General features: G+C 46.6%; 3 protein-coding genes across 4 annotated transcripts; 2 read left to right on the top strand and 1 right to left on the bottom strand.

The window, feature by feature from the left end:
- Positions 1-19,763: 19,763 nt before the first annotated feature.
- LOC147974206 (uncharacterized) lies at positions 19,764-20,681 on the bottom strand. The gene has a single exon (XM_087524947.1). It carries the CDS (start codon positions 20,679-20,681, stop codon positions 19,764-19,766), a length of 918 nt encoding a protein of 305 aa, XP_087381073.1.
- A 32,566-nt stretch (positions 20,682-53,247) lies between these two features.
- LOC147974205 (uncharacterized) lies at positions 53,248-54,759 on the top strand. Its single transcript, XM_087524946.1, has 3 exons — positions 53,248-53,373; positions 53,546-53,599; positions 54,169-54,759. Exons 1-3 carry the CDS (start codon positions 53,248-53,250, stop codon positions 54,757-54,759), a joined length of 771 nt encoding a protein of 256 aa, XP_087381072.1.
- A 668-nt stretch (positions 54,760-55,427) lies between these two features.
- On the top strand, positions 55,428-58,184 carry LOC125530153 (serine/arginine-rich splicing factor RS31-like). 2 transcript variants are annotated; one of them, XM_048694556.2, is made up of 5 exons: positions 55,428-55,693; positions 55,888-56,000; positions 56,107-56,339; positions 57,262-57,622; positions 57,854-58,184. In XM_048694556.2, the coding sequence occupies exons 1-4, from the start codon at positions 55,588-55,590 to the stop codon at positions 57,620-57,622; spliced, it is 813 nt and encodes a 270-aa protein (XP_048550513.1). In that variant the 5' UTR covers positions 55,428-55,587; the 3' UTR covers positions 57,854-58,184. The 2 variants fall into 2 exon arrangements, with proteins under 2 accessions (XP_048550513.1, XP_048550512.1); XM_048694555.2 differs by having other exon boundaries at positions 57,836-58,184.
- The last annotated feature ends 13,905 nt before the right edge of the window (positions 58,185-72,089 follow it).

The following is a 72,089-nucleotide window of genomic DNA, read 5'->3' as shown; positions in this document are numbered from 1 at the left end:
TAACTAGTATCTGTTCATTCTGCAACTCCCGTTTTGAGTTACTACTCTTAGCAACTGAACAAGTATCAAATACCGAGGGGTTGCTATGAACACTAGTAAAATACACATCAATAATCTGTATATCAAATATACCTTTGTTCACTTTGCCATCCTTCTTATCCGCCAAATACTTGGGGTAGTTCCGCTTCTAGTGACCAGTTCCTTTGCAGTAGAAGCACTTAGTATCTGGCTTAGGTCCAGACTTGGGCTTCTTCACTTGAGCAGCAACTCGCTTGCCGTTCTTCTTGAAGTTCCCTTTCTTCCCTTTGCCCTTTTCTTGAAACTAGTGGTCTTGTCAACCATTAACACTTGATGTTTTTCTTGATTTCTACCTTCGTCGATTTCAGCATTACGAAGAGCTTGGGAATCGTTTCCGTTATCCCTTGCATATCATAGTTCATCACGAAGTTCTACTAACTTGGTGACTAGAGAATTCTGTCAATCACTATTTTATCTGGAAGATTAACTCCCACTTGATTCAAGTGATTGTAGTACCCAGACAATCTGAGCACATGCTCACTACTTGAGCGATTCTCCTCCATCTTTTAGCTATAGAACTTGTTGGAGACTTCATATCTCTCAACTCGGGTATTTGCTTGAAATATTAACTTAAACTCCTGGAACATCTCATATGGTCCATGACGTTAACGTCTTTGAAGTCCCGATTCTAAGCTGTTAAGCATGGTGCACTAAACTATCAAGTAGTCGTCATATTGAGCTAGCCAAACGTTCATAACGTCTGCATCTGCTCCTGCAATAGGTCTGTCACCTAGCGGTGCATCAAGGACATAATTCTTCTATGCAGCAATGAGGATAAACCTCAGATCACGGATCCAATCCGCATCATTGCTACTAACATCTTTCAACACAATTTTCTCTAGGAACATATCAAAATAAACACAGGGAAGCAACAACGCGAGCTATTGATCTACAACATGATTTGCAAAATACTACCAGGACTAAGTTCATAATAAATTTAAGTTCAATTAATCATATTACTTAAGAACTCCCACTTAGATAGACATCCCTCTAATCCTCTAAGTGATCACGTGATCCAAATCAACTAAACCATGTCCGATCATCACGTGAGATGGAGCAGTTTCATTGGTGAACATCACTATGCTGATCATATCTACTATATGATTCATGCTCGACCTTTCGGTCTCCGTGTTCCGAGGCCATATCTGTATATGCTTGGCTCGTCAAGTATAACCTGAGTATTCCGCGTGTGCAACTGTTTTGCACTCGTTGTATTTGAACGTAGAGCCTATCACACCCGATCATCACATGGTGTCTCAGCACGAAGAACTTTCACAATGGTGCATACTCAGGGAGAACACTTCTTGATAATTAGTGAGAGATCATCTTAAAATGCTACCGTCAATCAAAGCAAGATAAGATGCATAAAAGATAAACATCACATGCAATCAATATAAGTGATATGATATGGCCATCATCATCTTGTGCTTGTGATCTCCATCTTCGAAGCACCGTCGTGATCACCATCGTCACCGGCGTGACACCTTGATCACCACCATCGTTGTCGTCTCGCCAATCTTATGCTTCCACGACTATCGCTACCGCTTAGTGATAAAGTAAAGCATTACAGCGCAATTGCATTGCATACAATAAAGCGACAACCATATGGCTCCTGCCAGTTGCCGATAACTTGGTTACAAAACATGATCATCTCATACAATAAAATTTAGCATCATGTCTTGACCATATCACATCACAACATTCCCTGCAAAAACAAGTTAGACGTCCTCTACTTTGTTGTTGCAAGTTTTACGTGGCTGCTACGGGCTTAAGCAAGAACCAATCTTACCTACGCATCAAAACCACAACGATAGTTTGTCAAGTTGGTGCTGTTTTAACCTTCGCAAGGACCGGGCGTGGCCACACTTGGTTCAACTAAAGTTGGAGAAACTGTCACCCGCTAGCCACCTTTGTGCAAAGCACGTCGGGAGAACCGGTCTCGCGTAAGCGTACGCGTAATGTCGGTCCGGGCCGCTTCGTCCAACAATACCGTCGAACCAAAGTATGACATGCTGGTAAGCAGTATGACTTATATCGCCCACAACTCACTTGTGTTCTACTCGTGCATATAACATCAACACATAAAACCTATGCTCGGATGCCACTGTTGGGGAACGTAGTAATTTCAAAAATTTCCTACGCACACGCAAGATCATGGTGATGCATAGCAATGAGAGGGGAGAGTGTGATCTACGTACCCTTGTAGACCGACAGCGGAAGCATTAGCACAACGCGGTTGATGTAGTCGTACGTCTTCACGGCCCGATCGATCAAGCACCGAAACTACGGCACCTCCGAGTTTTAGCACACGTTCAGCTCGATGACGATCCCCGGACTCCGATCCAGCAAAGTGTCAGGGAAGAGTTCCGTCAGCACGACGGCGTGGTGACGATCTTGATGTACTACCGTCGCAGGGCTTCACCTAAGCACCGCTACAATATTATCAAGGATTATGGTGGAAGGGGGCACCGCACACGGCTAAGAATATGATCATGTGGATCAACTTGTGTCTCTAGGGGGTGCCCTTGCCTCCGTATATAAAGGCTCAAAGGGGGGGCGGCCAAGAGGAGGCGCGCCAGGAGGAGTCCTACTCGGACTCCCCCCTTTTCCTAGTTGGAATAGGATTCGTGGAGGGGGGAGAGAGGAGGAAGGGGGGCCGGCCCCCTCTCCTTGTCCTATTCGGACCAAGGGGGAGGGGCGCGCGGCCCATCTCTGGCCACCTCTCCTCCCTTCCACTAAGGCCCACTAAGGCCCATATACCTCCCGGGGGGTTCCGGTAACCTCCCGGTACTCCGGTAAAATCCCGATTTCACCCGGAACACTTCCGATATCCAAACATAGGCTTCCAATATATCAATCTTTATGTCTCGACCATTTCGAGACTCCTCGTCATGTCCGTGATCACATCCGGGACTCCGAACTACCTTCGGTACATCAAAACGCATAAACTCATAATATGACTGTCATCGAAACCTTAAGCGTGCGGACCCTACGGGTTCGAGAACAATGTAGACATGACCGAGACACGTCTCCAGTCAATAACCAATAGCAGGACCTGGATGCCCATATTGGTTCCTACATATTATACGAAGATCTTTTATCGGTTAGACCGCATAACAACATACGTTATTCCCTTTGTCATCGGTATGTTACTTGCCCGAGATTCGATCGTCGGTATCCAATACCTAGTTCAATCTCATTACCGGCAAGTCTCTTTACTCGTTCCGTAATACATCATCCTGCAACTAACTCATTAGTTGCAATGCTTGCAAGGCTTAAGTGATGTGCATTACCGAGAGGGCCCAGAGATACCTCTCCGACGATCGGAGTGACAAATCCCAATCTCAAAATACGCCAACCCAACATGTACCTTTGGAGACACCTGTAGAGCTCCTTTATAATCACCCAGTTACGTTGTGACGTTTGGTAGCACACAAAGTGCTCCTCCGGCAAACGGGAGTTGCATAATCTCATAGTCATAGGAACATGTATAAGTCATGAAGAAAGCAATAGCAACATACTAAACGATCAGGTGCTAAGCTAATGGAATGGGTCATGTCAATCACATAATTCTCCTAATGATGTGATCCCATTAATCAAATGACAACACATGTCTATGGTTAGGAAACATAACCATCTTCGATCAACGAGCTAGTCAAGTAGAGGCATACTAGTGACATTTAGTTTGTCTATGTATTCACACAAGTATTATGTTTTCGGTTAATACAATTCTAGAATGAATAATAAACATTTATCATGAAATAAGGAAATAAATACACTAGTAGAAAACAGGGCTATGGTCCAGGCCGGCTCAGCCCATTAGTCCCGGTTCAGTGTAGAACCGGGACTAATGTGGGCATTGGTCCCAGTTCGTGAGCCCAGGGGGCCGGCCGTACCACGTGGGCCATTGGTCCCAGTTCGTCTGGACCTTTTGGTCCCGGTTGGTGGGACGAACCGGGACCAATGGGCCTCGCTCCTGGCCCACCACCATTGGTCCCGGTTGGTGGCCTGAACCGGGACCAAAGGCTCCCCTTTAATCCCGGTTCTTGCCACAAACCGGGACCAATGAGGTGCCTATATATACCCTCGCCCGCGAGCAGAGCACTCCAGTGCTCTGTTTTTCTCTGGCCGGCGAGGGGAGGGGTTTGTGGTGCTCTAGCTCACCTCCTATGCACATGAGGTGTTCGATGGAATGCCCGAGCCACACTACTTAAACTTTCTCCTCTCGAAGCTCGACCTCCAAGCTCCATTTTCCTCGAGATTTGTCTAGATTTAGCGGTCCGTCACGCCCTGTCCCCGTCTTCACCGCCGTCGATCACCCGCGCTGATCTCATCACCGACACCACCGTGGTGAGCCTCTTGTTCTTATCTTCTTTCTGAAAGGAAAAATATTCTTACTTGTCTGTTTAGATAGATACTTGTATCATTTTCTTACATTTATTATTGCATCTTATATAGTGCGATGGTTTTGGTATCCGCCCCCGTCGGCCCTCGTCCTGTCTATGATTCGGATTTGGTATGTATATTATCTTCATAACTATTGGTTCATTTATTGTTTATGAAAATTATGCCGACCAACGTGACATAGATTTTATTTATCTAGGATGTATGTGAATCGGAAATGCCAACCGACCCTATTGTCGAGAGGTTAAATTTAGTTGAAGAAGAAAACAATTTGTTGAAGGAAAAAATAAAAAAAATTGAGGAGGAGAAGATGATATTGGAGTTGCATGTTGCGGATGTCGTCGATGATCACAAGATCAAGATGGATGCAATGCGCTTGAAGATTAGAAAGATTAGAAAATATGCCATTCATACCGAGGCTTGGTATCATTATGCCGTTGGATCAATTGTTACCTTGGTTGCGATTATGATCGCATTTGTTTTCGCATTGAAATGTTTTACATAGTTTCAATGTATGGTTTAATTAATTAGATGCTCTGGAGAGCTATATGTTGTTAGATGAGAACTATGTATGCACTTTGGTTTTAATGTGATGATGAACTTCTATTAATTTGGACACTTAATTATATATAATGCACGCAGATGAACCGGCAATGGATGTACGGTGACAGACACACCTGCGAGTACATTAAGGGCGTGCATGAGTTTCTCGATGCGGCTGAGGCAAACAAGCAGAATGGTTTTATGTGTTGTCCATGCACTGAATGTGGGAATACGAGGTCTTACTCTAACCGGAAAATCCTTCACTCCCACCTGCTTTACAAGGGTTTCATGCCACACTATAATGTTTGGACGAGGCACGGAGAAATAGGGGTTATGATGGAAGACGGCGAAGAAGAAGAGTACGATGACAACTATGTGCCCCCTGAATACGGTGATGCTGCAACGGGGGGAGCTGGTGAAGATCAAGAGGAACCAGACGGTGTGCCCAATGATGCTGCCACGGGTGAAGCTGCTGAAGATAAAGAGGAACCAGACGATGTGCCCGATGATGATGATCTCCGCCGGGTCATTGTCGATGCATGGACGCAATGCATTAGTCAAAAGGAGAAGCTGAAGTTCGATCGCATGTTAGAGGATCACAAAAAAGGGTTATACCCCAATTGCGAAGATGGCAGCACAAAGCTCGGTACCGTACTAGAATTGCTGCAGTGGAAGGCAGAGAATGTTGTGGCTGACAAAGGATTTGAGAAGCTACTGAAAATATTGAAGAAGAAGCTTCCAAACGATAACGAATTGCCCGACAGTACATACGTAGCAAAGAAGGTCATATGCCCTCTAGGATTGGAGGTGGAGAAGATACATGCATGCCCTAATGACTGCATCCTCTACCGCGGTGCCTACAAGGATCTGAACGAATGCCCGGTATGCGGTGCGTTGCGGTATAAGATCAGACGAGATGACCCTGGTGATGTTGACGGCGAGCCCCTCAGGAAGAGGGTTCCTGCGAAGGTGATGTGGTATGCTCCTATAATACCACGGTTGAAACGTCTGTTCAGAAATGAAGAGCATGCCAAGTTGATGCGATGGCACAGTGAGAACCGAAAGAAAGATGGGAAGTTGAGAGCACCCGCTGACGGGTCGCAGTGGAGAAAAATAGAGAGAAAGTACTGGGATGAGTTTGCAAAGGACCCAAGGAATGTATGGTTTGCTTTAAGCGCGGATGGCATTAATCCTTTCGGGGAGCAGAGCAGCAATCACAGCACCTGGCCCGTGACTCTATGTATGTATAACCTTCCTCCTTGGATGTGCATGAAGCGGAAGTTCATTATGATGCCAGTTCTCATCCAAGGCCCTAAGCAACCCTGCAACGAAATTGATGTGTACCTAAGGCCATTAGTTGAAGAACTTTTACAGCTGTGGAATGGAAACGGTGTACGTACGTGGGATGAGCACAGACAGGAGGAATTTAACCTTAAGGCGTTGCTGTTCGTGACCATCAACGATTGGCCCGCTCTCAGTAACCTTTCAGGACAGACAAACAAAGGATACCACGCATGCACGCACTGTTTAGATGACACTGAAAGTATATACCTGGACAAATGCAGGAAAAATGTGTACCTGGGCCATCGTCGATTTCTTCCGACCAACCATCAATGTCGAAAGAAAGGCAAGCATTTCAAAGGCGAGGCAGATCACCGGAAGAAGCCCGCCATGCGCACCGGTGATCACGTGCTTGCTATGGTCAATGATTTACACTACGTAATCTTTGGAAAGGGTCCCGGTGGACTAGCTGTTCCGAATGACGCTGAGGGACACGCACCCATGTGGAAGAAGAAATCTATATTTTGGGACCTACCCTACTGGAAAGACCTAGAGGTCCGCTCCTCAATCGACGTGATGCACGTGACGAAGAACCTTTGCGTGAACCTGCTAGGCTTCTTGGGCGTGTATGGGAAGACAAAAGATACATCTGAGGCACGAGAGGACCTGCAACGTTTGCACGAAAGAGACGGCATGCCTCCGAAGCAGTATAAAGGTCCTGCCAGCTACGCTCTTACGAAAGAAGAGAAAGAAATCTTCTTTGAATGCCTGCTCAGTATGAAGGTCACGACTGTCTTCTCGTCGAATATAAAGGGAATAATAAATATGCCAGAGAAAAAGTTTCAGAACCTAAAGTCTCATGACTGCCACGTGATTATGACGCAACTGCTTCCGGTTGCATTGAGGGGGCTTCTACCGGAAAACGTCCGATTAGCCATTGTGAAGCTATGTGCATTCCTCAATGCAATCTCTCAGAAGGTGATCGATCCAGAAATCGTAACAAGGCTAAGGAGTGATGTGGCGCAATGTCTTGTCAGTTTCGAGCTGGTGTTCCCACCATCCTTCTTCAATATCATGACGCACGTCCTAGTTCATCTAGTCGACGAGATTGTCATCCTGGGGCCCGTATTTCTACACAATATGTTCCCCTTTGAGAGGTTCATGGGAGTCCTAAAGAAATATGTCCGTAACCGCGCTAGGCCAGAAGGAAGCATCTCCATGGGCCATCAAACAGAGGATGTTATCGGGTTTTGTGTTGACTTCATTCCTGGCCTTAACAAGATAGGTCTCCCTAAATTGCGGTATGAGGGGACACTGACTGGAAAAGGCACTCTTGGAAGAGACTCAATAATATGCAGGGACGGATATTCTTGGTCTCAAGCACACTACACAGTTCTACAGAACTCTACCTTGGTGACCCCGTATGTCGATGAACACAAGAACAGTCTGCGCTCCAAACACCCGGAGCAGTGCGACGACTGGATTACATGTGAACACATCACGACTTTCAGCAGTTGGTTGGAAACACGTCTCAGAGGTGACAACACTGTTTGTGATGAGTTGTACTTGTTGTCCAGGGGACCATCTTTGACTGTATTGACTTACAAAGGATACGAGATAAATGGGAATACATTTTACACGATCGCCCAAGATCAAAAGAGCACCAACCAAAACAGCGGTGTCCGCTTTGATGCAGCAACCGAGAGCGGAAAGGACACATATTATGGTTACATAGTGGACATATGGGAACTTGACTACGGACCTGATTTTAAGGTCCCTTTGTTTAAGTGCCAATGGGTCAATCTGTTAGGCGGCGGGGTACAGGTAGACCCACAGTACGGAATGACAACAGTGGATCTGAAAAATCTTGGGTACACTGACGAACCGTTCGTCCTAGCCAATGATGTGGCACAGGTTATCTATGTGAAGGACATGTCTACCAAACCGAGAAAAAGAAAAGATAAGGAAGCGAATACATCATACGATGAGCCAAAGCGCCACATAGTTCTTTCAGGAAAAAGGGACATCCTGGGAGTGGACGGCAAGACAGACATGTCTGAAGATTATGAAAAGTTTCATGAAATTCCTCCCTTCAATGTCAAGGCTGACCCAAGCATCCTGATAAACAATGAAGATTATCCATGGTTACGGCGCAATAAGCAAATGACACAAGCAAAGAAAAAGTGAAGACTTTCTCCCGCAATAAGCAAATGCTATGTGGGTGAAATTATGATACCATCCCAACTTTCAACTTTTTCAGAGTTCATTTGAAATGCTTTCATGTCTTATGGTTCGAAACTTTGATACTTCGAAAGTGATTGTCCATTTTGTACACGAAGTGCATCAAGTTTTTGTCGTAACCCTCTCTACTTTTTGGAACATGCTATGTGGGTGAAATGATGATACCATGCCAACTTTCAACCTTTTCAGAGTTCATTTTGAAATGCTTTCCAATTTCAGAGTCATTTAGCTCAAAGAATGAATTAATAGCAAACAGAATGAACTACAAAACTTTTATGAAAATAAAAACAATCAATTAAAATATTATGTTATGATCAACTAAATAAAACTATAATATTCTTCAATAGCAAAAAGAATATAATTTGTGTGACCTAAAATCAAACTATAAGTATTTAATTGTAAGTATAAATAAAAAATAAATAGCAAAGAAGAAAAAAATTCTAATTTTATAGTAAAGTTATTCATAAACTAGTGATTCACACAAATTTTTAAAAATTCAAATTTAAACTATTTAAAATTTAAAACTAATGGCACTAACAGAAAATTTATAATTTTTGTGACCTAAAAGCAAAAAGGAATCACTAAAAAACTGTAAGTATTTAGTTTTAAGTAGAAATAAAAAAATAAAAAACCAAAAAAATATAGAAATAAAAAAGAAAAAACCAAAAAAAATGCCACCTACTGGGCCTCGACGGCCTGAATACGACTAGAAATCCTACATGGGCCAGGATTCAGGCCCGCAGAAGGCCCAATAGGCCCATAGGCAAAGCAGTGTCAAATTAGGCCCATAGGCCTGCTATTCAGAGGAGTTCGAGAGGGAGGAGGCAGCAGAGCTTATAAACCAGTGCCGGGCGCTCTCAACTAGCGATGTGGGACTAAACTTATGGGCGCGGGCAGCACAAGGGCATTGGTCCCAGTTGGTGGCACCAACCGGGACTAAAGGGGTGAATTGGTCACGGTTCGTGGCACCAACCGCGACCAATGCCCCCCTTTAGTCCCGGTTGGTGCCACCAACCGGGACCAATGGGCTTCGCTTCCCGCCCTTTGGGCTGCCGAAAAGAGGCCATTGGTCCCGGTTCATGGCAGCAACCGGGACTAATGCCCACCTTTAGTCCCGGTTGCTGCCACGAACCGGGACTAAAGCCTCTGCTATATAAGGCCACACTTTGCAATTTTTCATTCTCATCTTGCAGCTGCAGTTGCCGACGCCGCCAGGCTGCCCCGACGCCGCCCGCCCCCATCGTCGCCGTCGCCCGCGCCCATCGTCGCCGTCGCCCGCGACGCGCGCCGCCCCGGCCCGCCCCCATCACCGTCGCCCTCGTCCCTGCCCCCATCGCCGCGCCCCCGTCGCCCCCGTCGCCGTCGCCCTCGTCCCTGCCCCCGTCGCCGCGCCGGCCGGCCCCTTGCCCGACGCCCGCCGCCCCGGCCCGCCGTCGCCGTCGCCCGCGTCTCCTACCCCAAGCGCGCGCCCACTGCCCCGTCGCCATCCTCGCCGCCGACTCCGCGGTCCTCCTCTGGTCCGGCCGGCGCCCTAGATTTTTTTCATATATATATGCTTGTTTTTCATATATATATATATATATATGCTTGTTTTTTATATATATGTATACATATGTTCTCTGTGTATATATCTATGTTCATGTATATATGCAAAAGATTAGGATTAGAAGAGGGAGAAGAATATTAGGATTTTTTATATATATGTATACATATGTTCTCTGTGTATATATATATCTAGCTATGTTATATATGCAAAAGATTAGGATTAGAAAAATTAGGATTTTTTTCTGTTCATAGATTTTTTTGGTGATATTAATTATTGTAAATATGAAAATGTTTGTATATTCATATGAACAAATGAATTAGAAGAGGGAGAAGAAGAGGGGGTCGAGGGTCGTCGAACATGAGAGGAGGAAGAGGATAAAAAATGAAGAGGAATAAGAAAAGAAAAAAGAGGAGAAGAAAGAATAGAGGAGAAGATCTTCTCCTCTATTCTTTCTTCTCTTCTTTTTTCTTCTTCTTCCTCTTTTTTTTATCGGGAACGAGGGTCGTCGAGGGTCGCCGAGCGGTAGAGGAAGAAGAGGATAAAATAGAAGAGAAAGAAAAAAAAGAGAGGGGTCGACGGTCGCCTAGGGGTTGAGGGTCGAGAGGGGGTCTAGGGTCGCCGAGAGGGGAGAGGAAGACGAGGAGAAATAAATAAGAAGAAAAAAGAAGAAAAAGAAGAGGAGAGGAAGAAAGGAATAGTGGAGAAGAAGAGAAAATAGAATGAAAATAGAATATATTCTATTTTCTCTTCTTCTCCACTATTCCTTTCTTCTTCTCCTCTTTTTTTTCTTCTTTTTTTTCTTCGACGCGTGGGGGGGGGTCGAGAACGTCGGACATTCATGAGAGAGGCGAGGAAGGGGAAGAAGAGGGAGAAGAAGAGGAGAGGAAGAAGAGGAAGTCTTCTCCTCTATTCTTTCTTTTCTTCTTTTTTCTTCTTCTTCTTCCTCTTTATTTTATCGGGAACGAGGGTCGTCGAGAGGTCGAGGAGCGGTAGAGGAGAAACCCTAAATAGAAAGTATCGTCGGTGTGAGATACATGTACCGTCGGTGTCGGACACTACACCCACATCCCACAACTGGCGCGGGCTTCGACGCCCACGTCACTTGTGGGACGTGGATGTAGTGTCCGACACCGAAGGCCACATGTATCTCACACCCACGAAACTTGCTAGCTATTTAGGGTTTCCTCTACCGAAAAGAAGAGGAGAAATAAATAAGAAGAAGAAAAAAGAAGAAAAAGAAGAGGAGAAGAAGAAAGGAATAGTGGAGAAGAAGAGAAAATAGAATATATTCTATTTTCTCTTTTATCCACTATTCCTTTCTTCTTCTCCTCTTTTTTTTCTTCTTTTCTTCTTCTTCTTCTTCTTCTTCTTCTTCTTCTTATTAGCCGGAAGTACAGAGAGGTTTCCTAGTGTCAAAGTATTGAAGAAATCCATGCCTTCATCATTAGCCGGAAGTAACCAGGGCATGTTGGTACGAAGTTCTGCAAAGTTATTCTGGAATGGAGTCCCGGATAGAATAATCCGCTTTTTGGTACGAATTCAGCAAAGGCCTTGCAAATAGCGATATTCGGAAGGCTCTTGCTGAACTTTGTACCAAAAAGCGAATTATCCTATCTGGGACTCCGTTCCAGAACAACTTTGAAGAGCTTCGTACCATCATGCACATGTTACTTTCGCCTAATGATGAAGACATGGTTTTGTTGAATCCTTTGACACTAGGCAACCTCCCGACCCCTCGGCGATCCTCTCGAACATGAGAGGAAGAAGAGGGTCGTCTAGGGGTCGAGGGTTCCAGGGTCGTTGAGGGTTCGAGGGGTCGAGGATCGCCGAGGGGTCGAGAGAGGTTTCCTAGTGTCAAAGTATTGAAGAAATCCATGCCTTCATCATTAGCCGGAAGTAACCAGGGCATGTTGGTACGAAGTTCTGCAAAGTTGTTTTGGAATGGAGTCCCGGATAGAATAATCCGCCTTTTGGTACCAATTCAGCAAAGGCCTTCCAAATAGCGATATTCGGAAGGCTCTTGCTGAACTTTGTACCAAAAGGCGGATTATCCTATCTGGGAGTCCGTTCCAGAACAACTTTGAAGAGCTTCGTACCATCATGCACATGTTACTTTCGCCTAATGATGAAGACATGGTTTTGTTGAATCCTGAGACACTACGCAACCTCCCGACCCCTCGGCGATCCTATCGAACATGAGAGGAAGAAGAGGATAAAAAAAGAAGAGGAAGAAGAAAAAAAGAGGAGAAGAAACTACCGAACATGATTAGGTAGCTAGTTCTACGTTTGGCACTAATATATCCATCTATCATTTTTGAATAATAATTGCCATGTTGTAAATATTTGTAGAAACTATGGACACCGCCCTAGACGAAGCAACAAAAGAAGCGTTGTTGAGGGACATAATCGCAGAAGGAAGTGATGCCATCTCGTTGTTTCTCAACGAAACCGATGGTCTGGAAGGACAGGGTGAACAAGCTGGCTACGGTGACCTAATGCCGGTGCAAGAAGAAGAACATGAGGATGGCTCCGGTGACCCAATGCCGGTGCAAGAAGGAGACCGTGATGACGGCTCCGGTGACCGAACCGAGTCCGGCCAGGTATATATATTAGCTAAGCCTATGCTGACTAGCTGATTGATGCATTCATTGTTTTGGTATGTACACATATTAATTAAGTCTTTGTTCTTTTTTCTAGCCCTCCGAATCGAGCACAACTTCGGTAAAGAGACGAGGCCCGAAGAAAAAGTTGAGCTCGGATGAAAAGTTTGAGATCATAGCAATCGCGCCCGACGGCCAACCTATTGAACCCCTCCGGACAAAGAGCGCATTTGTTGCTCAGTGCGGGGTTCTGGTTAGGGACAAGATCCCGATAAGCATCCAGCAATGGTTTAAGCCAGCTACAGAAGACCCTGAGGTGTCTTATGTGAATGATATGCAGAAAAATGATCTTTGGACTGAGCTGAAGTCAAATTTCACCCTATCGCCTGAGGATAATCCAGAGAACCCAGTTAAAGAGAAATTAATCAAGTCTTTTGCTCTGAAGAGGATGGCAGAACTATTCAGGAGGTGGAAGAAAGATCTGAATAAGTTTGTCGAAAAAAATGAGACACCAGAATTCAAGGGCAGATATGAGAAGATCAGAGATCACTGGCCCGCATTTGTGGCCCACAAGACATCAGAAAAGAGTAAGAATATGTCGGCGACAAACAAGCAAAATGCTGCGAAGAAGAAGCTTCACCATCGCACGGGGTCAGGTGGCTACCTCGTAGCCCGGCCTAAGTGGTCCAAGAGTGAGAATGATCTGGTTCATAAAGGGATCGAACCAGAGACAAATAACTGGCCAGACCGTTGCCGGACTTGGTTCTTCGGGGCTGGCGGAACCCTGGACCCTGAAACAGGGAAGTGCATTTGGACGAACGATCAAATGGACATACCAGTCAGTAAGCTTAAGCAGTATATCGAAGCAACGCAGGAAGGGACGTTCTTTCCAAACAGAGAGAACGACGAGCTCACAATGGCCCTTGGGAATCCTGAGCACCCTGGACGGACACGAGGCACGCCAGGCTCCGTTCCGTGGAAGGTTGGGTTTCCGGACGCAGGCGGTTACAAATCCCATGAGAGGAGGAAAAAAGTGCAGCAGACCCAAATGCAGGCGCTGCAAGCAAGGGTGGACGCGATAGAGGAACGAGAAGCAAATCGCAGCAAACGTACTGCCGAAGCCTCCCCCGAAGCTACCCCGCCATCTCAGTGCAGAAGCAGCGTGGCTTCCACCGAGCTGCTTCAGCTAGAGCATGCCTTGACGGCTCCTGCCAGCTATCCCGTGGATGCTATCACGGATTCTCAAAATTGCCACCTTATGATGCAATGGATGAATTTGAAGGTCAAGGCGGCTGTTGGCTCTGTTTATCCTACTGAACCCGGCGCAACTTTTCACTGTCGGCCGATTCCAGAAGGATATGCTAGGGTGATGGTGGATGAGATAACGGAGGGATTTGAGGACCTCCAGCTTGACCACCCTACCGGTGAAGGGGAGACTCGGCTGGGGTCTGCTCTGAAGACTCCATGCCTATGGCGGAAGGACCTCATCAACCTTCCGAACTGGACGCCACCGCCTCCTCCTCCTCCTCCGGCGAGTCAGGGCACTCCGCCTCCACCGCCTCCTCCTCCTCCGGCGAGTGACGATCAGGGCCCTCGGCCGGCTCCTTCTCCGGCACGCGGCGGCACTCCGCCTCCTTCTCCGCCTGCGCCGACGCGCCCGAGCAGCCCGCCTCCTCCTTCTCCGCCTCGTCAGCAAGGGCGGAAGAGACCTGCCGCCGCTGCAGCTGCTCCGGCGCGTCGTAGTCCTTCTCCTCCGCCGCTTAAGCAAGTAAAGAAGACAACCGCTACGTCTGCTCGGTCGGCGTCTAGCAGTACAACCAGAGGCGGGAGGACATACAGATTCGGTCCTTCTCTGAAGACTCCAGAGAAGTTACCATAGAGAGGACCCAGGAGGAGAACACCGAGATCGCGCGAGAAGAAGTGAAGAAATTCTTTGAAGGGGTGAAAGCAAAGAAACATCCACCTCCGGAGGAGAAGGTAGATCGGGTGAAAGTGAAGCGCACTCTGGCTGCCCTGACAAAACCACCGAAGTCTGATTCGCCGAAAGGAAACTATGACCGCATTATTGGAAAGGAATTTGCCGAAGCGGAGCAGTCGGGAAGTACTGTCAGTGATCAAAGGCTGAAACAACGACGAGCTGGGAAACAAATTGCCCAGCTCGGCGAACAAGCGAAGCAATCGTGCCCCCCGCTCAAGGTGCCTAGCCACAACGTCGATAATGATCCGAGGATGGTGCCCGGTTATAGCAATCCTGCAGATTACCTGCCCGACGAAGTACATTATGACCCCATGGACGTGCAGATACAAAGATACGAGTACGGGAAGCCTCTCGTCAAAGATGAAAGATCTCTATCAACGATGATGCGAAGATTGCATGATTGGTACTTGAAAATCTGCAGAGACTCTGGGGGAGGAGTACTTTGTATGCGAGAGTTAAACCGGAGCATGACCTCGTTGGAATTGATCTGTTACCTGTTCCATTTGAGGAGTTCTATCAGTTCTTCAATCAATTGGCCCTCGATAAAGCAACTGTCACCTGCTACTGTCTGTAAGTAGTACTACTTCTGTCATTAAGTTTCTCTATATAGCTTAGCTCTTTCATTGCATGTATTTATAATCATCCTCACTATATTATGCAGATTGAAGATCATCGAATTGAAGAAAAGACAAGTCGGTGATATTGGGTTCATTAACACAAATCTCATAGATGCAACTCAGGTTAAATTTCATGCCGCAGAAACCGAGGCCAGCATGCTAGAATCGTTGATAATAAATCAAAACAAAGATATAATACTCTTTCCTTACAACTTCAAGTGAGTGTTACTGTCTTGTGCGTATTCGGTTTTCCTTATATATTAGTCAAGGTTATAGTAATGTAATTGATGAGTTATGCATGCGTGTGCAGTTTCCACTATATTCTCCTACATATTAAGCTTGAGCAGGGACTAGTAACCGTCTTAGACTCAAGACGAAAAGATCCCAAGGACTATGCAGACATGACTCAAATACTCGAGAAGTAAGTTAAATCGATCATTATCCACCATATCAGCAACTTTGTTCATTTCCTGATATATCAAGTAATTGTTTTCTTTGTCCGGCAGGGTTTGGAGAAAATTCACCAGAAAAGCTCCGGGACTGCCGAAGGAGCTGCAATTTAGACACCCGAAAGTAAGTACTAGCTATAGTAGCATTTTAAGCGCATCTACTAGTCATTCAAGCGCTAGTTTCATCAATACCATTTGGCATTCTTGCTTATCAGTTTGATTAACCTCTATTTCTTGTAAAGTGGTTGTGGCAGCAACAAGGGAATGATTTCTGTGGTTACTATGTTTGCGAGTCCATCCGCCACACGACCTGTGAGCGGGGCTACACTGACGAACAATATGAAGTACGTAAATAACAACATTCACAATTTTATTTTATTACCATCATTTGTGTTGAGTTTCATTCATTCATATATATATGTATTGACCCCCTTCTTTAAATTAGATGTTTCGGAAGCGGGATGAACTCCTAGCACCAGCTCGCATGCGAGGAATTCAAGAGGAATTGGCGGCATTCTTTCTTGACCACGTGATCCCTGAAGATGGAGAATTCTATGTTAACCCTGAGTCCGTATGATTATATTTGTAAGAGATAATTACTGTATATATGTAGCCGGTAGTGTCAGATAGATATACGAGAACTTGTTGTTCGACCAATCTCTCGGAGAAGGAGAGGTGGTCGATATCACTTCTCTCTGTATATATGCATATATGTTCATGACGATCTTCTGTTTCCTTCGTTTGCTTACTAGCTAGCTAGCGTGTCTAGTCCTCTCTATATACGTATGTATAGTACGTAGCGTCGACCAAGCACAGACATAACAGAGGACACTTCTCTCTATTAATTATAACTAGCTAACACAATATATGAAACACCTAAATTAACCCCCTAAAACCCCCAACCCCCCCCCCCCTTTCAAAAAAAAAACAAAAACCCCAGCCACAGAAGTGCTGACGCGTGGATGCCTATTGGTCCCGGTTGGTGCCACCAACCGGGACCAAAGGGTCTCCACGTGGGCAGTGCGCAGAGCCCAGTCAGGAGACCCTTTGGTCCCGGTTGGTGCACACGTGGAGGGCCTTTAGTCCCAATTCTGGATTGAACCGGGACTAAAGGGTGGAGGTATTAGTACCGACACTTTAGTCCCGGCTCCTGAACCGGGACTAAAGGCCCTTACGAACCGGGACTATAGGCCCTTTTTCTACCAGTGATAATAACTTTATTATTGCCTCTAGGGCATATTTCCTTCAAGCACCTCCATCGCCGTGTGGAATTTTTTAACTCACATGTCATTTGTTGAGTTCTCCACACAAATATAACATTTTCTATGAGCGTCCTTCTCCTTTTATCAATGCTTGAAAAATGATTACCAACGAGTGGTGTTTTATTTGCAGATATGATGATTTAGGCAATACCGCTAGGAAGAAAAAGATGATGGGCTATCAACTCAAATCTGATGGTGCAAGTCCAATTGGTGGCTGCCCTTTTGTTGTGTTAGTTGTTGGATGCTGGCTCGTTTTAATTTTCCTTCTTGTCAGTTGTGCTCTCACAAGTTCTATAATGTTTATATGGTAACCTCATCTCAGCTTCATATAAATTAATTTTTCGGAAGTTACTACCATCCTTGGATTTGTCGGGAATGGGAATCTCTACTATTAAAGAGGGATCGAACATCGTGATGGTTCGACCTCGTTAGATGGTTCGACCTCCTTCGATGCCCCACCTCCCTTCCTATGAGAACCATCCCGCCAGGGCCAAATCGCTCGGAAAAAAAACCACGTTGGAAACAGCCTGCACGTTCTCCACCTCCTCCCCAGATTTCTCTATCCTCTAGCTAACTCGAACCACCTCGGTGCCCCCGCTCCTGCGATCGCCCGTGCCATCCGTCTCTCCCTGCTATCTCCAACACTGCCGCTCCAGCAGCCAGGCCGCCGCCATCTCACATCCCTGCAACCTATCTTGGCGTAGATGCCGTAGTCTGCCGAGGATGACGCCCAGGTAGAGCGCCGCCTCACTGCCTGGAAGGACCGCCGCCACCTTCGCTTCCCGGACAAAGATGGAATAGGCGCTGCTGCCTAGGCCGATGATCTTCCGGCGTGCGTGCACTGCTCAGGGGAGCATCTGCATCAACCTGGCATGGTGTCCATCGATCTTCCATGCGTCCGCCTGACCCCAATCTGCAGAACTGCTGCTCCATCTTCTCTATGCATTATTCCCCGATTCTCGTTGCTCTTGCATGGAAACCGTGTCATTTTACTCTCCTTAGCCTCCTAATCTTCCTCTCCCATCTCTCAAGCTCCGGCAATGGCTGCCTCCAGAGGTGCAAACATCCGCAGTGAGTGGCTGCAACGAGAGGCGGAGAAGAAGCTGACTTTTGTACTTGGCACCTCCACCGCCGTGTGGAATTTTTTAACTCACATGTCATTTGTTGAGTGCTCCACACAAATATAAAGCATTTTCTATGAGCGTCCTTCTCCTTTAATCAATGCTTGAAAAATGATTACCAACGAGTGGTGTTTTATTTGCAGATATGATGATTTAGGCAATACTGCTAGGAAGAAAAAGATGATGAGCTATCAACTCAAATCTGATGGTGCAAATCCAATTGGTGGCTGCCCTTTTGTTGTGCTAGTTGTTGGATGTTGGGTCATTATAATTTTCCTTCTTGTCAATTGTTTTTTTAGGGACCAGCAGGAGCACTGCCTTTTCTTTATAGAAGGAAAGCGAGAAACGCGATGTACAGAGGGGCGCACATTTTTAGGGAATGCGGCATAAACCACCAGAACACGGTACTAACCTAAAGCTAAATTAGTCAATCCCCTCGGTTGGCCTGGCTCCGGCAAATGCCAATTCGCATTGTTTAATTGCCTCCAAGGCCAGCATGGCAACCTCCATATGCGTCGAACGAATACCGGTGAAAACTCGCCTATTTCGCTCCTTCCATACTGACAATAAGGTGTAGATGATCCTCCCGTTGCGTTGCCGACGCACCTGCTTTGATTGGTTTGCAAGCAAGGTATCCCACCAATCTGACGCGCTTCCGGGCTCAGATAGGAACCCCGATATTGGCAAGCCCTCTAGACGACGAAGTAGACAGAGACAGGCAGATCCAGTCGCGCCAACGCTGGCCGAACCCCAGACGTTGGAGAACCTCTAGCAGGAATACCCAATTGACAGAGTCGGAAGCCTTTGAAATATCAAGCTTGAGGAAGAGACCCGGGATGTTTCAATGGTGTAGGTCTTTGATGAGGTTCTGAACATGCATGAAGTTATCGTGAATTGAGCGCTTTTGCACGAAAGCACTCTAGCAATTGGAAACGAGGTTGGGCAGAATGGGAGCCAGCCTGTTTGCTAGCAACTTGGAGAAAATCTTGGAAAGGCTATGACTGAGGCTGATTGGTCTGTAATCCCCAACGACCCTGGCGTCGGCCTTCTTGGGTAGAAGAATGATGTTGGCCGAGTTGACGAGGAAGGCGCAGTCACCTCCGAGGCTGGCAAGCGGCAAAATAGCTACCATGATGTCTTGCCTGATGATCTCCCAACATGACTTGAAGAAGGCTCCAATGAAACCATCCGGACCTGGCGCTTTTACAGAGGGCAGTGAAAAAACCGCGTCTTTGATCTCGGCCTCGCCGAAGGGAGCATCCAGCTCAGAAAGGTCATGCGGCGTCATCTCGAGGTTGTCCCAGATAAGACTCGCGGTTCGGGGCATCGGCGTTCCGAGGTGATCGCAAAAATGAGAGAGGAGGAACCGCTCCTTGTCCTCGGCCGTGATAGCAAAACCCTGGGTCGTGTGAAGCGTCTGAATGTAGTTCTTTCGTCGGCGGCCATTTACCTTCGCATGAAAGAATTTAGAGTTGACTGATCCCGGTGAGACGAGAACGCTGGCGAAGCTTCACCTTCTGGAATGACAGCAGGCCGAGGTACGACTTCCTCAATCTGCGTCGAAGCTCTAGCTCGGCAGGGGAGAGGGATCTCCCCTCCTCGGCAAGATCAAGCCTCCAGATCACCTCCTTAGCAATGTCAATCTAGGTTTTCAGGACCCCAACACTTTCCCGTTGCCATTTCTTCATAGCCTTCGCGGTGCGCGCTAACTTGATGTGGATTCTGCGGATGGCATTTTGTGCCCGAACAGGCTTCCCCCAGGCCGCACCCACCGTGTCTTTGAAGCCTGGAAACCGAAGCCAGAACTCTTCGAACTTGAAGGAAGGCCTGCGCCGCACCTCAGTGTCCCCTTGCAGGAAAAGAGGGGCATGATTCGAACATGTGGATGAGATGGCCTGGAGGTGCGCATTGGGGAAAAGCATGTCCCAATCGTCGGTGTGGAAGAAGTGGTCTATTTTAGTAAGCACCGGGTTTTCCTGAGCATTTGACCATGTGAACTTCCGACCGGATAGCCGGATCTCCTTTAGCTGCAGGTGGTTTAGCGCAGCCCGGAAGCGTCCAATGAGGCGCTTGTTGATGTTCTGATTGTTCTTGTTAGCCACCTTAGTGATTAGGTTGAAGTCACCGAGGATGAGCCACCGAGGCTTCACCACGCTCTTCAGTCCCCTAAGCTCATCAATGAAGAGTTGCTTTTCTTGCTCCCCTTGAGGGCCATAGACACCAGATAGGGTCCAGACCAGGCCCTCGGCAAGCATGGTGATGGTGGCCGAAATCGATCCAGGCGAGGTGTGGAAATCAGACATCTTGAAGAAAGCGTTTGAGACGGCCATGATCATACCACCCCTAGAGCCCGCAGCGGGGAGTGCCAAATAGTTCGCAGTGAAGGAGGGCCCAAGCATACTTGTAATTAATGCGTCATCGACGATCGCCAGCTTAGTCTCTTGGAGACACACAATGGAGGCTTTCCAATCTCGGATGATGTCCCGCACCGCGTCGCGGCGGGCGGGCGTGTTTAGGCCACGCACGTTCCAACAGACAATCTTGACATCAGGTTGCGCCATATGGGAAAACAAGGGACACGCAGGGCTTGGCAAGGGCTTCAATCGCCTGGATCACCGGCGCGGCCATGGGCGTGTTGAACAGAGCCGCATAGGCGTTCTTCACGCCCTCGTTCATCACCTCGTCAGGCCAAGCAGGCCGCAAGCCCGGGCCAGCAGCTCCTGCACCACTGAGCTGCCCTGGAGGCACTACTTGGTCTTCTGTTGCGCCAAACGACCACTTCTCTGAGGCGAGGACAGATTGATGCCCTTGGCCCTGGGTGGCTTTTGCACCGGAGTCGGCAGCAGGGGGGCCGGCGGGGTGCCGACGACCGTGCTCAGGAACAAGTCCAGAGCCCCCAAGGTAGGCAGGGCAGCATCTCCACAGGTAACATCAGTGCCCAGCGCCATGGCCGCAACCCTGGGGAAAGGTCCCAGCAGCGCGGAAGCAGGCAGGGGCGTAGCCTCCGGGGTACGGACGGGGGACGCAGGGGTGCAGGGGGGGCCACCGCGGCCTGGACGGGGGGTGGTTCGGGTGGCGCACTGCATGATCGCTGCCGGCAAGGGGCGGTCAGGGGACACGCAGATGGCTGCAGCAACAGGGCGAGACGAGGATGGCTCGTGCGTGGCCGAGCCAAACTCCGGAGGGGGGAGCCGAGGGAGAGCGCCCCCAGCCCGCAGGCCAGCCCCGCGCCCACGTCGGAATCGTCCCAGGCTTCAGTCACAACCAACAAAGGCGCCACAGCCCCGAGCATCATGGGAGGGCCGGAGGGGGAGCCGCGCAGGGCCTTCACAGGAGGGGCAGGTGACACGGCCGGCGCGGCCAGCAGAGCGGGCAGACGGCGGAGGTCAGCCGCATCCTGCAACATAGCCGCACGCAGGGCCACCCGATTGTCCTCGCGTGAGCCAAAGACACGGCGGATTTTGGCCTCGGCGCGCTCCAGGTGCACCAGAACCCGGAAAGTGGCGCCACGGAGACAGCGCGTCGGCTGCCTCGGAGTGACACGCACGCCGTCCGGCGCGCGCGACGTAAACGTCAGCCAGATCACCTTCGGAATCCGACTCGGGTTGCTCATCCATGCCCACAGACCGATCTCGCGCCTGTCCGTCATGGAGATGGAGCGCTCGTCCATGACGTCGAGGGCGCGGGTGTGCCCGATGACCCGCTCAACGATGGAGTGCGTCTAGACGTAGGTCGGCACCCCATCCAGAAGCAGCCTCGCGCGGAAAGGCATGGCCGCGCCCAGCGCATGAGCCAGCGGCCTCCACGGCCTGACGAAGACTTGCGTGCTGTCATTCATCTTCAGCCGGCCATTGTCCAGTGCGACAGTGCACATCTCCTTGCTCTCGAACTTGAGGAGGAATTCCTCCGAGTAGTGGTTGCTGACGACCACGTAGCCCCGACGCAGGCGGAGACGGTCCCGAAGGAGGCGCTCCACAGCAGCAGGAGCGAGTCGGCGCGATGCATCCGCAGCCCAGGCGATGGTCGCCGTCTGCTCTCAGGTGCGCCTGTCGCGGTCGACCTCGAATGTGGCGGCGGTGATGCAAGTGTCCTCCTCGGGCCTGGACTCCGGCGTGCCAAGGCCGTGCTGCCCATGGAAACAGAGGCCAACTCGGGGAGACGTCGGGGAGGGAGAGGGCAGCCGTGGCGTGGGGAAGAGACAACGTCCGCCCAGGACCACCCGTCGCCCGGCCTGCCGGAGGGAGGAGGGCGAGGACGAGGTGGTGGAGGAGGCGGCGGCACGTCGCGCACCGGGCAGAGGCAAGCGCGGTGACCAAGCCCGTCGCAGTCCAGGCTTCTATAATGTTTATATGGTAACCTGATCTCAGCTTCATATAAATTGATTTTTCAGAAGTTACTATCATCCTTGGATTTGTCAGGAATGGGAATATCTAGCTATGAAAGGGATAGGAAATGACATGGATAATGGGCTCAAGAAGTTCACTTATTTGCGGTAAAATAATGTTTATGATAACTGATGGATTCCATAATCACTGATCAATTGTTGGTGCTTGTGCAGGTGTTCGTTAGGTATTGTTTATGTTCTCTTTTATTTCATCTGAATTGGAGTTTTCCTCCCGTGTTTCATTGAACTGCATGTTGGATGGTTCATGAAATGGATGATGTACACACATCAAGATTTTTTTTGTCTAGCTGGCTGCAGGTTCTGTGACTGGTTGGACGATGCCATCGCCTAGCAATGGCAAGGACTGATCGCCTGCTGCTGCACTCAGTCACTACTGGTCAAGACCTTGAGTTATAGTGCAAGCATAATTCATGGGCTTATGGTAAGGATGTGACATTGTTGGTTTATGGCGATTCATCCCTGTTTAATTCAATGATTTGGTCAGTTTATGGCAAGGATGTGGTGGTTTATGATTTCTTGGGTACACAGATTTCACAGTCAATTCTGAGTACATGGATACTGGCCTCAATAAGTTCATCCTTGCTCACCGCCAGAACCACGAGAAGTTCCTCCATAAATTGACCCTGACATATGGATTGAGCGTCTGAATCCACATAGTGGTAGACGTATTCTACCAAATGTATCGTCAGATAGACAGTTCAATGGCTGGTGTACATCAAGATTTATTAGAACTAGAGTAAACACTTGATCATTTTGGTATGTCTTATTATGCTTCACATTGCCATATTCTATGCTTCACATTGCCATATTCCTGTGTAAACTTGGTTTTCCTCATGTATTCTATGGGCATGCTCTCCAAATTAATGAACCTGACAAACATTCACCAAATTATGACCATCTTCATGAGAAAAGAGAGACCATGTGATGAAGGTTTGTAACATCCCAAATTTTCAATTGGGAATGTTATACATTAGATCATCACTGCATAGCATATTTTTATTTGCTCTTGTCCTGATCCAGAAATTCTACGCAACTCAAGGACCCACAAAGAGAGTTGGGGATTTCGTTATTTTCATATTTGAGTTTTCTCAAATTTTGAAAATAGGATCATTTGATTTTATTTACTTTATCTTTAATTATTTCTATTATACAAATATGAGAGAGGGAAAAATGACTTCCCCAAAATGAAGAAATATTGAAGATTTAATAAAAAAATCAAATAAGATTTTATTTTGGACTTTTTGGCTAGTTTATTTGAATTTAGGAAAAATTGCACGTTTTTCAAAACTGCATTTTAGGGCCAAGAAAATGTTCATCTCGTTCTAAATATTTTATTTAGGTGGTGAAAATTTATTTTGACATTTCTAGAATTTTTCTTAGTTTCGGCGGGATTGTTTTTAAAAAAAACTGTTCGCGCGCCTGACTGGGCCGAAGGCCCAGCCGAGCCGGGCAAAGCCCGCGCCGCAGCCGTCTCCCGCACCGGCTCAGGACCGGAGTCCCGAGCAAAGCCGCCGCCACCGCCCGAGTCCGGGAGGAACACGCCTCCCGAGACGGCCCCTTCCCCAAGCCGCGTCGCCCCCCCCCCTCTCATAAATAGCCGCCGCCACCCCACCCTGCCACCTCGCCTCGCCCCGCCCCACCTCCCGCAGCCGCCTCGCCGCCGCACGCCGCCGCTTGCCGCGCCGCTCGCCGCCGCGTGCCGCGCCCGCCGCCGCCGACGCCACCCCACCCTGCCAGAGCCCCGAGTCCCGCCGGAGTCCAACGAGGTAGCCGAGCCGTTTCGCCGCCGATTTTCCGAAGAAAAACCGATCCGGTTTTTTTGAAAACCCTAGGTTTTATTTATTTATTTTATTAGATCGGTTTTATCGGTTCTTTTATTTAGCGAGCGTTCGCTCGTTCGTTCATTTTAACGGACGAGTTCACCGTTTAGTTTCAGATAACGAACGTTTGTTCGTTAATCTGTTCGTCAGTTTTTATTTTTCTCGGATTTTCCACTATTATTTCTGATCGCGATTTCTAATCCGATTTCCGTTTTAGTTTAACTTTTCGCTCGTTTGTTGGAATGAGGCGATTCAAGCGCCTAGAGTTTCATCTCAAAACCCTCTTTCCGTTTAACCAACCCAAACAAGTTTTTGCTTCTGTAAAATTTGACTTAGTTCCAGATTAGTAATCGAAGCTTGTTTTCTCTCGCCGTTTGACTTTCGTTGTTTCGTTTGATTTGTTTCTTTTGCAAACCAGAGTTCTTAAGTTGAACTTTCTGGTTAGATCTCTTATTTGAGTTTTACCTATGCATTAGATGAGTACTCATTGTATGCTTGTTTGTTTGTTTGCACTAGAGTACCCGGAGTGCGCCGCTTGCTACTTTGAATCTCTAGGTTTCGCGGATCATCAGCAAGGCAAGTACACTTTGATCATACCTCTTACTACCCAGTTTTATTGCATTAGATCAATCCTCGAACCATTGCATGATTAGGATCTGTTTAATATGTGGGTTTTGGGAAGTAGATGAGGTAGTACCTATTACCTGTTTTATTATCAAACACTGGGAGTTACTTCTACGTTTGCTTATGCCATGCTATGCTTGTAGACGTGGATTGGGTTTGAGTGTATCCATGACAGATGTGAGAATGTTAATTAATGGTTCAACTTAAGGTGGCAACTTTAATACACATCTGGGTGGATTGAGGCACCTGGGTATTCCAGCGATTGCCTGTTGTTTTTCTTTATGGACCGCCACCCAGGCTCAAAGGGATCATGAGATTATTCATACTAGAAACTTCCGTGTGCAGCCACAAGCTACTATGGGCTCTAGCATAGTTGATTAAGTCGTGCGAACTCTTACAGTGGTAGACTAGCAGATGTATGGGAAAGTAGGTGTAACGGTCTACCCGATCGTAAGGTGCTAGCGCTTCTAAAAGACTATGTCTCGGTCATCCATTTCGCAAACACCATGTAGTGCGAGAATCCCAATGGAGGAGATCGAGTCTTGTGGGGAAAAGTGCGCAAACCTCTGCAGAGTGTATAAACTAATCATGGTTAGCCGTGTCCCCGGTTATGGATGTCTTGAGTATCTAGTACTTGGATTATCATGTGAATCTCATCATGTGACTTTAATTAATTCTGTTGGGTTTTAATGATGATGTTTAATTGGGATTGAGAGGGTGTCTACGCTCTCAATGTTTAACAACTACCATGATAGTTAAATAAAATTTATTCCTTTGCAGTAGGGAAAAATTGGCTTTACGCAAAATGTAACCATAGAGCTTTCCACCAGCCATATATGCATGTAGTATAGCCTATTTATGTTCATTACTCTCTATGTGTTACATTGCCAGCATATTCCATGGGCTGGCCCGTTTTCGGGTTGCAACGTTCATGTTGTAGACTTTTCAGACGATGAGTAAGGAGCTTTAGGTCGTGGTTCTATACTCAGTGATGCCGTTGGAGTTGATGGACTCACTTATCTTCCAAGCCTTCCGCTGTTATCGTTATTAGATGGCCTTAAGCCATATTATTTGTAATAAGTTCTCTTTTGAGACACTCGTTGTAATAAGTGTGTGATTGCTACTCTATTATAAATCCTTCAAGTACTGTGCGTGTCAGCATTACTGATCCAGGGATGACACTGAAGCACAGAGATCAGACTGTTTGAGGTTTGGTCGCTACAAGATGGTATCAGAGCACACGCTGACTGTAGGACACGACCACTAAGATAAAGACCCAGATCACTATTCTCTTCTCATTTCTGACTTCTCATCTTTTCTACTCTTTTAGGATGGAGGATGCAAGGAACAAGTTCACGCAACCGGATGAAGATACACCCTTTGGACGCCACCTGAAGGAAGTCACTAAGTACCTGAACATCGGAGTACCAAGATTCATCGGGACATACAACACCACTTTACCCGAAGAGGAGCACTGGATGATTCAAGTTCAAGTTCCAGGAAGGACATTCGTGCCAGTCACCGAGCCCATAGAGTTTTCCTTTGATGCACCAACCTGGAGTCTAGGAAAGAGCATGGCAACCCACATCGCCATGGGACGTATTGGAGAAGTTTACCGCAATGATCTCAAGGATACTATCTACCAGATTTGTGGGCGCCGAAATGAGCAATGGGAGATGATCAGCACCAGGAAGGATTGATCAATCGCAGCTTTTATCCAGGAGTTAAACCAGCACATTCGACGTCAGGAGAACCAGATGTGCGTAGGCATGATAGATCTAAAGAAGGCAATGACAAGAATCATGGAGCTGGAGGAAGAACTCAAGGCTACACGTGAAGATTATGAGGAGGAAATCGTTGTACTAGTGGAGAAGAATGACGACCTGATTAAGAAGATCGGAATATTCATGGGAGACCCCACACCAGTAGAAGAAGACGAAGAAGCCAAGGCGATTCGCCCGGAAGACTACATCATCATCGACGACACAGACTCTGACCTGGGCGATGATGACTATGAAGACGAGGCTGGAGCAGATATCATGGAGTCTGCCACCGAGGAATATTTCTAGTAGACCACCACATCAGTAGTAGTATTCCACCATGTAAATAGAGTAGTCCGAGCACTTTTGTGATAGTTCTAGATCGATTGTATGCCCTTGTTTGATTTGAGTGAAGTGATTTTGTTTGCAATTGCCTCATGTGCATATGGGTAGTGTTTTCTCTCTAGACCTCGCTCTATTCTTAATTCTCATCTTTTCTAAACCCTAATATGCCTCCGAGACGTGACAATGGATTTGCATTTCCACCGGAGCTCACTCAGTTGATCCAGCAGCAGAATGCATTGATGCAGTTGCTAGTCCAGAATCAGAATCAGGGGAACAACAACACAACCTACCACCAGCACCTGTTGATCACTTAACTTGTTTCCTTAGAATGAATCCGCCGGTGTTCTCCAGTAGCACCGAGCCTATAGTAGCAGATGATTGGCTTCACAAGATTGGAAGGGAGTTAACCACTATAGGATGTACTAATGCTGAGAAGGTGCATTTTGCCGCACATCAGTTGGATGGACCAGCAGCATCATGGTGGGAGAATTACACTGTCACCTACCCTATAGCCACGGTGACATGGGACCAATTTCAGCAGGCTTTCCGTACAACCCATGTTTCAGCAGGAGCTATGGCCATGAAGAAGCGTGAGTTTCACAACTTGCGCCAAGGAGGACGGACAGTTGGCCAATACGTGGGTGACTTTAGTAAGTTAGCACGTTATGCCCCGGATGACGTTGCTACGGATGCAGCCAAGCAGGAGAAGTTTTTGGAAGGACTGAATAATGAGTTGAGCATGCAGTTGATGGTAGCAACTTTTAACAACTACCAGGAGTTGGTAGATCGTGCTCTCATGATAGAAGGGAAGCAGCAACAGATTGAGAACCGCAAGAGGAAGTACGGACAAGGGAAATACAATTCAGGAGCTCAGCAGAAGCCACATTTTACCCCAAAAACGGGAGGACATTTTCAGCATACCCATGGAGGAGGGAGTTCGCATAATCATAATGGCCCCAAGAATGGTAATGGGAATGGGGGGAGCAACAGTCAGAATCGTACCAACCCATCAACCCCATGTTGGGGAACGTTGCAGAAAACAACAATTTTCCTACGATTTCACCAAGATCCATCTATGAGTTCATCTAGCAACGAGTGATCGGATTGCATCTACATACCTTTGTAGATCACGTGCGGAGGCATTCAAAGAACGGGGATGAGGAAGTCGTACTCGACGTGATCCAAATCACCGGAGATCCTAGCGCCAAACGGACGGCACCTCCGCGTTCAACACACGTACGGTCAGCGTGACGTCTCCTCCTTCTTGATCCAGCAAGGGGGAAGGAGAGGTTGATGAAGATCCAGCAGCACGACAGCGTGGTGGTGGATGCAGGGGTCACCGCAGCAGGGCTTCGCCGTTCTACTACGAGAGGGAGAGGTGTAGCAGGGGAGAGGGAGGCGCCAAGACTCAAGGGTGCGGCTGCCCCTCCCTCCCCCCTTTATATAGGCTCCCCAAGGGGGGCGCCGGCCCTAGGAGATGGGATCTCCTAGGGGGGCGCCGGCCAAGGGTGGAGTGGCCCCCAAGGCAAGTGGGGCGCCCCCCCCCACCCTAGGGTTTCCAACCCTAGGCGCAGGGGGTGGGCCAAGGGGGCGCACCAGCCCACTATGGGCTGGTTCCCCTCCCCACATCAGCCCATGGGGCCCTCCGGGATGGGTGATCCCACCCGGTGGACCCCCGGGACCCATCCGGTGGTCCCGGTACAATACCGGTGACCCCCGAAACTCTCCCGATGGCCGAAACTGCACATCCTATATATAATTCTTCACCTCTGGACCATTCCGGAACTCCTCGTGACATCTGGGATCTCATCCGGGACTCTGAACAACTTTCGGGTTACTGCATATTCATATCTCTACAACCCTAGCGTCACCGAACCTTAAGTGTGTAGACCCTACGGGTTCGGGAGACATGTAGACATGACCGAGATGGCTCTCCGGTCAATAACCAACAGTGGGATCTGGATACCCATGTTGGCTCCCACATGCTCCTCGATGATCTCATCGGATGAACCATGACGTCGAGGATTCAAGCAACCCCGTATACAATTCCCTTTGTCAATCGGTACGTTACTTGCCCGAGATTCGATCGTCGGTATCCCAATACCTCGTTCAATCTCGTTACCGGCAAGTCACTTTACTCGTACCGTAATGCATGATCCCGTGACCAGACACTTGGTCACTTTGAGCTCATTGTGATGATGCATTACCGAGTGGGCCCAGAGATACCTCTTCGTCATACGGAGTGACAAATCCCAGTCTTGATCCGTGTCAACCCAACAGACACTTTCGGAGATACCTGTAGTATACCTTTATAGTCACCTAGTTACGTTGTGACGTTTGGTACACCCAAAGCACTCCTAAGGTATCCGGGAGTTACATGATCTCATGGTCTAAGGAAAAGATACTTGACATTGGAAAAACTCTAGCAAACGAACTATATGATCTTGTGCTATGTTTAGGATTGGGTCTTGTCCATCACATCATTCTCCTAATGATGTGATCTCGTTATCAATGACATCCAATGTCCATAGTCAGGAAACCATGACTATCTGTTGATCAATGAGCTAGTCAACTAGAGGCTTACTAGGGACATGTTGGTGTCTATGTATTCACACATGTATTACGATTTCCGGATAACACAATTATAGCATGAATAAAAGACAATTATCATGAACAAGGAAATATAATAATAATCCTTTTATTATTGCCTCTAGGGCATATTTCCAACACCCCAACCAAGAGAGACCTAAGCCAAGTCACTTGTTATAAGTGTCAGAAGACCGGACACTATGCCAATGAATGTCCTGAAGCCTAGAATGGAAATGGCAATGGAAGCTCTGGGAAGAAGCCGAACCCTTTCACCAGGGGACAGGTGAACCACGTTAACGTGGAGGAGGTTGAAGCCCAGCTAGATGCAGTAATCGGTAACTTTTTGGTTAAGTCTTTTACTGCAATCATTCTTTTCGATATTGGTGCATCGCATTCATACATATCAAAGGGATTCATGGATAAGTATAAACTACCCACCAAGGTTCTTAGAACACCTATGTTAGTAAGCTCACCAGGAGCGGAGTATATGGCTAGTAAAGGATGTTTTCAAGTGCCATTGAGTATAGGTAGGCATGTGTTTCCCTCAGATTTAATCATTTTGCAATCGCAAGGTTTGGATGTAATTCTGGGTATGGATTGGCTATCGATGTATGGAGGAAACATCGATTGCGCCAGTAAGTCGATTTTGCTTACCACCCAGAGGGAAGAAGGATCAAGTATGTATCACGGCATGTGCCGAATAGGACTCAAGTAAATTCCTTATCAGGAGTTGTATAGGAGGAGGTACCGGTGGTAAAGGATTTTCCGGATGTATTTCCAGAAGAATTGCCAGGCATGCCGCCGGATAGAGACATTGAGTTTTTGATTGAGCTTATGCCAGGCACAGGACCAATATCTAAGAGACCGTATAGAATGCATGCAAAGGATTTGGAGGAGATTAAGAAGCAGATTAAAGAGTTACTGGACAAGAGATATATTCGCCCAAGTTCGTCACCTTGGGGATCACCAGTACTTCTAGTGGAAAGGAAGGATGGATCGTTAAGGATGGTTGTTGTGTTGGGGAACGTTGCAGAAAACAAAAATTTTCCTACTCGTTTCACCAAGATCCATCTAGGAGTTCATCTAGCAACGAGTCATCGGATGCATCTACATACCTTTGTAGATCGCGTGCGGAAGCGTTCAAAGAACGGTGATGATGTAGTCGAACACGACGTGATCCAAATCACCGATGACCAAGCGCCGAACGGACGGCACCTCCGCGTTCAACACACGTACGGGACGGGAGACGTCTCCTCCTTCTTGATCCAGCAAGGGGAAGGAGAGGTTGATGAAGATCCAGCAGCACGACGGCGTGGTGGTGGATGCAGGGCGTCACAGTAGCAGGGCTTCGCCTATACTACGAGAGAGAGACGTAACGGGGAGAGAGGGAGGCGCCAAGGCTGAGGTGTGAAGTCCCTCCTCTCCCCCACTATATATAGGAGGGCCAAGGGGGGGTGGTGCGCAGCCTAGGAGATCCAATCTCCTAGGTGCGGCGGCCAAGGGGAGGTTTCCCTCCCCCCCCCCCCCCCCAAGGCACCTAGAGGTGCCTTCCACCACTTGGACTCTTCCTTTAAGTGGAACCCTAGGCGCATGGGCTTTTGGGGCTGGTGCCCTTGGCCCATCTAGGCCAAGGCGCACCCCCTACAGCCCATGTGGCCCCCCGGGACAGGTGGCCCCACCCGGTGGGCCCCCGGGACCCCTCGGTGGTCCCGGTACAATACCGATAACCCCGAAACTTGTCCCGATGGCCGAAACAGCACTTCCTATATATAATTCTTTACCTCCGGACCATTCCGGAACTCCTCGTGACGTCCGGGATCTCATCCGGGACTCCGAACAACATTCGGGTTACTGCATATACATATCTTCACAACCCTAGCGTCACCGAACCTTAAGTGTGTAGACCCCACGGGTTCGGGAGACAAGCAGACATGACCGAGATGACTCTCCGGTCAATAACCAACAGCGGGATCTGGATACCCATGTTGGCTCCCACATGCTCCACGATGATCTCATCGGACGAACCACGATGTCGAGGATTCAATCAACCCCGTATGCAATTCCCTTTGTCAATCGATATGTTACTTGCCCGAGATTCGATCGTCGGTATCCCAATACCTCGTTCAATCTCGTTACCGGCAAGTCACTTTACTCGTACCGTAATGCATGATCCCGTGACCAGACACTTGGTCACTTTGAGCTCATTATGATGATGCATTACCGAGTGGGCCCAGTGATACCTCTCCGTCATACGGAGTGACAAATCCCAGTCTTGATCCATGTCAACCCAACAGACACTTTCGGAGATACCCGTAGTGCACCTTTATAGTCACCCAGTTACGTTGTGACGTTTGGTACACCCAAAGCACTCCTACGGTATCCGGGAGTTACACGATCTCATGGTCAAAGGAAAAGATACTTGACATTGGAAAAACTCTAGCAAACGAACTATACGATCTTGTGCTATGTTTAGGATTGGGTCTTGTCCATCACATCATTCTCCTAATGATGTGATCTCGTTATCAATGACATCCAATGTCCATAGTCAGGAAACCATGACTATCTGTTGATCAACGAGCTAGTCAACTAGAGGCTTACTAGGGACATGTTGGTGTCTGTTATTCACACATGTATTACGATTTCCGGATAACACAATTATAGCATGAATAAAGACAATTATCATGAACAAGGAAATATAATAATAATGCTTTTATTATTGCCTCTAGGGCATATTTCCAACAGTCTCCCACTTGCATAGAGTCAATAATCTAGTTACATTGTGATGAATCGAACACCCATGGAATTCTGGTGTTGATCATGTTTTGCTCTAGGGAGAGGTTTAGTCAACGAATCCGCTACATTCAGGTCCGTATGTACTTTACAAATCTCTATGTCTCCATCTTGAACATTTTCACGAATGGAGTTGAAGCGACGCTTGATGTGCCTTGTCTTCTTGTGAAACCTGGGCTCCTTGGCAAGAGCAATAGCTCCAGTGTTGTCACAGAAGAGCTTGATCGGCCCCGACGCATTGGGTATGACTCCTAGGTCGGTGATGAACTCCTTCACCCATATTGCTTCATGTGCTGCCTCCGAGGCTGTCATGTACTCCGCTTCACATGTAGATCCCGCCACGACGCTTTGCTTGCAACTGCACCAGCTTACTGCCCCACCATTCAAAATATACACGTATCCGGTTTGTGACTTAGAGTCATCCAGATCTGTGTCGAAGCTAGCGTTGACGTAACCATTTACGACGAGCTCTTCGTCACCTCCATAAACGAGAAACATGTCCTTTGTCCTTTTCAGGTACTTTAGGATATCCTTGACCGCTGTCCAGTGTTCCTTGCCGGGATTACTTTGATATCTTCCTACCAAACTTACGGCAAGGTTTACATCAGGTCTGGTACACAGCATGGCATACATAATAGAACCTATGGCTGATGCATAGGGGATGACGCTCATCTCTTCTATATCTTCTGCCGTGGTCGGACATTGAGCTGAGCTCAATTTCACACCTTGTAACACAGGTAAGAACCCCTTCTTAGAATGATCCATATTGAACTTCTTCAATATCTTATCAAGGTATGTGCTTTGTGAAAGACCTATGAGGCGTCTCGATCTATCTCTATAGATCTTGATGCCTAATATATAAGCAGCTTCTCCAAGGTCCTTCATTGAAAAACTTTTATTCAAGTAGGCCTTAATGCTGTCCAAGAGCTCTATATCATTTCCCATCAAAAGTATGTCATCTACATATAATATGAGAAATGCTACAGAGCTCCCACTCACTTTCTTGTAAACGCAGGCTTCTCCATAAGTCTGCGTAAACCCAAACGCTTTGATCATCTCATCAAAGCGAATGTTCCAACTCCGAGATGCTTGCACCAGCCCATAAATCGAGCGTTGGAGCTTGCACACCTTGTCAGCATTCTTAGGATCGACAAAACCTTCCGGCTACATCATATACAATTCTTCCTGAAGGAAACCATTAAGGAATGCCGTTTTGACGTCCATTTGCCATATTTCATAATCATAGAATGCGGCAATCGCTAACATGATTCGGACGGACTTCAGCTTCGCTACCGGTGAGAAAGTCTCATCATAGTCAACCCCTTGAACTTGTCGATAACCCTTAGCGACAAGCCGAGCTTTATAGACAGTCACATTACCATCTGCGTCTGTCTTCTTCTTAAAGATCCATTTATTTTCTATGGCTCGCCGCTCAACGGGCAAGTCAGTCAAAGTCCATACTTCGTTTTCATACATGGATCCTATCTCGGATTTCATGGCTTCTAGCCATTTTTCGGAATCCGGGCCCGCCATCGCTTCTTCATAGTTCGAAGGTTCACCATTGTCCAACAACATGATTTCCAAGACAGGGTTGCCGTACCATTCTGGTGCGGAACGTGTCCTTGTGGACCTTCGAATTTCAGTAGAAGCTTGATCAGAAGTATCTTGATCATTATCATTAACTTCCTCTCTAGTCGGTGCAGGCACCTCAGGAACATTTTCTTGAGTTGCGCCATTTTCCAGTTCAAGAGGTAATACTTCATCAAGCTCTACTTTCCTCCCACTTACTTCTTTCGAGAGAAACTCTTTCTCCAGAAAGATTCCGTTCTTGGCAACAAAGATCTTGCCTTCGGATCTTAGGTAGAAGGTATACCCAATAGTTTCTTTAGGGTATCCTATGAAGACACATTTTTCCGACTTGGGTTCGAGCTTCTCAGGTTGAAGTTTCTTGACATAAGCATCGCATCCCCAAACTTTTAGAAACGACAGCTTAGGTTTCTTCCCAAACCATAATTCATACGGTGTCATCTCAACGGATTTCGACGGAGCCCTATTTAAAGTGAATGCGGCAGTCTCTAAAGCATAGCCCCAAAAAGATAACGGTAAATCGGTAAGAGACATCATAGATCGCACCATATCTAATAGAGTGCGATTACGACGTTCGGACACACCGTTACGCTGAGGTGTTCCAGGCGGCGTGAGTTGTGAAACTATTCCACATTTTCTTAAGTGTGTACCAAATTCGTGACTCAAGTATTCTCCTCCACGATCTGATCGTAGAAACTTGATTTTCCTGTCACGTTGATTCTCAACCTCACTCTGAAATTCCTTGAACTTTTCAAAGGTTTCAGACTTGTGTTTCATTAAGTAGACATACCCATATCTACTCAAGTCATCAGTGAGGGTGAGAACATAACGATAGCCACCGCGAGCCTCAACACTCATTGGACCGCACACATCAGTATGTATGATTTCCAATAAGTTGGTCGCTCGCTCCATTGTTCCTGAGAACGGAGTCTTGGTCATTTTACCCATGAGGCATGGTTCGCACGTGTCAAATGATTCATAATCAAGAGACTCCAAAAGTCCATCTGCATGGAGCTTCTTCATGCGTTTGACACCTATGTGACCAAGGCAGCAGTGCCACAAGTATGTGGGACTATCATTATCAGCCTTATATCTTTTGGTACTCACACTATGAATATGTGTAGCTATACGCTCGAGATTCATCAAAAACAAACCATTAACCATCGGAGCATGACCATAAAACATATCTCTCATATAAATAGAACAACCATTATTCTCGGATTTAAATGAGTAGCCATCTCGTATTAAACGAGATCCTGATACAATGTTCATGCTCAAACTTGGCACTAAATAACAATCATTGAGGTTTATAACTAATCCCGTAGGTAAATGTAGAGGTAGCGTGCCGACGGCGATCACATCGACCTTGGAACCATTCCCGACGCGCATCGTTACCTCGTCCTTCGCCAGTCTCCGTTTATTCCGCAGCTCCTGTTGTGTGTTACAAATATGAGCAACGGCACCAGTATCAAATACCCAGGAGTTACTACGAGTACTGGTAAGGTACACATCAATTACGTATATATCAAATATACCTTTGGTGTTGCCGGCCTTCTTATCCTCTAAGTATTTGGGGCAGTTCCGCTTCCAGTGACCCTTCCCTTTGCAATAAAAGCACTCTGTCTCAGGCTTGGGTCCATTCTTTGACTTCTTCCTGGCAGCTTGCTTGCCGGGCGCGGCAACTTCCTTGCCGTCCTTCTTGAAGTTCTTTTTACCCTTGCCCTTCTTAAACTTAGTGGTTTTATTGACCATCAACACTTGATGTTCCTTCTTGACTTCTACCTCTGCTGATTTCAGCATAGCAAATACTTCAGGAATGGTCTTTTCCATCCCCTGCATATTGAAGTTCATCACAAAGATCTTGTAGCTTGGTGGAAGCGACTGGAGGATTCTGTCAATGACCGCATCATCCGGGAGATTAACTCCCAGCTGAGTCAAGCGGTTATGCAACCCAGACATAGTGAGTATGTGCTCACTGACAGAACTATTTTCCTCCATCTTACAGCTGAAGAATTTGTCGGAGACTTCATATCTCTCGACCCAGGCATGAGCTTGGAAAACCATTTTCAGCTCTTCGAACATCTCATATGCTCCATGTCTCTCAAAACGCTTTTGGAGCCCCGGCTCTAGGCTGTAAAGCATGCCGCACTGAACGAGGGAGTAGTCATCGGTACGTGCCTGCCAAGCGTTCATAACGTCTTGTTCTGCAGGGAGAACAGGTGCGTCACCCAGCGGTGCTTGTAGGACATAATCTTTCTTGGCAGCTATGAGGATGATCCTCAGGTTCCGGACCCAGTCCGTATAGTTGCTGCCATCGTCTTTCAGCCTGGTTTTCTCTAGGAACGCGTTGAAGTTGAGGACTACGTTGGCCATTTGATCTACAAGACATATTGTAAAGATTTTAGACTAAGTTCATGATAATTAAGTTCATCTAATCAAATTATTAATGAACTCCCACTTAGATTAGACATCCCTCTAGTCATCTAAGTATTACATGATCCGAGTTAACTAGACCGTGTCTGATCATCACGTGAGACGGACTTAGTCAACGTCGGTGAACATTTTCATGTTGATCGTATCTTCTATACGACTCATGCTCGACCTTTCGGTCTTCTGTGTTCCGAGGCCATGTCTGTACATGCTAGGCTCGTCAAGTTAACCCTAAGTGTTTTGCATGTGTAAAACTGTCTTACACCCGTTGTATGTGAACGTAAGGATCTATCACACCCGATCATCACGGCGTGCTTCGAAACGACGAACTTTAGCAACGGTGCACAGTTAGGGGAGAACACTTCTTGAAATTGTTATGAGGGATCATCTTATTTACTACCGTCGTTCTAAGTAAACAAGATGCAAAACATGATAAACATCGCATGCAATCAAATAATAAACATGACATGATATGGCCAATATTACATAGCTCCTTTGATCTCCATCTTGGGGCTCCATGATCATCTTGTCACCGGCTTGACACCATGATCTCCATCATCATGATCTCCATCATCGTGTCTCCATGAAGTTGCTCGCCAACTATTACTTCTACTACTATGGCTAACGCGTTTAGCAATAAAGTAAAGTAATTTACATGGCGTTTCTCAATGACACGCAGGTCATATAAAAGAATAAAGACAACTCCTATGGCTCCTGCCGGTTGTCATACTCATCGACATGCAAGTCGTGATTCCTATTACAATAGCATGAACATCTCATACATCACATATAGATCATTCATCATTCATCACAACTTTGGCCATATCATATCACAAACCACTTGCTGCAAAAACAAGTTAGACGTCCTCTAATTGTTGTTGCAAGTTTTACGTGGCTGAATTAGGGTTCTAGCAAGAACGTCTTCTTACCTACGTTAAAGCCACAACGTGATTTGTCAACTTCTATTTACCCTTCATAAGGACCCTGTTCATCGAATCCGCTCCAACTAAAGTGGAAGAGACAGACACCCGCCAGCCACCTTATGCAACTAGTGCATGTTAGTCGGTGGAACCGGTCTCACGTAAGCGTACGTGTAAGGTTGGTCCGGGCCGCTTCATCCCACAATGCCGCTGAAGCAAGAAAAGACTAGTAGCGGCAAGAAAGTTGACAAATCTACGCCCACAACAAATTGTGTTCTACTCGCGCAAGAAGAACTACGCATAGACCTAGCTCATGATGCCACTGTTGGGGAACGTTGCAGAAAACAAAAAATTTCCTACTCGTTTCACCAAGATCCATCTAGGAGTTCATCTAGCAACGATTCATCGGATGCATCTACATACCTTTGTAGATCGCGTGCGGAAGCGTTCAAAGAACGGTGATGATGTAGTCGAACACGACGTGATCCAAATCACCGATGACCAAGTGCCGAACGGACGGCACCTCCACGTTCAACACACGTACGGGACGGGAGACGTCTCCTCCTTCTTGATCCAGCAAGGGGAAGGAGAGGTTGATGAAGATCCAGCAGCACGACGGCGTGGTGGTGGATGCAGGGCGTCACAGTAGCAGGGCTTCGCCTATACTACGAGAGAGAGACGTAACGGGGAGAGAGGGAGGCGCCAAGGCTGAGGTGTGAAGTCCCTCCTCTCCCCCACTATATATAGGAGGGACAAGGGGGGGGTGCGCAGCCTAGGAGATCCAATCTCCTAGGTGCGGCGGCCAAGGGGAGGTTTCCCTCCCCCCCCAAGGCACCTAGAGGTGCCTTCCACCACTTGGACTCTTCCTTTAAGTGGAACCCTAGGCGCATGGGCTTTTGGGGCTGGTGCCCTTGGCCCATATAGGCCAAGGCGCACCCCCTACAGCCCATGTGGCCCCCCGGGACAGGTGGCCCACCCGGTGGGCCCCCGGGACCCCTCCGGTGGTCCCGGTACAATACCGATAACCCCGAAACTTGTCCCGATGGCCGAAACAGCACTTCCTATATATAATTCTTTACCTCTGGACCATTCCGGAACTCCTCGTGACATCCGGGATATCATCCGGGACTCCGAACAACATTCGGGTTACTGCATATACATATCTTCACAACCCTAGTGTCACCGAACCTTAAGTGTGTAGACCCCACGGGTTCGGGAGACAAGCAGACATGACCGAGACGACTCTCCGGTCAATAACCAACAGCAGGATCTGGATACCCATGTTGGCTCCCACATGCTCCACGATGATCTCATCGGATGAACCACGATGTCGAGGATTCAATCAACCCCGTATGCAATTCCCTTTGTCAATCGATATGTTACTTGCCCGAGATTCGATCGTCGGTATCCCAATACCTCGTTCAATCTCGTTACCGGCAAGTCACTTTACTCGTACCGTAATGCATGATCCCTTGACCAGACACTTGGTCACTTTGAGCTCATTATGATGATGCATTACCGAGTTGACCCAGTGATACCTCTCCGTCATACGGAGTGACAAATCCCAGTCTTGATCCATGTCAACCCAACAAACACTTTCGGAGATACCCGTAGTGCACCTTTATAGTCACCCAGTTACGTTGTGACGTTTGGTACACCCAAAGCACTCCTACGGTATCCGGGAGTTACACGATCTCATGGTCAAAGGAAAAGATACTTGACATTGGAAAAACTCTAGCAAACGAACTATACGATCTTGTGCTATGTTTAGGATTGGGTCTTGTCCATCACATCATTCTCCTAATGATGTGATCTCGTTATCAATGACATCCAATGTCCATAGTCAGGAAACCATGACTATCTGTTGATCAACGAGCTAGTCAACTAGAGGCTTACTAGGGACATGTTGGTGTCTGTTATTCACACATGTATTACGATTTCCGGATAACACAATTATAGCATGAATAAAGACAATTATCATGAACAAGGAAATATAATAATAATGCTTTTATTATTGCCTCTAGGGCATATTTCCAACATGTTGATTATCGAGGATTGAATGAAGTGACGATCAAGAATAAGTACCCACTGCCGATGATCAATGATTTGTTTGACCAATTGCAAGGAGCTAAGGTATTTTCCAAGATCAATTTGCGATCAGGATACTACCAGTTGAAGATTCGAGAGCAGGACATACCTAAGACAGCTTTTACAACAAGGTATGGGCTGTATGAGTATACCGTTATGTCATTTGGTCTGACTAACGCACCTGCCTATTTTATGAACATGATGAACAAAGTGTTTATGGAGTTTTTGGATAAGTTTGTTGTAGTGTTCATTGATTACATACTGGTTTACTCGAAGAATGAAGAAGAACATAAAGAACATTTGTGTTTGGTACTTGGTAAGCTCAGAGAACATCAGTTATATGCCAAGTTCAGCAAATGTGAGTTTTGGTTGAAGGAAGTGGGATTCCTCGGACATGTTATATCCGGAGAAGGAATAGCTATAGATCCCACCAAGGTTGTCACTGTGACAAATTGGGAAGCCCCAACAACAGTTGGAGAGATCCAGAGTTTTCTTGGACTCGCAGGATACTACCGGAGGTTCATTGAAAATTTCTCGAAGATTGCAAAACCTATGAAGGAGTTGTTGAAGAAGGATACCAAGTTCAAATGGACTGAGGAATGTGAGGCCAGTTTCCAGGAGTTGAAGAAACGCTTGGTTACCTCGCCAGTGTTGATTCTGCCAGATCAGCGCAAGGATTATGAAGTATATTGCGACGCTTCATGTCGAGGACTTGGAGCAGTGCTTATGCAGGAGGGAAGAGTTGTTTCATATGCCTCACGACAGCTTAAGCCCCATGAGTTGAATTATGCTACACATGACTTGGAGTTAGCAGCAATAGTGCATGCTTTGAAGATGTGGAGACATTTTCTCATCGGAAACCATTGCGAGGTGTACACGGATCACAAGAGTTTGAAGTACATCTTCACGCAGAAGGAGTTGAATCTCAGGCAAAGAAGATGGTTGTAGCTCATCAAGGATTATGATATGAGATTACATTATCATCCCGGAAAGGCTAACGTAGTAGCTGACGCATTGAGCCGCAAGAGCCATGTTAACACACTAATGACCGGAGAGTTACCAAAGGAGTTAGCCTAGGATCTTCGTGAGCTATGTTTGGAGATAGTTCCAAGAGGTTATGTAGCAGCATTGGAGATTCAGTCTACTCTGATGGATAAGATCAGAGAAGCTCAGAAGACCGACAAGGAGATTGCCACCATAAAGGAGAAGATGAGCAAGGGAAAAGTTAAAGGATTTCGTGAGGATGAACACGATACCTTATGGTTTGAGGACCGCGTTTATGTGCCTAATGACCCAGAGATCAGGAAGCTAATTCTGCAAGAGGCCCATGATTCGCCGTACTCGATTCACCCAGGAAATACCAAGATGTATTTGGATTTGAAAGACACTTTCTGGTGGACCGGAATGAAGAAGGATATTGCAGAGTATGTAGCAGTTTGTGATGTATGTCAGAGAGTAAAGGCAGAGCATCAGAAGCCAGCAGGATTGCTACAGGCATTGCCGATACCCGAATGGAAGTGGGATAAGCTACGCATGGATTTTATCACGGGATTACCCAGGACCCGTTCAGGCTATGACTCGATATGGGTTGTAGTCGATCGCTTGACGAAGATAACTCATTTCATCCCAGTGAAGACCACTTACACCAGTGCTAAGTTGGCAAAGATATACATGACCTGGATCGTATGTCTGCATGGAGTTCCGAGAAGCATTGTATCAGATAGAGGAACCCAGTTTACCTCAAAATTTTGGAATCAGTTGCACGAAACTTTGGGTACCATACTAGAGTTCAGTACAGCTTTTCATCCACAGACCGATGGACAGACCGAGAGAGTCAATCAGATTTTGGAGGATATGCTGAGAGCTTGTGCGCTAGATTATGGATCTAGTTGGGATGACAACTTGCCATATGCGGAGTTCTCTTACAACAATAGTTATCAATCCAGTTTGAAGATGGCCCCTTTCGAAGCCTTGTACAGAAGACGGTGCAGAACGCCATTGTCGTGGGACGAAGTTGGAGACCGCCAGTTGTTTGGACCAGATTTGATTAAGGAGTCTGAACAGAAGGTGAAGTTGATTCGTGATGGGCTCAAGGTAGCCCAGTCTAGGCAGAAGAGCTATGAAGATTCTAAACGCAAGGAGATAGTTTACGAAGCCGGAGATAGAGTTTATCTTCGTGTATCTCCACTTTGAGGAGTTACGCGCTTTGGAGTTAAGGGAAAGTTAGCGCCACGTTTTGTGGGACCATACAAGGTTTTGGAACGCATGTGAGAAGTTGCTTATAAGTTGGAATTGCCTAAGGGATTGTCGGGAGTTCACGGCGTGTTCCACGTTTCCCAGTTGAAGAAGTGCCACGCAGAGATGGCGGATATACCGCTGAGAGATAGAGTGCCGCTGGAAGCGATTCAGTTGGATAATGACTTGACCTATGAGGAGAAACCAGTCAAGATTCTCGAGTATGCCAGCCGAGTCACCCGCGACAAGGTTATCAAGTTTTGCAAAGTTCAGTGGAGCCACCACACCGAGGATGAAGCCACCTGGGAGGGAGAGGAAGATCTGCTGAAGGACCACCCTCACCTATTTTCTAGCCAACCCAAATCTCGAGGGCGAGATTCATCTTAAGGGGGGTAGGTTTGTAACATCCCAAATTTTCAATTTGGAATGTTATACATTAGATCATCACTGCATAGCATATTTTTATTTGCTCTTGTCCTGATCCAGAAATTCTACGCAACTCAAGGACCCACAGAGAGAGTTGGGGATTTCGTTATTTTCATATTTGAGTTTTCTCAAATTTTGAACATAGGATCATTTGATTTTATTTATTTTATCTTCAATTATTTCTATTATACAAATATGAGATAGGGAAAAAATGACTTTCCCAAAATGAAGAAATATTGAAGATTTAATAAAAAGGGTTTTTATCATTTATGCCACTAGTTGTGTCCTGCTACTCAGTTTTGCCATTAGAAGTTACAAATGCTCAAAAATGCCATCAATCTTTGAGATGCTTGCTCAAAAATGCCATTAGATATCTCAAAAATGTCATCGTTCTGTTAGATGTTTGCTCAAAAATGCCATTAGACATTGTTATTTTTACGTCAAACCCGTTGACCATGTTCTATGACAAAAATAAGCCTAGACCCGCATGTCAGTTCTCTCTATCTCACAATGATATGGGTGGCCCCACTTGTCAGGAGTAACCAAGCAAATAATTTTACAGGAAAATAAGAACGCTGTTGGGATCAAGTGGGCCCCATACTTTATTGTAGTGAGATAGAGGGAGAGCTGGCATGTTGGTTCATAGTGTTGGGGAACGTAGCAGAAATTCAAAATTTTCCTACGTGTCACCAAGATCTATCTATGGAGAGACCAGCAATGAGGGGAAGGAGAGTGCATCTACATACCCTTGTAGATCGCTAAGCGGAAGCGTTCAAGAGAACGGAGTTGAAGGAGTTGTACTCGTCGTGATCCAAATCACCGGAGATCCTAGTGCCGAACGGACGGCACCTCCGCGTTCAACACACGTACAGCCCGGTGACGTCTCCCATGCCTTGATCTAGCAAGGAGAGAGGGAGAGGTTGAGGAAGACTCCATCCAGCAGCAGCACAACGGCGTGGTGGTGGTGGAGGAGCGTGGTGATCCAGCAGAGCTTCTCAGAATAATCTGGATTAGTGTCGAAGTTTGCATCGGCGTAACCCTTTATGACGAACTCTTTTACCACCTCCATAATCGAGAAAATTCCTTAGTCCACTAGTTACTAAGGATAACTTTGACCGCTGTCCTGTGATCCATTCTTGGATCACTCTTGTACCCCTTGACTGACTCATGGCAAGGCACACTTCAGGTGCGGCACACAGCATAGCATACTATAGAGAGCCTATGACAAAAGCATAGGGGACGACCTTCGTCCTTCCTCTTTCTTCTGCCGTGGTCGAGCTTTAAGTCTTAACTTCATACCTTACAGCTCAGGCAAGAACTCCTTCTTTGACTGATCCATCTTGAACACCTTCAAGATCATGTCAAGGTATGTGCTCATTTGAAAGTACCATTAAGCGTTTTGATCTATCCTTATAGATCTTGATGCTCAATGTTCAAGTAGCTTAATCCAGGCTTTCAATTGAAAAACACTTTTCAAATAACTCTGCATGCTTTCCAGAAATTCTACATCATTTCTGATCAACAATATGTTAACAACATATACTCATCAGAAATTCTATAGTGCTCCCACTCACTTCTTTGGAAATACAAGTTTCTCATAAACTTTGTGTACACCCAAAATCTTTGACCATCTCATCAAAGCATACATTCCAACTCTGAGATGCTTACTCCAGTCCTTAGAAGGATTGCTGGAGCTTTGCATACTTATTAGCATCTTTCAGGATTGACAAAACCTTCCGGTTGTATCACATACAACCTTTCCTCAAGAAAATCGTCGAGGAAACAATGTTTTGATATCCTATCTGCAAGACTTCATAAATATTGCAGTAATCGCTAATATAATTCCAACAGACTCTTAGCATCGCTACGAGTGAGAAAGTCTCATCGTAGTCAACTCCTTGAACTTGTCAGAAAACATCTTAACGACAAGTCGAGCTTTCTTAATGGTGATACTTACCATCATTGTCCGTCTTCCTTTTAAAATCCATATGTACCTAACAGTCTTACGACCATCAAGTAGTTCTTCCAAAGTCTACACTTTGGTTTCATATATGGATCCTCTCTCGGATTATATGGCCTCGAGCCATTTATCGGAATCCAGGCCCACCACCGCTTCTCCATAGCTCGTAGGTTCATTGTTTTCTAGCAACATGACTTCCAAACAAGATTACGTACCACTCTGAAGTAGCACGCATCCTTGTCATCCCACGAGGTTTGGTAGTGACTTGATCTGAAGTTTCATGATTACTATCATAAGCTTCCACTTCAATTGGTGTAGGTGCCACAGGAACAACTCCCTGTGCCCTGCCACACACTAGTTGAAGAGACGGTTCAATAACCTCATCAAGTCTCCACCATCCTCCCACTCAATTCTTTCGAGAGAAACTTTTCCTCGAGAAAGGACCCGATTTCTAGAAACAATCCCTTATTGCTTTCGGATCTGAGACAGGAGGTATACCCAACTATTTTGGGTGTCCTATGAAGATGCATTTATCCGCTTTGGGTTCGAGCTTATCAGCCTGAAACTTTTTCACATAAGCGTCGCAGCCCCAAACCTTTAAGAAATGACAGCTTAGGTTTCTCTAAACCATAGTTCATACGGTGTCATCTCATCGGAATTACGTGGTGCCCTATTTAAAGTGAATGTGGTTGTCTCTAATGCCTAACCCATAAACTATTGTGGTAATTCGATAAGAGACATCATGGTATGCATCATATCCAATAGGGTGCAGTTATGATGTTCGGACACACCATCACACTATGGTGTTCCAGGCTGTATTAGTTGTGAAACAATTTCCACAATGTCTTAATTCTGTGCCAAACTCGTAATTCAGATATTCATCTCTATGATCATATCATAGATATTTTATCCTCTTGTCACGACGATCTTTCAACTTCACCCTAAAATTACTTGAACCTTTCAATAATTCAGACTCGTGATTCATCAAGTAAATATACTCAACATCTACTCAAATCATCTGTGAAGTAAGAACATAACGATATCCACTACACGCCTCAGCACTCACTGGACTGCACACATCAAAATGTATTACTTCCAACAAGTTGCTTTCTAGTTCCATTTTACTGAAAACGAGGCTTTCAGTCATCTTGCCCATGTGGTATGATTTGCATGTCTCAAGTGATTCAAAATCAAGTGAGTCCAAACGGTCCATTTGCATGGAGTTTCTTCATGCATATACACCAATAGACATGGTTCGCATGTCTCAAACTTTTCAAAACGAGTGAGCCCAAAGATCCATCAACATGGAGCTTCTTCATGCATTTTATACCGATATGACTTACGTGGCAGTGCCACAAGTAGGTGGTACTATCATTACTATCTTATGCCTTTTGGCATGAACATGTGTATCACTACGATCGAGATTCAATAAACCATTCATTTTAGGTGCAAGACCATTGAAGGTATTATTCAAATAAACAAAGTAACCATTATTCTCCTTAAATGAATAACCGTATTGCGATAGACATAATCCAATCATGTCTATGCTCAACGCAAACACCAATCTCGATGGTAGAGGGAGCGTGCGATGCTTGATCACATCAAGCTTGGAAAGACTTCCAACACATATTGCCAGCTCACCTTTAGCTAGTCTCCGTTTATTCCGTAGCCTTTTGTTTCGAGTTACTAACACTTAGCAATCGAACTGGTATCTAATACCCTGGTGCTACTAGGAGTACTAGTAAAGTACACATTAACACAATGTATATCCAATATACTTCTATCGACCTTGCCAGCCTTCTCTTCTACCAAGTATCTAGGGTAATTCTGCTCCAGTGGCTGTTCCCCTTATTACAGAAGCACTTAGTCTTGGGTTTGGGTTCAACCTTGGGTTTCTTCACTAGAGCAGCAGCTGAATTGCCGTTTCATGAAGTATCCCTTCTTGCCATTGCCCTTCTTGAAACTAGTGGTTTCACCAACCATCAACAATTGATGCTCCTTCTTGATTTCTACTTTTGTGGTGTCAAACATCACGAATATCTCAAGGATCATCATATATGTCCCTGATATATTATAGTTCATCACGAAGCTCTAGCAGCTTGGTGGTAATGATTTCGGAGAAACATCACTATCTTATCTGGAAGATCAACTCCCACTTGATTCAAATGATTGTTGTACTCAGACAATCTGAGCACAAGCTCAACAATTGAGCTTTTCTCCCTTAGTTTGCAGGTTAAGAAAATCGTCGGAGGTCTTATACCTCTTGACGTGGGCACAAGCCTGAAATCCCAATTTCAGCCCTCGAAACATCTCATATGTTTCGCGACGTTTCAAAACGTCTTCGGTGCCTCAACTCTAAACCGTTTATCTGAACAATCATGTAGTTATCAAAATGTGTATGCCAGATGTTCGCAACATCCACAGACGACGTTCAAGGTTCAGCACACTGAGCGGTGCATTAAGGACACAAGCCTTCTATGAAGCAATGAGGACAATCCTCAGTTTACGGACCTAGTCCGCATAATTGCTACTACCAACTTTCAACTAAATTTTCTCTAGGAACATATCTAAACAGTAGAACTGAAGTGCGAGCTACGACATAATTTGCGAAGACCTTTTGACTATGTTCAGGATAATTAAGTTCATCTTATGAACTCCCACTCAGATAGACATCCCTCTAGTCATCTAAATGATTACATGATCCGAGTCAACTAGGCCGTGTCCGATCATCACGTGAGACGGACTAGTCAACATCGGTGAACATCTTCATGTTGATCGTATCTACCATACGACTCATGCTCGACCTTTCGGTCTCTTGTGTTCCGAGGCCATGTCTGTACATGCTAGGCTCGTCAAGTCAACCTAAGTGTTTTGCATGTGTTCCGAGGCCATGTCTGTACATGCTAGGCTCGTCAACACCCGGTGTATTCGAACGTAAGAATCTATCACACCCGATCGTCACGTGGTGCTTCGAAACGACGAACTTTCGCAACGGTGCACAGTTAGGGGGAACACCTTCTTGAAATTTTAATGAGGTATCATCTTATTTACTACCGTCGTTCTAAGCAAATAAGATGTATAAACATGATAAACATCACATGCAATCAAAAAGTGACAAGATATGGCCAATATCATATTGCTCCTTTTGATCTCCATCTTCGGGGCTCCATGATCATCATCGTCACCGGCATGACACCATGATCTCCATCATCATGATCTCCATCATCGTGTCTTCATGAAGTTGTCTCGCCAACTATTACTTCTACTACTACAGCTAACGGTTAGCAATAAAGTAAAGTAATTACATGACATTTATGTTGACACGCAGGTCATAAATAAATTGAGACAACTCCTATGGCTCCTGCCGGTTGTCATACTCGTCGACATACAAGTCGTGATTCCTATTACAAGAACATGATCAATCTCATACATCACATACCATTCATCACATTCTTGTTGGCCATATCACATCACATAGCATACCCTGCAAAAACAAGTTAGACATCCTCTAATTGTTGTTTGCATGTTTTACGTGGCTGCTATGGGTTTCTAGCAAGAACGTTTCTTACCTACGAAAAACCACAACGTGATATGCCAATTGCTATTTACCCTTCATAAGGACCCTTTTCATCGAATCCGATCCGACTAAAGTGGGAGAGACAGACACCCGCCAGTCACCTTATGCAACTAGTGCATGTCAGTCGGTGGAACCGGTCTCACGTAAGCGTACGTGTAAGGTTCGTCCGGGCCGCTTCATCCCACAATGCCGCCGAATCAAGATTGGACTAGTAACGGTAAGCATATCGAACAAAATCAACGCCCACAACTACTTTGTGTTCTACTCGTGCATAGTAACTACGCATAGACCTAGCTCTGATACCACTATTGGGGAACGTAGCAGAAATTCAAAATTTTCCTATGTGTCACCAAGATCTATCTATGGAGAGATCAGCAACGAGGGGAAGGAGAGTGCATCTACATACCCTTGTAGATCGCTAAGCGGAAGCGTTCAAGAGAACGGGGTTGAACGAGTCGTACTCGTCATGATCCAAATCACCGGAGATCCTAGTGCCGAACGGACGACACCTCCGCGTTCAACACACGTACAGCCCGGCGACGTCTCCCATGCCTTGATCCAGCAAGGAGAGAGGGAGAGGTTGAGGAAGACTCCATCCAACAGCAGCACAACGGCGTGGTGGTGGTGGAGGAGCGTGGTGATCCAGCAGAGCTTCGCCAAGCACCGCGAGATACGAGGAGGGAGAGAGGTAGGGCTGCGCCAGCAACAGGAGAGTAACTCGTGTGTATTGGGCAGCCCAAACCTCAACTATATATAGGGGGAGGGGAGGGGCTGCGCCCCCACCTAGGGTTCCCTCCCTAGGGGTGGCGACAGCCCCCTAGATCCCATCTAGGGGCGGCCAAGGGGAGGGGAGAGGGGGAGGCGCACCAGGGTGGGCCTTAGGGCCCATCTGCCCTAGGGTTTGCCCCCTTCCCCTCTTCCTTGCGCCTTGGGCCTTGCTGGGGGGCGCACCAGCCCACCTGGGGCTGGTCCCCTCCCACACTTGGCCCATGCAGCCCTCCGGGGCTTGTGGCCCCACTTGGTGGACCCCCGGGACCCTCCCGGTGGTCCTGGTACGTTACCGATAAAACCCGAAACTTTTTCGGTGATCAAAACAGGACTTCCCATATATAAATCTTTACCTCCAGACCATTCCGGAACTCCTCATGACGTCCAAGATCTCATCCGGGACTCCGAACAACATTCGGTAACCACATACAAACTTCCTTTATAACCCTAGCGTCATCGAACCTTAAGTGTGTAGACCCTACGGGTTCGGGAACCATGCAGACATGACCGAGACATTCTCCGATCAATAACCAACAGCAGGATCTGGATACCCATGTTGGCTCCCACATGCTCCACGATGATCTCATCGGATGAACCACGATGTTAAGGACTTAATCAATCCCGTATACAATTCCCTTTGTCTATCGGTACGATACTTGCCCGAGATTTGATCGTCGGTATCCCGATACCTTGTTCAATCTCGTTACCGGCAAGTCTCTTTACTCATTCCATAACACATCATCCCGTGATCAACTCCTTGATCACATTGTGCACATTATGATGATGTCCTACCGAGTGGGCCCAGAGATACCTCTTCGTCACACGGAGTGACAAATCCCAGTCTCGATTCGTGCCAACCCAACAGACACTTTCGGAGATACCCGTAGTGCACCTTTATAGTCACCCAGTTACGTTGTGACGTTTGGCACACCCAAAGTATTCCTACGGTATCCGGGAGTTGCACAATCTCATGGTCTAAGGAAATGATACTTGACATTAGAAAAGCTTTAGCATACGAACTACATGATCTTGTGCTAGGCTTAGGATTGGGTCTTGTCCATCACATCATTCTCCTAATGACGTGATCCCGTTATCAATGACATCCAATGTCCATGGTCAGGAAACTGTAACCATCTATTGATCAACGAACTAGTCAACTAGAGGCTTACTAGGGACATGGTGTTGTCTATGTATCCACACATGTATCTGAGTTTCCTATCAATACAATTCTAGCATGGATAATAAACGATTATCATGAACAAGGAAATATAATAATAATCAATTTATTATTGCCTCTAGGGCATATTTCCAACACATAGGTATTTATATCATTATAACATGGCAAAAGAGATTTGAGATCACAATAATGATGTTTAGTGGCATTTTTGAGCATGTGTCTAATGAAGCGATGGCATTTTTGAGCAGTTGAAATTTCTAGTGGCAAAACTGAGTAGTGGGACACAACCGGTGGCATAACTGATAAAAACCCTAGAAAGAAAATCAAATAAGATTTTATTTTGGAGTTTTTGGCTAGTTTATTTGAATTTAGGAAAAATTGCACGTTTTTCAAAACTGCATTTTAGGGCCAAGAAAATGTTCATCTCATTCCAAATATTTTATTTAGGCGGTGAAAATTTATTTTGGCATTTCTAGAATTTTTCTTAGTCTCGGCGGAATTGTTTTTTTAAACTGTTCGCGCACCTGACTGGGCCGAAGGCCTAGCCGAGCTGGGCCAAGCCCGCGCCGCCGCCGTTTCCCGCACCGGCTCGGGAACGGAGTCCCGAGCGAAGCCGCCGCCGCCGCTCGAGTCCGGGAGGAACACGCATCCCGAGACGGCCCCTTCCCCAAGCCGCGTCGCCCCCCTCTCATAAATAGCCGCCGCCACCCCACCCCGCCACCTCGCCTCGCCCTGCCCCGCCTCCCACAGCCGCCTCGCCGCCGCCTGTCGTGCCGCTTGCCGCCGCCTGCCGCGCCCGCCGCCACCGACGCCACCGCCGACGCCGCCCCACCCCGCCGGAGCCCCGAGTGCCGCCGGAGTCCGACGAGGTAGCCGCGCCGTTTCGCCGCCGGTTTTCCGAAGAAAAATCGATCCGGTTTTATTTTTTGAAAACCCTAGGTTTTTATTTATTTATTTTATTAGATTGGTTTTATTGGTTCTTTTATTTAGCGAGTGTTCTCTTGTTCGTTCGTTTTAACGGATGAGTTCACCGTTTAGTTTCAGATAACGAACATTTGTTCGTTAATCTGTTCTTAGTTTTTCTTTTTCTCGGATTTTCCGCGATTATTCCTGATCGCGATTTCTGATCCGATTTTTGTTTTAGTTTAACTTTTCGCTCGTTTATCGGAATCAGGCGATTCAAGCGCCTAGAGTTTCGTCTCGAAACCCTCTTTTCGTTTAACCAACCCAAACAAGTTTTTTCTTCTGTAAAATTTGACTTAGTTCCAGATTAGTAATCGAAACTTGTTTTCTCTCGCCGTTTGACTTTCGTTGTTTCATTCGATTTGTTTCTTTTGCAAACCGGAGTTCTTAAGTTGAACTTTCTGGTTAGATCTCTTATTTGAGTTTTACCTGTGCATTAGATGAGTACTCATTGTATGCTTGTTTGTTTGTTTGTTTGCGTTAGAGTACCCGGAGTGCGCCGCTTGCTACTTTGAATCTCTAGGTTTCGCGGATCATCAGCAAGGCAAGTGACACTTTGATCATACCTCTTACTACCCAGTTTTATTGCATTAGATCAATCCTCGAACCATTGCATGATTAGGATCTGTTTAATATGTGGGTTTTGGGAAGTAGATGAGGTAGCACCTATTACCTGTTTTATTATCAAACACTGGGAGTTACTTCTACGTTTGCTTATGCCATGCTATGCTTGTAGACATGGATTGGGTTCGAGTGTATCCATGACAGATGTGAGAATGTTAATTAATGGTTCAACTTAAGGTGGCAACTTTAATACACATCTGGGTGGATTGAGGCACCTGGGTATTCCAGCGATTGCCTGTTGTTTTTCTTTATGGACCGCCACCCAGGCTCAAAGGGGTCATGAGATTATTCATACTAGAAACTTCCGTGTGCAGCCACAAGCTACTATGGGCTCTAGCATAGTTGATTAAGTCGTGCAAACTCTTACAGTGGTAGACTAGTAGATGTAGGGGAAAGTAGGTGTAACGGTCTACCCGATCATAAGGTGCTAGCGCTTCTGAAAGACTATGTCTCGGTCATCCGTTTCTCAAACACCATGTAGTGCGAGAATCCCAACGGAGGAGATCGAGTCTTGTGGGGAAAAGTGCGCAAACCTCTGCGGAGTGTATAAACTAATCATGGTTAGCTGCGTCCCCGGTTATGGACGTCTTGAGTATCTAGTACTTGAATTATCATGTGAATCTCATCATGTGACTTTAATTAATTCTGTTGGGTTTTAATGATGATGTTTAATTGGGATTGAGAGGGTGTCTACGCTCTCAATGTTTAACAACTACCATGATAGTTAAATAAAATTTATTCCTTTGTAGTAGGAAAAAATTGGCTTTACGCAAAACTGTAACCATAGAGCTTTTCACCAGCCATATATGCATGTAGTATAGCCTATTTCTGTTCAGTACTCTCTATGTGTTACATTGCCAGCATATTCCATGTGCTGACCCATTTTCGGGCTGCAACGTTCATGTTGCGGACTTTTCAGACGACGAGTAAGGAGCTTTAGGTCATGGTTATATACTCAGTGATGCCGTTGGAGTTGATGGACTCACTTATCTTCCAAGCCTTCCGCTGTTATCGTTATTAGATGACCTTAAGCCATATTATTTGTAATAAGTTCTCTTTTGAGACACTCGTTGTAATAAGTGTGTGATTGCTACTCTGTTATAAATCCTTCAAGTACTGTGCGTGTCAGCATTACTGATCCAGGGATGACACTGAAGCACAGAGATCAGACTGTTTGAGGTCTGGTCGCTATATGAAGGTCTCCACAAGGTATATTTGTTTCCAAGGAATTATGAGAAGTGCTTACTTTTTCGATCATTTTACCGTGCATTCTTCTTATACAGTGTATTTCAGGGTTCTTATACCATGTTGGTATTTACACAAAGTGCAATCTGATACCCAAAGATTTGACAGTCTTATTTAGACAATTTAGAGATTTTCCCCCTCTGTTAGTTGTTTCCTCTTCAAATTGAGGAAATAAATGTATTCTTAACAATCATGCTCCCATTCTCCACAATGGAATCGTTCATTATAGCCAACTAGGAGTATTAGTTTTTCTAATGGATAACTCTTTGGGTTCAAATACCTTTTTTCTCCTGCTGGTGATAATGAATATAGAAGGAGTTTGGCTCTGGAAAGTAAACACACATGTAAACTTAATTAAATCTCATTGTTATGGCAAACAGTATCTGAAATGCTAAGAAGTTGTGAGTGATGCCTACATGTATGAAGAAATAGGTGGATCATTTGTCCTTCTAACAAACAGGGTCATGTCAGATATTGAGATGATCCTTTGTCAAGATATATAAACCACTAGCAGATACTGAAACCAATGTTTGAGTTGTCCCTCTTAACAAACAGGGTAATGTCAGAGTATAAAATTCTGAAACCAATATTTCACTTAGCCATGCCCTTTAGCAGACAGCAATACGTGCACGTAGGAAACCTCACTTGTCTTGAGATGGATTGAATTTTATAGTAGCGTAGGTAGCCAAAGCTAGCTCGAATCACTGGATTGATTGATGGACTAGCAAGATATGCATATATGAAAGTTGATTGGGAGGCCATTGTCGACGCCGGAAGTAATAGCTGCCCGATGAATGCGCGGGAAGAGATCCCTGCGGAGCAATGGCGTCCACGAGCAGCTCTCATGGTCATGGGCGTGCGAGGAGCTTGCACAAGGAAAGGATGGCATGCAGCCAGCGACGGTCGACGCGGCCGCTAGGGTAGCCTGTCGAGTCTTGTCTAAATTAACCTTCATTTAACATGTTGTATTATATGATGTGAAAAAGATGCCATAGAATTTGTAGTTAAAATCATTTTGCAATAGTCGCGGTTCTGTAAATAAAAAATATATTCTATGTTTAAAATTCTATTACATGAATTTTATGGTTCCAGTTACATTTGTGCACTAGAGTGTGGCTGATCGTTGAAGCAATGGAGAAGAAAATGGTGAATTTTATAGTCATGATCCTGACAACTTATTTTACATAGACAATGGTGAGCCAAGCGATAGCACATCCTAGATGGACATTCAAGGGCGAGGAAAGAAGGAAGAATACACATTGTATTTCTACAAAATTGGGGTTGTAGAAACAGATGGATAGCATAGGCAACGTAGAAGAAAAAAAATTAATATTCTGTGGCAACGCATGGACATTCAGCTAGTAGATATTATAGGGAAAGAAGTTGTACGAGATGTGACAAAAGTAGCTCTAAGTAAACTTTTTCTAAAAACTTAGAGCATCTCCAACAGCCGCGCCAAAAGGCGCGCGCGATAAACCGAGTTTTTAGCGCGCGGGACGTTTTCGCGCGCTCCAGCGATGGCAGGAAACTAGCGCGCGAGAATCGTTTGCGCGCACGTGGAAAAAGGCGGCAGCTCGCACGCTATTTTTGGCGCACCGCTTCCGGCGCGCCTTTAAATTGTGGCGCTCGCCACACGGCTATTCCACACTCTCTCTTTCCTCTTCCGCTGCCACGCGTGCCTCCCCCGCTTCCTTGCTGCTTCCTCGCCGCTCCAGCGTCCCGCCACCGACACGCCACCATGCCGCCGAGGAGCATCGGGCTACCGCGGCGTCCGCCAGCGCCCCAACGGCTCGTACTACGCCGAGATCCGGTCCGGCGACGTCCGGCTCGGCCTCGGCACCTTCCTAACTGCGCACGAGGCCGCCCACGCATACGACGCGGCGGCGTGGCGCCTAGACAGGCTGCGTGCGCAGATGAACTTCCAGGACGTCCACACGCGCCAACAGACGCATGACGTCGCCCCTCCGCCTCGTCTTATCACGGACCAGGACCGTGCGGAGCACGCTCGGCGGCAGCACCGCCTCCTCATCGCTGAGGAGGACGAGCGGGCCATGGCGAAGTGGCGCCGGCGCCACCCGGAGGACGTCGCCGACGAGCAAGCTTACTGGGCGAAGCAGACGGCAAAGCGCCGCGCGGAACGGTTGGACAGGCGTCGGCGGAAGGCCCTGGCGTTATCGCAGTACGATATCGTTGAAGCAGGTGGGCAGTCGATCTTTACGGATAATGATCCTCGTTGGGACGACATGTGGCTCGATACCTCGGACCAGACGAGCGAGGATGATGATGATAATGACGAGTGGGAGTAGATTGTAGTTGCATTGCACTATCTAGTAGTTTTTTTATGTCGTTGGACCGTAGTTTTATCTATTTATGATGCGAAACTATGTAAAATATCTATGTATCGTTTTTACCTATGAATTTTTATTTAGTATCGTTTTTACTTAAAAAATATGTGCGCAATGTTCGGCTGTTGGAGCTACGCGCGCGCTGTATGTGAGCGTGGCTGCTAGAGCTATACGCACGCTAAATTTTAGCGCGGCTGCTGGAGCCAGCGCTGGCCGCCGTGCTTTTCCCTCCATTCCTTTATCTAAGGTGTATTATTTTCAGCACAGTGACCAAGGCATATAGTTATGTAGTAGATAGGACAAAATTACCCTTGTCTAATTTGTATATGAGCGGCAAGTAAATCATTTAGGCTAGAAAAGAAAGAGACACACAATCGGGAGAGAGATATTTTTTCTTTTCTTTCTCTACAAGGAGAGATACATGTAATCAGATGAGAGATACTTTTCTTTTTCTGAAGGGCCAAGATTGGAATTATGAGAAATTAGAACAAATGCACCTTACATTATAAAATTTTATAAAAAAGACAATACAACTTATATAAAGAAATTGAGGGAGTATTTTTTAGCGCGGCGCGCGTTGGGCTGGTGTTGGAGATGCTTTTAGCAAGTGGCAACTGAACCGAGGAGCGGCTAGGCCCATGAAGAGCCCACAACGTTTGCTTGCTAGAGTTAGGGTTCCACTTCCACCGCACCACCTCCCCTCCTCTCTCGCCCTCGCCCTCGCCCTCGCCGTCGCCGCCGCCGCCGCACAGCACAGCACAGCAGGGGGGGTTTGTTGGGTGGTGAAGGATGAGGCCGGTGTTCTGCGGCAACTTCGACTACGAGACGCGGCAATCGGACCTGGAGCGCCTCTTCTCAAAGTACGGACCCATCCGCCGCATCGACATGAAATCCGGTACGATTCTCCCTCCCCTGCCTGCCTGCCCTCTGCTCTGTGGATTATCACGCCATAAAATCTTCCCTGCTCTGCTCTGCTCTGCTCGTGTCCATAGATGATATTCAATTGCTCTGCTCTGTGTACTACCTACACTAGTATGCTCTGCTCTATGGATGAATGGATGAATGGATGAATGTTTCTACTGCCTGCAGGCTACGCCTTTGTCTACTTCCAAGACGAGCGCGATGCGGAGGATGCTATAAGGCGCCTTAGCAACGCCGAGTTTGGCCATACCAGCCGCAGGCTCTCCGTCGAATGGTCAAGGGTAACCTGCTCTTCTCTGTCTGTCTCTCTCTCTGTACCCTGATGATTTCGTTCGTGCTACAAGCAGACTCTTCTCCTCCTCTCATGCATGTCTCCCTTTCCTCCAGCAAGAGGAGCCGGTGCCCAAGAACCGCGACAGGCCTACAGGGGCTGATGCAAAGCCCACCAGGACGCTCTTTGTTATCAACTTTGACCCCATCCGCACCAAAGTCGTCGATATCGAGAGGCATTTTGAGCCCTACGGCAAGATTGCAAACATTCGTATCCGCAAGAACTTTGCTTTCGTGCAGTACGAGGCGCAGGAGGACGCCAGCGTAGCCGTCAACAAGACCGACAAGAGGTACTGCCCATCCTCCATCCAGTATCAACAAATCAACAAACAATGCTGCAAATCTTGTATGACTCTTTACTTGTTGCCAAGTGCATTTCCACTTTGCTCTACACTAGAGCCCTGGGCAGGCATGGCATTGCTGCTATTACTACTGCATCTAACAATGCACTGATTCTTCCGTCATTTCATTTGGGGTCCATAACATCTTCATACTGGATTCCCTCCCCCCCGACTAGTTAGGTTATTTCGCACTGTGCTGAGGTCTCAAATTCTCTGCTACATCATGTGACTGATGCAATACCTGACATGCATTTTCATATGATAATTGGATGGGCTTTGTTCTTACAATAATTATTTTTACATCAATACGAAAGCAAAACTGTTAGGTAGGCTGCAATTTTTAGGCCCTCAAATATTATCTGCGCGCTTGCTCCACTGAAGCACCGTCAAGTCATTAACTCTCCAATATCGTAGGAATGCTTACTCTGCTCCACTGAGCCATCGTCTAGTTCTGCTTCATGCACTTTGGCAAGTAGATTTGGTAACCAGTTATTCTTTTTGGGTCTTGAGCTAGTTTCATGTGGATGGCCTCAGTTTTGGTTTGCTGAATTTGCACTGTCATGCCACATGCAGTTGCAATTTCCCCTTGTAAATTTGTAGCTACTTTTCTAGGAATTGAAATTTGACCAAGTACGTTTGCTGCTGAAGCTTTTCTCATTGTCTATTCTGCTTCATATTATCTGCAACCCCCTCTTATATCATTCATAACATACATGGTGATTATTTTTGGGATAGTAGCTTCTAGGCTGTTCTTCCCATCAAGTCTGATGTATCTGTAAACTGTAATATTGTCGGCATCTTGCTTTGCTCGTGCAGACTTTTACGTCACATTTCTCATTGCTGGGTGTCATCCCTTCCTGTTTCTGTGCAGCACGATATTGGACAGGGTAGTGACGGTTGAATACGCCTTCCGGGATGATGACAATGAAAGAGATGACAGACATGGCAGTCCCAGGCGAGGCGGTGACAGATACGGCAGCCCGAGACGAGGGGGTGACAGATATGGCAGTCCCAGACGAGGCGGTGACAGATATGGCAGTCCAAAAAGAGCTGACCAGGGCAGGCGTCCCTACGTGCGCTCCCCTAGCCCTAGGTACCGAAGTCCAGATTACGATCGCCGTCCACGTAATTCTGGGTATGATCGCCGCGATGGAGCACCCTATGGTAGGAGCCGAAGCCCTGTGTATGATCATTATGAAAGAGGCAGGAGCCCCGGCTATGGTCGTTATTAGGTAAGAATACTGAGTGAGTTTCTGAAAGAAACCATTATTATTATTATTGTTATTATTATTGTTATTGTTGTTGTTGTTGTTGTTGTTGTTGTTGTTGTTGTTGTTGTTGTTTTTTACTACCTTTCCTAGCATATCTTTGAAGTGCTTATTCCGTTTGGCGGTGCTACATTTGATTTTCTATCCCGTTGGATGTTGTTGACCCACACTTTTCAGGGTGGATCGATTTCGAAGGATCACAAAGGAAGGAATCCCAGGGAGGAAGGAGGGTGCATACGCTCAGACCCTTTTTGTCCGTGTGCTAGAAGAGCGAGGGAAGTGAAGGGCAATGCAATGCTATTTTTTTCAGATCAACACCACCTTGTGTATTTGAGACGAATAGTTGATATCAGGTGGGATCAAGATGTTTTAAGCGATTGTTGGTCGAACTGGCATGGATGATGTACGCGGTTACGCCTCTTAATGGCCTCTTGACAAACTAATGACCTGACACTTTGGAGAAGTAGTTTGTTTGTTTGTTTGTTTGTTGTGATGATGGATCCCTGTATGGTATTGGTTTTGGTATTGGTATGCCTTCCAGTTGATTGACAATAAGATGTTAGTAACGCCCAAAATATGTATGTATTGGTTTTTGTTGCTGTGTTTGTTTGTTGTGGTCTGCCATCCATTTCCATTGGCTAATAATGAAAGTTAGCATGGCCTGGAGATTTGTTTTCCCAATGACCGATCAGAATTCATTTTCTAGATAAAATTCAGTTAGGTGGGGAAAAAGAAAAAGGGACTGAATTTATGTATCAGGCAGGCCATGCTGCTTACTGCTGTCTGCTCGGGAACTAAGACCATCTACAGCCGGACGACTCAAATCTGCGCCATTTGTCGCCAACCCTTTCTCCCCCAAGGTCCGTCCTGTCGCTGCACGCGAGGGAGGCCTGTGTGGTGGGTGTGGCCTCCATCCAAACACAACATGCACTCAAAATTCATAGTTTACTTTTGCAAGACCATGTATAGCTCGTGCCAAATTCAGTAGGGGGCCTTTCTAACATGTGGAGATTGATATCTGCAAGGGCTAGGCCAACACTGTCAACTGTATGTTTGTTTCTGAATATCAATCAAAATTATGGAGGAAATGCTACAATTATTCAAGGGAAAGTGATCCTGTGTCTTTTTTGTTGTTGTGTATTTATTATGCCTGCATTAAGCTACTGATTATCCATGGTTTTCACTGGTTATCTTTGTTTTAGGCTCATGGACCAGTTTCTGAGTTTTTTTTACAGCAAATAGACTTTATTTCTCATATGATGATCATGTCATTTACAAATAAATAAGAAACAAAGTCAGGGATTACATTCAGACACCAATGCAACGTCGGGTCCTAGATAAGAGTCCATTTGTTGCGTTGCCTCCACGCAAACGAGATATCAGATTCAATCTTCACATTGTTGCACCCCAAATTTGCCAACAAGTATATTCCATTTCTAATTGCCATGAGCTCCGCTGAATCAACATCTCGGATATGCAAAAGAAACCAAGTCGTTGCCGCTAGAAAGTCACGCCGTTCATCACGCACGACCAGTGGTGAGTCCAGGACGGAAGTGGAGGGTGGGCTCAAAGTTAACTGCGAAAAAATGAAACGTTCGTTTGAAGAAAAAACATCATCTCGTAATTCTTTTTTTTCAAATAAGCTGAGATTTTTCTAGATTACTACTGGAAACATGTACTCCCTCCGTTTCGAATTACTTGTCGCAGGTATGGATGTATCTAGATGTATTTTAGTTTTAGATACATCCATTTCTGCGACAAGTAATTTGGAACAGAGGGAGTAGTATTTACTGGAAGTTTTGAAAAAAAAATTGGAACCAAAATTTCAATCTGCTAGATAAATAGCCATTATCCCTCTGTCCAAATGTGCTCAAACTTTCCCAAATACTACTGGAAACATGTAGTTTTTACTGTAATTTGTTTGAATTTTTTGAAAATAAATAAATTTTGAGTCTGCTTAGCTAAAAGCCATTATCTCCCAATCCATTTGTCCAAATGTGCTCAAACTTTCCCAGAATACCACTAGAAACATGTAGCTTTCTTTCACATCCAAGATCAAACGCATGAGTTGAACAATATTTTGATTCTTTCTTTGCAAAGCTTGATATATATTATTTGTGTAGACATGATGCAAACTTACAGTAGACAATATGCAAAGACAATATTGAATTCGGAATCAAATTACCCACTGCTTTTGTTGCCAATTTGGTACAAGAGAGCTGCTAGCCTGTAGGTTGCAGAGTTGTTCAACTCCTCTTGACTCCGTTCACCATGCACCGAAGGTAAGCCAGTAGAACTCACTGGTGTAGAATTGGCCATTAGTCCTGGTTCGTAAGGGCCTTTAGTTCAGGTTTACCAACCGGGACTAAAGGGTCGGAACTAAAGCCCCTCTTTAGTCCCGGTTTGCCACGACCAGGGACCAAAGGCCCACCACGTGGCCTGGGCCCGGGCCGGGGGTTGGGGGTCCTTTAGTCCATCCCGGTTGGTGATACCACCCGGGACTAAAATGTTTAGGGGTTTATGCTTTATTTTTTCTTTTAATTTTGTGTTTTCCATTTAATTCTTTATCATTTCAAACATATTTTACGCTACTACATATTGTACATGTCATGCATATATAAATAGAATTTCTCGTAGAACCAATCATATATCATAGCATTTCTCGTACGACCATATGCGCGTGCACACACACACACACACACATATATATAGGGTAACGCTATTCTAAGCGTGAGTGTAGATTAGCTTATTCTACACCCCTAGTAACGCTATATACAAAATCTAGTAAACAATGTACAAATTGTAGTAATTTTGAAAATATTTTTTTTACTATCCAAGTTTGTAATTTACTATATTTTCAGAAAAATTACTATATTTTATATATTGCGTTACTACATTTTGTATGTATCGTTACTGGGGTGTAGAATAAGTTATTCTACACTCACGCTTAGTTTAGCATTACTATATATATATACACGTCAAACTCCCACTGAAGCTCGGTGGCGTCTCTTGTGTCTGACTCAGTGATACCTGCAACAGTGTTTGTAGTAATCTGTGAGCCACGGAGACTCAGTAATCCTATTACCCACTGTGTCAAAACTAACAAAGCTTAAGATGGGTATGGAAGGTTAAGTGGTGAGGTTGCAGCAAGCACTAAGCATTTGTATGATGGCTAACTTACGAATACAAGAATAAGATGAGAGACTATGCATACGGTCGCAAACTAGTACTAATCAAGAAGTGATCCTGTACTACTTACGTTGCAATCACAACCTGACCGTGTTCTCTTCCCGAACTTCATCGAAAAGAGACGATCACGGTTACACACGCGGTTAGTGTATGTTAAATGAGTTTAGTGTCAAGTTCACTACAACCGGATATCATAAATTTCTCATCTGCCACATAACTGCAGGCACGGCTCTTGAAAGATTTAACCATGCAGGGGTGTCCCAACTTAGTCCTTTATAAACTCTCAGGATCCGCAGCGGCAAATCTCCATCTCTGGACACCCCGATCAAACTCGGAATCCCGGTGCACAAGACGTTTCAACAATGGTAAAACAAAACCAGCAAGACCTCCCGACGTGCCGACACAACGACTGGAGCCGTGCGTATCTCGAAATCAGGCCACGATCGGATGGGACATCCTACGAGTAAAACCAATCCTTGAGTTTCCCAGAGGTGGCCCTGCAGTCTACCCGGTTTGGACCAACACTTATGAGGAGCACTAGCCTTGGTTTTTTATTAAGAATCCTCGGGTTAATTACTCCCTATGCAAATTTTAGTTGTTATTAGGCAAATTGTAAAACCAAAGTTGGGCCTTGCTGGAAGAGTTTTATTCAAAGCGAACTGTCAAGGGGCCCCATAAAACCCGACCGTGTTAGGAACGCAAAATCAAGGAACATAACACCGATATGTTGGAAAATAGGGCAGCAAGAGTGGAACAAAACACCAAGCAAAAGGCCAAGCCTTCCACCCTTTACCAAGTATATAGATGCATTAATTAAATAAGAGATATTGTGATATCCCATGATATCCATGTCCCAAAATGGAATAACCTGCACTGCACCTGCAACTAGCAACGCTATAAGAGGGGATGAGTAAGCGGTAACATAGCCAAACAACGGTTTGCTAGGAAGTCGGGTTAGAGGCTTATCATGGCAATTTGGGAGGCTTGATAAACAAGTGGTAGGTAGTGCGACACAACGATAGCAATGAACAACTAGCAATCAAAGATAGTAGTGATATCAGGGGTAATGATCATCTTGCCTGAATTGTCCTTAGTGGTATGGAAAACTTGCTCCTCGTGAACGTACTCGACAGGGTCCTCAGACTCGAACTCGTCTCCCGGTACTACCCACAAGAAAGAGCAAGCATACGATAAACAAACAAGGCATGGCAATGAACATATTCTACATGCAAGTCTATCATGAATGAATATGAAGAATTTTACGAAAGGGGCTACGGTTCTACTGGAACGAGGGACACGTCAACGGGAAGGAATCGATGGGGACAAGATGGATATGGGCAAAATCTTGGTAACCAAGTGAGGAATCCTGGACTAAGGGGTCCTCGGGCGTCTGGCCTGTTAGCCATGGGCCGGACTGATGGGCTGTGAAGATACGAAGACCGAAGACTGCACCCGTGTCCGGATGGGACTCTCCTTGGCGTGGAAGGCAAGCTTGGCGACCAAATATGTAGATTCCTTTCTTTGTAACCGACCTTGTGTAACCCTAGATCCTCCCGGTGTCTATATAAACCGGAGGACTTAGTCCAGAGGGGAGATTCCTTATCATAGTCATACAGGTTAGACTTCTAGGGTTTAGCCATTACAATCTCGTGGTAGATCAAATCTTGTAATACTCATACTCAACTCTTGTAATACTCATATTCATCAAGATCAATCAACTAGGACGTAGGGTATTACCTCCATAGAGAGGGCCCGAACCTGGGTAAACATCGTGCCCCTGTCTCCTGTTACCATCGACCTTAGACGCATAGTTCGGGACCCCCTACCCGAGATCTGCCGGTTTTGACACCGATATTGGTGCTTTCATTGATAGTTCCACTGTGCCGTCCGCAAAAGGTTTGATGGCCCCTTCAATCGTCAACAATGATGCTGTCCAAGGTGAGACCTTCCTACCTAGACAGATCTTCGTGTTCGGCAGCTTCGCACTACGGGCCAACTCGCTTGGCCATCTAGAGCAGATCGATAGCTACGCCCCTGGCCACCAGGTCAGATTTGGGAGCTTGAACTACGTTGCGGACATCCATGGAGACTTGATCTTCGCCGGATTCGAGACCGCGGCAACCGCTCCTGGCCACCCAGTGGACATGACCTAAATCTGTCATCGGACCGCATCCAGGAGATAGCTCCTGTAACCGCTCTGGCCTTAGATCCGGAGCAGACAGCGCCATCCAAGGACGGGAAGCTCAACCCCGCCACAGAGGCCACAGATTCCCCGGGTTGGAGCCGCGCATAGACTTGATCTCACACGACACCTGTGCCACGGGAACTCCAGACTCATCTCCGGTCATAAGTTCCGAACCATGTGAGCCCGCGGACGCCGAACTTGATCGTTTATCGATCTTCAAATTCAGCGCCGCAGACATCTTCCAGCACTCGCCCTTGGGCGACATGCTAAACTCATTAAAGAACCTGTCCTTGGGGGAGGACTCACAGCCGAACTATATCCGGTTCGAACTAGGGGCTGATGATGGAGAATTTTGCTTCCCACCCGCCACCCACTCCATAGCCACTGTTGAGGACTTAACCGACATGCTCGATTACGGCTCTGAAGACCTCGACAGTATAGACGACGATGTCGATGAGGAGCAGGGCCAAAACCCGCTGTTTACCGGACGTTGGACGGTCACTTCTTCATACGACATGTACATGGTGGATATACCTAAAGAAACTAATGACGATGACAAAGAAGATCCAGTCGAGGATAAACCTCATGAGACACAGCCTAGACGTCGGCGTCAGCAGTGCCTCTCTAAGTCACGTCATGCAAAAGACAACAATGCCGGCACTGGCGAAAACAACACCCCGGAGACCCTATTGAGGCAACGTCCGAACAGGATGAACGGGAAGACGGGCATGATAGCCCTGATGAACATGCCATACACGAAGACTCAGATGACAGTAATTATCTTCCGCTCTCTGAGGATGAGGAGAGCCTCAACGACGAGGATTTCATCATGCCTGAGGAACCTCTCGAGAAGGAACGCTTTAAACACTGGCTATTGGCCACTGCAAGGAGCCTGAAAAAGAAGCAGCAGCAGCTCCAAGCTGACCAAGACCTGCTCAACGGTAGATGTACAGACATCATAATAGCCGAAGAAGGCCTCAAGTGCACAACCAAGGGTTACCCGAAGCGCAGATTGCTACCTCAGCTCGATGAGGAGGCGCCTGAACCTGTACAACGTGGCCGGGACAATACGGTTAACCGACCACCATGCGGTCGGGATAAAGCGGCAGCTCAAGCCGAACAGCAGCCCGCTTCAACCCAAAGAAAAAAAAGAGATAAAAAAGCTCGGGATCATACATATGACCGTCGACAGGACCTGGCCAGTAGAGCAGAACATACCAGATCGATCTACGGATCACGAGGATGTGCCTCGATGTGCAACATCGGCTACCTATTCGAACGCAACAAGTCTAGTCACGACCGGGCCAAAAACTGCAGATGGACTCCATCTAAGCTATGTCGCGACGTGGCCTAATATAGAGGCGCCGCACACCCACTCTACTTCACTGACGAAGTAATGGAGCATGAATTCCCAGAAGGGTTTAAACTCGTGAATATTGAATCATACGACAGAATAACAGATCCCACGGTGTGGATTGAGGATTTCCTTCTCCATATCCACATGGCCCGTGGAGACGACCTTCATGCCATCAAATACCTCCCATTAAAACTCAAAGGACCAGCTCGACACTGGTTAAACAGTCTGCCTGAAAACTCAATTGGCAGTTGGGAGGAGTTGGAAGATGCCTTTCGTGATAACTTTCAAGTTACATATGTCCGGCCATCGGATGCCGATGACCTAAGTCACATTGTCCAGCAGCCCAGAGAGTCCGCCAGAAAGCTCTTGTAACACCCCGAGACCCATGTGCCAGGTGTCCTCCAGTTATTCGCTGTTGTTGCCTTGTCATTGCTTGCGTGTCATGCATCGCATATCATGTCATCATGTGCATTTCATTTGCATACATGTTCGTCTCATGCATCCGAGCATTTTCCCCGTTGTCCGTTTTGCAATCCGGCGCTCCTATGTCATCCGGTGTCCCTTTCTACCTCTTTTCGCATGCGGGTGTTAAACATTTTCGGATTGGACCGAGACTTGCCAAGCGGCCTTGGTTTACTACCAGTAGACCGCCTGTCAAATTTCGTGCCATTTGGACTTCGTTTGATACTCCAACGGTTAACCGAGGGACCGAAAAGGCCTCATGTGTGTTGCAGCCTAACACCCCTCCAAAGTGGCCCAAAACCCACCTAAACCTCCTCCATCATCCCGGTCATTCGATCACGATCGCGTGGCCGAAAACCGCACCTCATTTGGAGCTTCCTAGCTCCCTCTACCTATAAATATGTGATCCCCTTCGAAATTCGCGGTGCAAACCCTACCCTAACTCTCCCCGCCGCCGCCGGACATTTCTTCCACCGCGCCGGACACGTCCGTTTCGCCGTCCACTGCCACGTGTCGCTCCGCGACTGGCCGAGCCGACGCGCCGGCGCGCCCACATGGCCGCGGCCCGCTCGGGCCCGCAACCGCGCCCCGCGCCCCGCCGGAGCTGCTCACCGCCGCCGCGCCCTCGCCGGCCGGAGCAAGCTCCACCGCGGCCGGTCCGCGCCTTGCCGGCCCACGCCTCCTCCGCCTCCTCCGTGGCTCCCCATCACCGCTCGGCTCCCCGCCGGCCGGATCCGGCGAGATCGGGCCTGGGAGCACCTCGCCGCCCCTCTTCCCACCGACTCCGGCGAACTACGAACGCCGGCGAACCTCGGGCCGTGTGTAGCTACAGTACCCGTCAGATCTGGATCCAGATCCGGTTGACTTTCTTCCTGAAACCCTAATTATTTTGCAATCTTCGTCATGTCATAACTCATCACCCGTTGCTCTGATTTGTGCGCGTAGCATATCAAAATGTTCGTCTCGACGAGTACATCATTTAATCTCATTGCATCATTTCATTTGAGCTCTTCTTGATGCCCGAAATGCTGTTGGAAGAGGGCTATGTGATGATTATTTCAGATCTGTTTCAGCAAATGGCATTTTGTCATTTTTGCCATGATTAATGTGGGCATGCTATGATCCTGAGCTCTACATGTGTTTTGTTATATGCCATGCCATCTTTACAGGGGTGTATGCCATGTATTTTTGTGATATTCATGGTGACTAGCACAAGCATGCAAAGTAGCTTACTCAATGAAGCTGATTTCAGGGACTTAGAATTTCACCAAGTCCTTGCCCTGTCCTTATTTTTATGCCATTTGTTCATGTTGTTTCCTAGTGATCCGTGCCTCTTTTGAGATGATCACTATGGATGTTTTGTTAATATTGTGGTGCTCTATCCATCCATGTCTTTGTTTGCATTTATGGAGCACCCTAGCTTGAGTCAATCGAGCTCTACTTTTGCTATAAAATGTTCCTGGCAGATTGTTAACATGTTTAGCGATTTTGCCGAGGTTGTTGCTATTGATCCGTGCATGCTATGTTGTTGTTCTTGCCATCTCTAGCTTCTATGCCATGTCTTCTTGCGGGGTGTATGATTAGATTATCATGCCATGCTTTGTAGTGAGTGCATCGAGCTCGTAAACATGCCTACTCGTTATCTGTTTTTGCCATGCTCCAGTTTTTCACTAAGTCTGAATCTATTTATGTTTTGCTATGTTCTCATGCTTGCAATTGTATTTTCTGATCCCTTTTGGCTCATGGTCACTAAGGGACTTTTGTTATATGCTTTGAGTAGCTTCATGCCATGCCTTGCTTTGCCAAGATATGTTCCTATAGCATGTAGTTATCATGCTCTAAAGATTGCTTCCTGATGATAAATTCCAGACTTCTTGTTAATTTCACTAAGTCTGTAACCTGTTATCATTTTCATTTTTTGCCATGCTTGTTTGAACCTGCTATTGAGTGAATTAGCTGTAGCTCAGTGTTCATCTTTTGTCAAGCATCATGAGTGGACCCCTGCCATGTATTTTGTTGCTATGTTGGAGTGCTGTAGCATATTTATCTTGATGCATTTAGATGGCTACTTGCTATTAATCGCAGACCGGTGCCATACTTGTTTTGCTGGCCATTTTCAAACCGTGCATCCGATTCCGGTGATCTTTATATCGATTTCAACCGAAATCATCTCCTCTATCCAGTGGCACTCTTGGATTTCCATGTTGAGGCCAGGTTCAATCATTCCTTTCCAAATCATGCATATGCATCACATACCGCATCCTGCATATCATGCCATGTTCATGTGTTGGTTGTTTACTATGTCGTGTGCTTCTTTCTGGTGTTTCTTCTTCAGGTTGGTTCCGATAATGTCGCGTTTGTGAGGACCCGTTCGACTACGTCCGTTTGTCTTCTTCATGGACTCGTTCTTCTTCCTTGCGAGATCTCAGGCAAGATGACCATACCCTCAAAATCACTTCTATCTTTGCTTGCTAGTTGCTCGCTCTTTTGCTATGCCTATGCTGCGATACCTACCACTTGCTTATCATGCCTCCCATATTGTTAAACCAAGCCTCTAACCCACCTTTTCCTAGCAAACCGATGTTTGGCTATGTTACCGCTTTGCTCAGCCCCTCTTATAGCGTTGTTAGTTGCAGGTGAAGATTGGAGCTTGTTCCATGTTTGGAACATGGTTATTTTGTTGGGATATCACAATATCTTTTATTATATTAATGCATCTATATACTTGGTAAAGGGTGGAAGGCTCGGCCTTATGCCTGGTGTTTTGTTCCACTCTTGCCGCCCTAGTTTCCGTCATATCGGTGTTATGTTCCCGGATTTTGCGTTCGTTACACGGTTGGGTTATAATGGGAACCCCTTGACAGTTCGCCTTGAATAAAACTCCTCCAGCAAGGCCCAACATTGGTTTTACCATTTGCCACCTAGCCTTTTCTTTCCCTTGGGTAGGCCTGCCCAAGGGTCATCTTTATTAAACCCCCCGGGCCAGTGCTCCTCTGAGTGTTGGTCCAAACTGAGCGATGTCCGGAGCTACCAGGGGCAACTCTGGGCTGGCCCACCCGGCGTCTGGCTCATCCGGTGTGCCCTGAGAACGAGATATGTGCAGCTCCTATCGGGATTTGTCGGCACATCTGGGTGGCTTTGCTGGTCTTGTTTTACCATTGTCGAAATGTCTTGTAACCGGGATTCCGAGCCTGATCGGGTCTTCCTGGGAGAAGGAATATCCTTCGTTGACCGTGAGAGCTTGTGATGGGCTAAGTTGGGACACCCCTGCAGGGATTTGAACTTTCGAAAGCCGTACCCGCGGTTATGGGCAAATGGGAATTTGTTAATGTCCGGTTGTAGAAAACCTGAAACTTATCTTAATTAAAATGCATCAACCGCGTGTGTAACCGTGATGGTCTCTTTCCGGCGGAGTTCGGGAAGTGAACACGGTGTTGGAGTTATGCTTGACGTAGGTTGTTCTAGGATCACTTCTTGATTATAGATTCTCGACCATGCTTTTGCCTTCTCTTCTCGCTCTCATTTGCGTATGTTAGCCACCATATATGCTAGTCGCCTGCTGCAGCTCCACCTCATACCTTTTACCCTCCTATAAGCTTAAATAGTCTTGAACGCGAGGGTGTGAGATTGCTGAGTCCCCGTGACTCACAGATACTTCCAAAACCAGTTTGCAGGTGCCGATGATACTGTGCAGGTGACGCAACCGAGCTCAAGGAGGAGCCCGATGAAGACTTTGTTCGTTGGGTTGTTTCGTTCTAGTTGATCAGTAGTGGAGCCGAGTTGGGACAATCGGGGATCTGCGTAGCAGTTGGGGTAGTCTTCTTTTATTTTGGTTCCGTAGTCGGACCTTGTGTGTATCTGGATGATGTAATGCTTTATTCATGTATTGTGTGAAGTTGCGATTGTAAGCCAACTATGTATCTTATTCCCTTATTGTATTACATGGGTTGTTGTGATGATTACCTCACTTGCGACTTTGCTTTCAATGCGGTTATGCCTCTAAGTCGTGCTTCGACACGTGGGAGATATAGCCGCATCGAGGGCGTTACAGCTCTGGACTAGGTTTTTAGTTAAAAAGAACCAAATTGTTGACTGTCCGAACGCGGAAGCCCTCGCGGCATTCAAACACAACGTCCGGGACGAGTGGCTTGCCCGCCACCTCAGTCAGGAAAAACCAAAGTCTATGTCAGCCCTTACCGCTCTATTGACCCGCTTTTGTGCGGGAGAACATAGCTAGCTCGCCCGTAGAAGCAATAGCGCCAGCGATCTGGGCACCTCCAAAGTGCGGGACGGTAATGGAAAGCCACGACGCAATAAAAACAAACGTCGCAATAGTAATGAGGGCACACAGGACACAACGGTCAACACTGGATTTAGCAGCCACAAACCCGGCCAATGGAAAAAGCCATTTATGGCAAACGAAGACGGGCCATCCAATTTAGACAAAATATTGGATAGGCCCTGCCAGATCCATGGCCACCCCAATAAACTAGCTAATCACACCAACATAAGCTGTTGGGTCTTCAAACAGGCCGGCAAGTTAAATGCCGAACACAAGGGGAAGAGGCCGCCTGACGATAGCGACGATGAACAGGCTCACCAACCGAACAACGGGGGTCAGAAGCAGTTTCCCCCCGACGCAAAAACAGTAAGCATGGTATATGTGACACACACCCCTAGAGGTGAGCGCACGAAACACTCCCTCCGTACAGGAGATCATACTACGGCTACCTCAGCCAAACTAAGCAGCGGCCTTGTCACGCCGCATACCATGTCGGCCATCATGCCGCCTGTCTCCATTCAACATGACCGATCAATGTTCATATTGGACTAGCAATTCGGCTTCCGCCGTTCGCCTAATATGCCTTCAAAGTGGGTACCGCGCATACATAATTATGCACTTGAAATACCCTGGGCATCGGCGGAAGCACAATGAGGGTGGACCTGCAAACCCCTATAAGCCTACTTTTCTAACTGCCCTTTTCCTTTTTTCCCTCTACAGGTAGCTCAAGGGCCGGTCACCCCGAGGACTCTAACAGAGTTCGAGTTCGTACAATCACCCAAGGGTTATTCCTGTCAAGGAATCCCTTAATCAAGGAAAGGCGGCGCAGACGTGCGAGAGGAGGTCCAAAATAACTTTTTGCAGACCGCGCTCTCTATTCTGAGCCTGTAAAGTGCCTTTTCCTCAGCCTTCGACCCCTGGCATGTCAAATATCCAGAGTCCAGGCTTTGTTATCTATATAATAATTGGCATATCACTCAGCTCCCAGTAAAAGTAACCAGTGTCCAATATTGACTTTTTCCTAATCGATCCGAATTTTTTCTCCTGCGGTTGTTTTACACACACACCTCGACATAACCCGCCAGGGGCTCGGTATGGGAACAAATGAGTTGCTGGCAAGTCCGAACAGCTTTATAGCATACTTCGGCGTTGCGAGTTTGGCCTTATATGCATCAGCTCCGAATCATGTCTTGGGTCAATAGTTGGGTTGCCCGGCTCCTGTGCTTGCTACCCTACGTTCCGCTCTATCGGCTAGGGTAGTAAAGGGAGAACTACTGCGATTGTGCTTCTGGTTCATCTGGTCAAGCACCTCAGTAGAGAAAGCCGAAAACTGACTGTCATGATGCGGCGAGAGCTGGTCAACCACCGGACGACTTATCAGAATCTTTAGCGATTCTCTCCGTGTCATACGAAGGATCTTTTTCAGATCATTTTTTGCAATGCATCTTATTAAAAATAAGCCGCGTATATACCAGTCACCACTAGGAAAAGGGCTATAGATGAAATGGATACTAATGGCACACCTAACATGTGGTGCACCACTACAATATAGCAGTGGCGCACCATGTGCAGGTGCGCCATTAGTGTGGAAGACACTAATGGTGCACCAGATACATGGTGCGCCACTAGTAACAATTTTTTTCTTCATTTTTTCAAACATACTAATGGCGCATCATGTAGACAGTGCGCCATTACTAGTTAAAACTAATAATGGCGCACTGTCCACAGGTGCACCATTACTAAGTTCCCCCCTAGCTAATGGCGCACCGCCAGGGGGTGCGCCATTAGTAATCTTCCCCCTAGCTAATTCGCCCGATCCCTTCGTCCCTCCCTCCACTTCCCCCCCTCGCTCCACACCCACTGCGCCGCCGCCCCACCCACGTCGCCGCCGTCGCCGACAGCCTCCCCGCGTCGGCCCCTGCACTACGCCACCTCTACCTCAGCCCGGGCACGGGGTGCAGGACGACGACCGTGGCCGCCGGCCTCCCCACGACCAACCGAGGCATCCCTGCATCCCTTCGATGCCGCCGCCGCCGCCGCCGACCCCAACCCCGACCCCAACCCCTCCGGCGACCGGCCGCGCCCGCCTAGGTACCTCTCCTCCTTCTTCCTCCCTCTCCACCCTTCCTCCGCATTCCCTTCCCATGAATGATTTTAGCACCACACATACTGTTCCCCTGTCCATGAATGATTATTCAGAGAACAGTAAGGTTTTTGATTTTTTAGTAAGTGTTTGTGTTAGTGACAGGTACAATGACAAATCAAACATTCATATATTGTGCTTACAATCTGAACATAGTCGTGTATCATGTCTTGATAAATAGTTCCATCTGGCATCAGATTCATAGTGTCGTCATACGGCACATCAAATTCTATTAAGATAGTGAATTTTTTAATCAAATGCAAGTGCAAGGAAAATTTAGATTAAGACTTCATATGCATCTGACTGAATCATACCAGTCTGGCAATATCCCAAATTGTAAGGGAACGATTCCTTATCAAATGCTGGATATTCTTTGGCATGAAACCTGCTTCAGAAAATAATCAACATGGCTTGACCTAACAACTAACACACTGTTTCAGGGAGACATAATATTTCTAGTGGCATAGTAAAGATCATCTCTCAACGGAAACAATCTTTTCACAATCCTATGATCAAAATGCTTAGTCCTACCTATCTAACTAGACTAACAAGACCCCGCAAAAGAAGGACCTCGACTAACAAGAGCTTAGAAAGTCGTATCTCCATTTTACTTTCTCCAAGAGGTAGCTAACTTCTATTTTAAGTTTGCAAGCAATTAATTTTATGCTGTAAGTACAGATTGGCATGCTAAACTCAACAAATTGTGATGCTACCAAACCTGCCCAGATCATAAAAACTGTTGTGTTATAGTTATCGAAAATAAGCTTGAATCTTAACAATAAGCAGTACACTTGCTCAGAGTTTAAGTTTACT

The sequence above is a fragment of the Triticum urartu genome, chromosome 5A (genome assembly GCF_056163025.1).
Source record: "Triticum urartu cultivar PI428250 chromosome 5A, HENAU_Tu73, whole genome shotgun sequence".
NCBI classification, from domain to species: domain Eukaryota; kingdom Viridiplantae; phylum Streptophyta; class Magnoliopsida; order Poales; family Poaceae; genus Triticum; species Triticum urartu.
The sequence above is the reverse complement of the archived record's forward strand: the minus strand, read 5'-3'. Positions and strand labels throughout refer to the sequence as shown.

Coding starts and splice junctions, on each gene's coding strand:
- LOC147974206 (XM_087524947.1), bottom strand. CDS start 20,681: ATGGCGCAACCTGATGTCAAGATTGTCTGTTGGAACGTGCGTGGCCTA.
- LOC147974205 (XM_087524946.1), top strand. CDS start 53,248: ATGCGCGGGAAGAGATCCCTGCGGAGCAATGGCGTCCACGAGCAGCTC. Junction 53,374..53,545: donor CGGTCGACGCGGCCGCTAGG/GTAGCCTGTCGA, acceptor TTATGGTTCCAG/TTACATTTGTGCACTAGAGT. Junction 53,600..54,168: donor AAGCAATGGAGAAGAAAATG/GTGAATTTTATA, acceptor TCGCCGCTCCAG/CGTCCCGCCACCGACACGCC.
- LOC125530153 (XM_048694556.2), top strand. CDS start 55,588: ATGAGGCCGGTGTTCTGCGGCAACTTCGACTACGAGACGCGGCAATCG. Junction 55,694..55,887: donor CCGCATCGACATGAAATCCG/GTACGATTCTCC, acceptor TACTGCCTGCAG/GCTACGCCTTTGTCTACTTC. Junction 56,340..57,261: donor GTCAACAAGACCGACAAGAG/GTACTGCCCATC, acceptor GTTTCTGTGCAG/CACGATATTGGACAGGGTAG.